Genomic DNA, 60,317 nt, shown 5'->3' on the forward strand with positions numbered 1-60,317 from the left:
TTAAAACGTTCCGCGATAATTACTAAACACTAGGAGAATCATAACTTAATAAATTTCGACCTACCACTTATCCGATACGTAATCTCGGAGCGTATCAATCTCATTAACAACCAATGTGGCGATACAAGTTTTTTCGTCATTCTAAATAATCGACCAAAGAGAAAATATTCATTAATTTAACCCTAATATAATCATTTTTTTCAAAAACTACGGACACAAAAAATATAAGTCGAATCTCCTTACCCAAAAAAAAAATATAAGTCGAACCTTCCTCTACTACAACATTAACAATTCAACTGAAATTTCCACCAGTGACATTTATGGTCTTTAAATTCCTACATATTATTAATTGATGTAGAAATTTTTGGATGTCACATTGAGGGCCGGTGATCCAAACAAAAAAAAAAGAGTTAAGAAAAAATAGAAAAAAGAAAAAACCAACAAAAATATTTTAAGAAATATCCACCTCAGCACCGGCAGTACCACATAGGATAGCCAATATCCATGCCAACAATTTTAGCTAACGTTAGCCAGATGAACTCAATTGGAAAAATGTCAAAAAGGTCGACTAAATTACCATAATGGAAAGGTTTATAATTGAATTGTCACGAGCGCAATAGATTTTGAACTTTTTTGGTAATTTTCCTCAAAAACAAATGATGGAAGGCAAGTGCTGTCAAGACGTGTGAATGGCAAAAGTATCTGCAATGCTCCCGTAGAAAGTGTGTCGATATAACTTCTTTTGATTGGGTGCACTTAAGATCCGTGAAAGTGTTCTATATAATTTCAAAGACGCGTTGAAAGTTGATTCAGTTTTTCTACTTCTTTTACTTTGAATGAAACACAATTGTGCTTCTTTTAACTGATATTGCCTTTGTCTGACAAAAAAAAACTGATATTGTCTTTTGCAACGTGCTTTTCAATTGTTTATATGTACAATCTAGACATTTAATTCGCCCAATTTTATATCGTGGTTCTTTTTTCATATGCATGTTGTTCCGTCATATAGGTGAAACTGTAGCGACACTGCTTATGTGGCAATGACAATTGTCCTATGATACCGATAACATTACATTACCTGAATGAGAGGGTAAGCACAATGCCATTGCCGTTACCGCCACATTCTTTCGAGTTGCGGTTAGGTTTTCCCATTACCCTAATTTCCCTATCATGCACACGTGACGATACTAACTATGATCGCATGTGTACTACGATAGGTCTATAAATAGTCGGCAGTTATTAGAGTTGAAAAGAGAATGAGTAGGATCTAGTTTAAGCCGGTGAGATTTGAAATTTTAGAGATTTTTTTTTACGAGTGATCAACTGGACAGAAATGTCCATTGCTATCGAAATTTTAGAGACTTCCTTTATAAGTGATCAACTAGACAGAAACGTCCATTGTTGTCAGTAAGACCAAGCTTACAGATACGACAGACAGAGGCGATGCGTACATAAAGGCTCAAAGGCACGTTAAAAGGGTTGGTCTAGACGGTTCTCGCCATCCACGGAATCATCGACGAGGCCCAAACCTTCGCGTCGACCGAATAATTGGTGAAGCAAGAAGTGACTATAGTAAAGGTACATTGGTCTGTCGTCTCGTATAAGGCTTGACCCCCACAAGATTCACAACGGAGGAAAGCGAATGGTGGGACAAGCAGAACCCAAGTACTTACGTACCAATCTGTCAGGGAGCTTAGATAGACAGAGAGGTTCGTAGGTCAAAAAGGTCGTGCGTCAGTCTATCATATGCTCCCAAACATAGAAAAAACAAAGATTACGAAAAATTTATACAAGATGCCATGTCAATGCCGTGACGAGACACGTGGAGGACAATTTGTCGGTTCGATACGGCAGTGCAGTGACCGCTCAAATACATACCACGCACTGTTCACATAAATGCACGCTCTCTAATATTGGACGGGCACGAACATGCACACACGCCTGACGAACACCCATCTAATGGCCGGATGATGATCCTGGGGAAAGCTAATGGACAGTCAAAAGTTCGTGTCGCTTGTCGTCCTATGTAAAGGACTTCTGTTTTCATCCCCCTCAATATTTTCTAACGATTTGATGATCGTACAGCAAACTTCCGCTGCAAAATCACGGCGCTTTGAAGGTGAAACCTTCATCGGTTCTCGCTTCCATGTATTCCTCCTCCAAAATTCGTGAGGAGACAATGACATTGATGATGTGAGCTTGCAAAGGTGAAGATTTACGAGTGTTTTGATTCAATCAAGGCGAACAGGTCGATTAGCTTCATCCCGAAAATAATGAAAATCAACGGCATTTACAAAGAGACGAAAATGTTCGTTGATGACCAAAACTCTATTAGGCCCACATCTTCCTTCTCTCCTCCTCCAAACAGGATAAGGATGTAGGCGAACTTGAATTGAACACAGGCTTCAAACATCCAAGTCGGGCATCGCAGAGAGAACGCAAGAGAGAGAGGGGATAAAGACTTAGTTTCGATGACCAACCCCAAAATGAAACCTGCCAGCCTTCCTATCATTAAATGCGTACTCAAGACGCAGTGGCCCCAGAGGTGAATCCACACGGATGCCAAACCCGTATCCATAACCACTTCCGGGCTTCAACCTTGCACCGGCCGGATCACCTAAATAACAAGGCGACTTAGGATTAGTTCTGCCAAAGCTGACCGACATATAAACAACTTAAGGAATTTTGAGCAAAACATTATGTATTTTTATTTTATGGGGAGCTAGGAATAGGAACTTTGTGATGATTTTCACTGGAATTTCATGGAGATCCCGTGATTTAACAAGCATAAATTATTTGTAAATTTTTCAATCAAAGCTCTAGTAGGTAGGGATGTCACATCTTTTTTCGCCACTCGTGTTATATGTGCACGCGCATGTAGGAATGCAACGAGAGAGAGAGGAGAGAGAGTACCAGGGACAGTTGGGCCTGATCCTAGATCACTCCCATAGTCTGCAAAGAGAGCTCCATCAACGGGCCCCAACTGAAGAACAAGAAGACAGAAAACTGATGGTTAGCATACTGATGGCTTCACATCCAGGGCATTAAATAAGTGGGGACAAAATGCGCATGTCCATAGTGCATGCACCAGAGAGAGAGAGGCATTATGCTCTTCTAAACAATATTGCAATCATCAAAGACAGAATATAGCTATTAAACAAAAATTCAGATTCCAGTTATTGTACTTCAAAAGAGAACTTCAGTCCCAAAATAAACCATCGGTCATGGTGAATTATATGCAGGGACATCCCAACAGAACCAAAGTAGTATGCTCTAGTTTATGATTGTATGATAACATCTAGGCGCCTAAACTCATGATTCGAGGTGAAAAGAAACCACCTCAACAGGAACCACAAACGGCTGAACGGAAAGTTAAAGAAAATAGTTGAGTGGGCATGGCAACCCAGATTGAGGCTCAACGAAAGAGGAAACCATTAGCCAAAGAGCAAAATTGCACAATGACAAAAGTCACCCACCATATGGAATGAAACTTCTCCAGAGCCAACAACATAAGATCGGCCAGAGCCAACAGCACCTTCTTCATAGCCTCTGACACTATTTGTTCCACCAATGGCAAACGCTTCATGAGGAGAAAAATTACCAACCACATGCCCACCAGACAAACTACAAATGGAACAAACAATCGATGAGGAAACAATTTTCATCAAATCATAGAAAAAGTACAAAAGATGCTGACAAACAGCAATTTCACACAGTTAAATACCCTCCCAAGTTCAAGGCTTCTTTTACTGTCAAGCCATTTGAAAGTTCCTCAATCGTCTGCATTTTAGTACACAGGGCTATCTAGAGTCTCTTAAAAGATAACCATAAATTGGCATATGATACCTTACAACAAAATGGGCAGGACCAATTTCGATGCCTTTACGAGCACGGGCATTCACTCTGTTAAAGAACAGCCACTCTGGCAAAACAGGAATTCCTTGTTCCATGTTGAATGCAAACTGTTAACATGAAAGGGTTAGAACCCACAAAACAGCCAAAACAGTACATTGAAGAGATGAAATTTGTCTACCATTGAAGACCCACGATCACCAGAACCAGTGTAGACCATCTCAAGTTTGGCCAGTAGACTATCATCATGAGTATTCCCACTGGACAAAGGAAAGGAAGGGAATGTAGAGCGAAAAAAAAAAATTCACCCAAAACGAACAAAATATCCAATCCATAATGTAGAGATACCTTGCAGTAAGAGGGCTACTGAAGAAATCCTTAATAACAGGGTTTCCTTTGTCATCACGAGCACCCGCATGCTGAAAATTTACCCAAAAAGGTAACACACAAGATAAATTTAAAGCAGAAGATAGGGAAGACTGAGGCACAAGACTTCCATAATTTGGCTACAGTACGCATCAGCATAGAAATAGAAGAAAGTTTGGCAGCGTACCAGGAAAATTAGTCCTGCTGTACCGCTCCACTTCGGCCTAATTGGACGACTGAATTCAACACCAGCTGTGACCCGTCCAATTGTTAGGCTACCGCTGTTAGGTTGGTCGTGGACATGTGAACCTGGAGTCCTTGAATTCTGTTGAAATATGTTGCGTTAGGAATCAAGCTCTGACACCACATTAAGATTTCATGATTGCAACAGGGGAAGAGAGATCACAAACCAATACATCTTCACTCAGTTGACTTAATGCAAGGATGAATAATAAGCTCCTTTTATAAAATAAAGCATACGGAGAAAAGCTAACTTACAAGTACCTGAACTCATCTAGTTAACATTAATATCTTAATATACTAAATATTCTTCAAAAACCTCTAGACCAAAAAGCATCTATATAAGTGATAAATCAACCATAGCATAGGCAAGATTTAAAGAGAATTGTATACCATACCTGAACCATGATTGTTCTAGATGTCCGTTTGTCATCTCCTTCAATCCATGGATCCGTGTAGTTTATACGGAATATTGAATCAATTTGTCCCCTCTCTAAGGATATGTTGAGTTTCTGGTTTCTCCCAAAAACATTCCTATGAGAATATGCAAAACTGCAACAGAAGTATGAGCAGGCATGAATTAAAATCATGACCATGCAAAATCTGAAATCATGCAACAGTAAAAGCTTGTTCCTTCATGTACATGTCAGATGATCCTCTATCTTTTCTTCAGAAAAGACCAGGAGATGCATTACGAGTTTGATGAGCATGGTGTTGGTTTGACTTGGGCTAAGGAATACAGATCTCTATGGACTGAAGCAGTTCGCCTTTCAATTGTCAACCTCTGGCTACACCCCAGCTTCATCCAACTTTAAGTACATTTTAATTTACCGAATTGCTTATACGGCATATCCCGAAAGACGTAAAAGCATAAACCACCTACTTTTAGAAGTTTTCATTGCCAAGAGGCATAAGGCAGTACCAAGCCCATGTGATTAAAATCATTCCATCAAGAGCATGCAACCATCAAGTAAATTAAGTAATGATGCATAGGGCAGTCCTCATTTTTACCTTCCAATTAACCCTGACAAGGGTCCACTTGTAATCCTACAATGTAAAATACCATGACGTCAAAAGTTGTATTATAAATGTGTCAAAAATCAATCAAACTAATAAATAAGTAAAAAATATCAATGCATAGGAAATTCCTAGCATAATCTTCATGCAGGCATATGTGTCCTACCCACTTGATATGCCACCACCCGCTGAAAAGCCTCCACTTTTACGCTCAACAACATTCATCACAAGATCAACCTTACCGGTATCTATAAGATAAGAAAATTGTAAGCTTCATCATGTCAATAATTAAAAAAATACACAAAAGCCCAAATACACAGATTAAGAAGAATTTAATTTCTTAATATTTATCAAATATTATAAGAAAATAATGTCAAATAAAAGTATAAGTCAACCAAAAGTAGTACAACAGTATATAACAGGAACTCCTCATTATCCACATGCTTCTAGAGTTAGAACTCCTTAATTCCCGATTCATCCAACAGCTCTATTTCACAAAACGGGATTCTTCACTCAACAACGCATCAGTAGAATAAGATCATCAATCAAAATTATCAGCAACAACCACCAATTTTGCTTTTAAAGTTCAAGCCTGATTCGTGGAAATTACATATTGCATATGTGAACAGTTCATATAAAAGAACTAAGAATTGTATCAGATAGCCGTAAAGGAAGGATGCAGTCTATTAATAACAAAATTTTGGAGCTCATATGGGTGTAGTCATCATTTACCACAATTTACTACTTACCCCAAAAAAATGCCACAATTTGCTGACCAAAAAGAAAATTTACCACCATTTATGCAGCCAGACTTCCCAGTCATACTGAGCGACAGTTTCTAACCATGGTATTCCAAAGAAAAAAACAGAAAAGATGAAATCTACTGCCTATTATAGTTGATCAATTACAGACTATCCAGCTAACATTAGTAACGGCTCACCATGCTAGTATAGTTGGGGAAGGGGGTTTCAATTGCCCGTCTTAAGAAATATGACAAAGATGCAGGGGAAAGAAGTTCATAAAAAAATTAATAAATGCAAAATATTCATTTTACCTCCCACAGGCTGTGGAATAATGCTAACATCTTCCATGATTCCCATAGTTAAAACAGTCTCTACATCTCTCTTCCCTTGGAGCATGCTGTAAACCTGCAAGCATGTTAGTCCCATTTAAAGCTTCTGTGCAAGATCTGCACCTGATATACCAGCCACTATGCCCCCAACCCCACAAAAACAAAAAATTAAGCTTTGACAAAGCTGAAAGAACCCCAGTCTTCTTCAATTTCATTCTCCTCCATCCTCCTTTCTCTCTCTATATTTTTTTTGGGTATAGGACAGAGAAAGTTAAGATCCATCATACCTGTCCCTTCTTGGTTGTGAGTTGTCTAAGTATTGTTTCTGGCTTTGTCTTCCCTGTAGTTGGCTCGCCGCTGAAAATTAAACAAAATGAATGTCTTATCGATTGCTGATAGCCAATTCTACAAAGTACATGCATGCATTTCAACAAAGCCAATAGCAGAGTCTTACGTCTTCCTGTCGAGGAAACGTACTGAGATATTGTTAACCTCAGCTTCTGAAATATGCATCTTTAAATTTCCTCCAGAAAGAATCTCCACATCAGATACCTAAATTAACAATAGGTAGAAACAGACTATTACTCATAGGAAGAAATTAACTGAGAAATTATTTAGAATCCCTGCACAATATAGGGTAAAATACACAATTAACAATGTAACGTGCAAGCGTGACAGCATACCAAGCCAAAGAGACCACGCTCCATGTACCAACCATTGATGGAATTTATCACTTCATCCAATCTCCTGATGTTAACCACTTTTCCTGCACCACTTGACACAAAAATCAAAACAATGTAGACATCATTCGAGTGCAGCTCCATCCAGCAAAATGAAAATAAAGAAAGGGAGACACTATTGTACTCCATCAAACACAGTGTCCTAAGTATAATTGTAGGGAAGATATAATAGAAAACCTACCATATCCATCCCGGAAAGCATCCTCTAAAAATTTTGATGGGAGAACGTTAGCCCCCTCACATACCAACCCGTGGAACTCCTGGTTTTGTTCTACCTTGTGACACAAGACAGAGGTAACAAGGATCACAGCATCAGAAAAGCAAGATACAAGTTCTAGAACGAGCTTTTGTGGTTATTGACACTTTAAATACTGATGAAAGGAACCCAAACTATCCCAACTCTATCTTGTTAGCCACCGAGTGTAACATTTAGCAGGAAGATAGGATTTTGAAACCTAGCCATACTGCTTCATCGTTTCCCAGTCAAGTCACCAGCATCTCATTGCAATATTCCAATTCTATACAGCAACATTCAAGCATAATTCAAAAAGAAAGAACACATTTTTGTCCAAAACATCCGGCATGGACATCAAATTAATTACGACCACCAGCAGATACCCGAACAACAAACTACAAAGAGACAAAGTATCACCTGAAACACCAATCTGATACCGTCCCGAGTGTCAACGGCCACCGGCATGCAAGAGCAAAAGTATCCGCTATCTATGATCCTGTGGACATCCTCCTGAACTTCGCGCACGGTGAGGGCCGAGTTGGGCCTGCAAGCTTTGAGCGCCTGCAACGCCTCCATTTCCAGGTCCTTCCTCTCGAGCTCCTCGCCATCCTTGTTCCTCACCAAAACCTCGCTTATCAACATCCTCTCCTCGTCGTGCCGACTCACCGACTGCCCCTTCCGAGCTTCGAACTCCGACTGAGCCGACTCGACCGGCGGAACCGCCGAGCCGTCCTTGTATCCCGGATCGGGCTGGGCCGCACCGTCCGGCTGGCTCAGCGACAGGGAAGCGGAACACAGCGGAGGCGATCTCCTCGGCCGAGCCAGCGACAGCGACAGCGAGCTCAGGAGCGGCGGCATCGGGCCGAGCCGATGCTCCCGCTCGCGGTGTTCGAAGGACCCGATGAATCGAGAGAGCAGGTGAGCTGCTCTAGCGAGTGGTGACGTCGGGTCATGGGAGGTACAAGGGAGATCCGACAGCGACGGAGGCGGCGACAGGCGGCGGATTTTGATGGACGACGAGGTGACGCGGACGCCGTCGTTGCGAGGCATGTCTCCGCGCCGGCGACAGATGACGGTGGACCCGAAAATGGCGGTGAGACGGAAACCTCCGTCGATTCTAGGGTTTTAGGAACGGCGGAGAAGATGAAGAAGGCGAAGCTAATGCCGTCGCTGAAGCCGAACTGGGACTGGCGAGTGGAGTGACGGACTCGGACTCGGGCTCGGGCTCGGGCTCGGGCTCGGGGCTGCCAATTCGATACCGGGGATGAAACGGGTCGGATATTCATTCGGGTGGTGTTCGGAGAGCCCGGCCTATTGGACCGATTTCTGAGGCAGAGCCCAGGAGTTGTGATCTAACGGTGACAGTGTAGCTTTGTTGATGGGCCTAGACAGAGATTTGCCAGGGCCCATGGCAATGTTAGTTGGCCTGCTCAAGGCACACCGAATCAAAAAACAAATGGTTTGATAGTTGCACTTGTGCTTCGAGCGCGCATGATAAACATTTTGTTTTTCTATTTTTCTATTCTCAAAAACAGGTTTGGAATAAAAATTCGTTTGGTAACGCAATTTCATTTTTCTATTTTCGGGATAAATTTTTATACTAGAAATAGGTTTGAAGCATAAATAAAAATAAAAACTCTACTCCCACTCACATTCCAACCCCCTCCCCCTCCTCCACCTCCCTTGACCTCCTTGAGCGCCACCTCGCCGTGAAGATCTTCTGGCAGGTCGACGAGGAGACCCGCTCCCTTCTCATCGCCTTGGCCGACGACGTTGCCATCAAGTGCAACTACATCTATTTCTCCGAGGTCCAATTCATCATTGTAGTCAACCTCAAGACGATCGACAACCTATGGGATCGCCACAACAGTGACTAATTTGGATACAACATCCATGAAAAGGCTGTGGGACAAGGCCAAGAGGGACTTCACAAGGTTCTTTATCAAGGTCAGGTGGATGATGAAGTTGGACATAGTGGTTGAGCAGTACAATTACAGGTCATTCCCAACTGAGTTTATGTGGGAGCTAAATAAGGACACTCCTAAGGTCGCTTGGCACTCACCAATGCCCTAAGAGGGAGTCAGTTGCTCAACAGCATCCTCATTCACCCTACTTTCGCTGACATGAACGATGAAGAAGAAAGAAGAAGAGGCACAAGACCATGATGATTCATCAATCGAGAATAGCGGGTTGTTGAAGGTGTTGAAGGATAAGAATGCCTCCTCAAAGCCACTACCCAAAAGGGTTTTCAAATTAAACTACAATAGAATCGTTCAACTATAGGCATTCTTCATTAAAGAATCTCATTGAGAGATCATTTGCAGCATTAAAGAATCGCTTCTTCATTTTGAGACAACAATTCGAAAGCAAGCACATATTGTAATCACATGTTGTACTATTCACAATTACATTTGTGATTAAGACAGGAGTGATAAAAACTTTTCTCTGTACAATACATCAACCGAGAGAATATAAATTTTATGTTGTTATCAAACAAATTTCTATTACATTTCTATTTCGAGAATAGAAATTTTGTGTCATTATCAAACGCATACACTCATCCAAGGAATAAAAATATAATAATTTATTAAAAATTGTTCCCTGAAACATAATAATTATCATTCGCGCTGTTAATGACTAATCTAGTGCTGGGAATGAGAACCCTATCTGATACTAAGACTCAAGCACTAAGAAAGGCACACTCTTTTAGTTTTTGTTCTGTGATGTGATGATAGATATCACATTACCTATTATATAAGGGTGGGCAACGAAACAAATAGTTTTTTTCCACTACGAGACTATTTCTTATAACCAAACCTACTGCTTGAACTAGTACATTTTCTAGTACCAGCACAGGGAAACCTGTACTTCAAACTAGTTCCTACTTCCTGGCTAAAGCCCTAATATCCCGTTACTGTACAGAAGCGGAAACGAGAAAAGAAATGCAGGATTTAGATACTATACTAAAGAGACTCTAGTTCGAGACTCGAAACTATCAACCATGAAATCCTTATTAAAGCTCAGGACGTAACTAGAACGTAGCACAAAACGACGGATATGTATAGTGACCGAATCGGATCAATAGGAGCTTGATTGTAGGGGATGCCGGGTGGGTCAAAAGCTACGAATTCTCTCTATCCAGTTGCAGCTATTGTTTGCGAAGCACCCTCCCGAAGTTCTGGGAAAGCCATCCTTCTAGGGACCTCTTTTCTCTACCAACTTATGATGCTAGGTTAAAAAGCCACTAAACATATCTTCATCATATCTATCAACAAATCCATTTCTTTTCCTTTTCCTATTCTTTTTTTTTTGTGTGTGAATTTGCTTTTCAAATCTTGTTTAGGTTCAAGATCGCGTTACTCGAACACAATATTAAATACAATTTTTTTATATGCCCGAATAGTTTTACCTTTAGAATACACATTAATTTTTATAGAAAAAACCAAAAAAAAAAACCCAAATTATGTCCACTATGTCATATTTATTCTAAAAGTTTTTCGACAGAAAAAATTTCAAACTATACTTACAGCGACACATAAAACCTCAAACGTGTTTTTATGTGACATATTTGCCCTCCATCAAGATTTTTTCAAATAAATTTTCGATATTGTAAATCCATGTTTCTAACCGCACCGAATAATTCCTCATTTTTAAGAAGTCTTCAACCCCTTGTTAGCTAGACCAATCAAACAGGTGGATCGGGTCGAAAAATTGTCTGACTCAAATTGACCTATTCCATGCAATACAAATATAGTAACTTATACTCAACCCGACCAATATTTTTAAAACATTAAAATATATTTAACCCGATCTAGAAAAATTCATACCCAAATTGAGGTGCGAGCACAAAGCAAGCGAGTGCGAGATTGAATGAAAATCGAGAGAGAGTGAAGAAAGAGTCTTAATAGTGAGTTGGGTCTAAGTAATTTGTAAACCTATTTAATACCTATATTATTTTGAGCTTCACCGTTCTAAACTCATTTATGACCCATTTACTAAATATAACTAACTCGCATAACAACTTAGTCCATTAAACATGGGTGAAGAAATGGATTTATAATCTATTTTGATAGGTCTACCAGTGGCCTATATAATTCATGACCGCAGGGTTCTAATTAGGGACTTCTCGCTTATCGCCAAAGATAAGAAGTCCGAGCACTCAACTATCATGCCAACCTTTCGGGAAAAAAAAAAAACCTACTGTGCTGACCCATGAGATTGATAGAGTGGTGTGAGTTCAACTAGAATCAATGTGATTAGACGTCCTTCCAAGAGACTCGTTGACTGTATATAGCACTGGAACCAATGACATTTTGAGTGGGCTAATGGGGACCCTTTTGTGAAGTGGGAATCACTGACAATCCACACACCTAACAAATCATTGCATATAATCTTCTAAAATGACAACTATGTGATCATACGTATGGATTGCATTTGGGCATCTCGAGTGCTCATCCCAAGTGGAAACTTTAAGTAGTCGGGATTTTTTTATGGTTGGACATGATTGTAAACGGGAAAAAAGCGCTACCGAGCATATATCGTCTTGTTGAAAAACGACATGTCTTTTGTCGTACGCAAAAGAGGAATGCGGTGATGAATATATCTCATTGTATATTCGGTAATTCTCAAACGGAAAAAAGAATTCGTCGTTCAATCTTATCCTATTCACGATGTTTCATCTGAATAATTACTTGAATTGCCGTGACTTAAGCGGCCCCGTGGAATAGCAAAACGGGTCCTCGGAATGGGTTATGGCATGCCCTTGTTCTCTTGCGGTCTCCTCCTCCGTGTTTTTTGGACATGTTGAACCTTTTGGACCACAACATGATGGTGGTCACAGCCATCTCTCTCTCTCTCTCTAGAGTTTTCGTGAATGTACTTCCGAGCGAGTAAGGCCAACTCGGGGAGAAATTCCAAAAGCTGCATGGCTAAGGGAACGCTGCTTCAACCAGCCCGTGACATATATACACCTATGTCATTGACATATCTCACAAACGTGGATGCCCCCAAGGTGGAACAGATAGGGGGCCCATCATCTTCGCAGTCCATGTTCCATTATTTATGGACTTATTGGCGCCCCTTTGCACTAAATGATAAAAGGACAAGGTCAATAAATAAAGTTTGTTTGTATGGGTAAAGGCCACATGTTCAGAGTGAAAAGCTGCAAGCACTATAAAAATAGTGAACTTTTAACGTGGGATAGGACCAGCCAGGCGTGGCTGGAGGAGCAGGAGATTCTCTGGAACAATGATGAATTCTAGCAAGACAAGCTCCCTCGATCGTGGGAATTTATGGAAAGCAAAATGGGTCTAATGACATGTCTGCCAAAAAAAAAAAAGGGTCTAATGATACTGCTAATTTGGGTAATTCCATAAAGGTACATCATTTTGACAAAAAAAAAGAAGAAGAAAGGTATATCATCAGGTAGTGCTAGCCCTCCCGGCTCTGAATGGCTTTTTAATTATTGTTATTTTTGTTGGTTTTTCTTTTTGTTGTTTTGCAATTAATATCGATATGATTCGAATATTTATTTTCGAGATATTTTAAAACGGACTGGTATTGATCAAATCGTAGTGGTTTTGAGAATCAATCAGCAAAAAATCATAAATCGGTATATATATGACAAATTTGCTTCAAACCAATTTTTTATCACGAAAAATCCCAAACTGGTATATTTGTAATAAATTTATCTTAAACTAATTTTTTGACTAACGAAAACCCCAAACTGGTACATTTATGATAAATTTACCCCCCGTTAAGTTGGATCAATATCGCGAAAAATCACAAACTGGTATACCTATTACAAACAAAGGGTAAAACCTCAAACTGGTACACCCGTCAAATTGTCACATGTCATCCAACTTAGAAATTTGACAGTAAAATTTAATAAAAACTACTGGAAGGTAAAATTATCACAGGTGTATTAATTTTGGGTTTTTTGTGGTCAAGAGATTAGTTTGGGATAAATTTGTTACGGGTATACCAATTTAAGGTTGTTCGTGGTATTAACCCAATAAATTATTATGTTGAAATATTGTAGATTGAAAAAATCGTAATTTATGATAATCAAGATAATGGTCATATAATCTTGAAGGTATTGTCTTCGAAATTCGAATACAAAGATAGTTGTTAAATTCTCCCTCGTATCCTTAGCTATTTCAACAATTTAAAATCACATATCTATAAACTAACAAATCTTTACATAATATTTTAGTTTTTACTAGATTAAATTTTATCACTTTCTCGACACTTGGGTAGCAAATGATAACCATTCTGTTCCAGAATGAGTTCCTGAAATAGAAATAAAATTTCTATTTCTGGTTTCAGGATGAGTTTCTGAGAAAAGAAACCCGTTTGATAACGACAAAAAATTTCTATATCTGAAACAGAAACCCGTTTGATAACATCACAAAATTTCTATTTCCGGAAACAAAAACCGTTTGATAAACAACACAAAATTCTATTTCCAGGAACAAAAATCCATTTTTTTAGAAATGGAATAAAAATAATTAGAAAATCCAAAAAATTCCTAAAAATCTCAAAAAAATTCAAAAAATCCAAAAAAATTGAAAAATTCTAGAAAAATTCATCACAATTTCCAAAAAATAAAAAAATTCAGATTTCGGGAAAATAGGAAATTTGTTTAATTTTTTCAAAAAAAATCAAAAAATAAAAAATTTCAAAACTTCATAGAATGGGTTAAAATACTTGTGGCCACCCACTTTTAGTGAAATTTAAATTTTTTTAGGTGCCAAAAAAAATCAAAAAATTCAAAACTTCACAGAATAGTTTAGAATACATGTGGCACAGTTTGAGTGAAATTTAAATTTTTAAGGTGCCCAAAAAAATTCAAAAACTCAAAAATTTCAAAACTTCATGAGAATAGCTTAGAATACCAGCACCACTTTGAGTGAAATTTTAATTTTTTGAGGTGAAAAAAAAAGCAAAAAATTAAAAATTTCAAAACTTCACATAATGACTTAGAATATCTGTGGCCACCCACTTTGCGTGAAATTTAAATTTTTTTAGGTGCCGAAAAAAAAATAAAAACATAAAAAAATCAAAAATTTTAAAACTTCACAGAATGACTTCGAATGCCTCTAGCCACCCATTTTGAGTGAAATTTAATTTTTTTTAGGTGCCCAAATGGTATTTTTGATTTTTTTGATTTTTTAATTTTTTTTCGGCACCTAAAGAAAATTAAATTTCACTCAAAGTGGATGGCCACATGTATTCTAAGCCATTCTGTGAAGTTTTGAAATTTTTGATTTTTTTTTTCTTTTTTTCGGCACCTAAAAAAAATAAAATTTCATTCAAAGTTGGTGGCCACAGGTATTCTAAGCCATTTTGTGAAGTTTTGAAATTTTTGCTTTTTTGCTTATTTTTATTTTTTTCGGCACCTAAAAAAAATTAAATTTCGCTCAAAGTGGGTGTCCACAAGTATTCTAAGCAATTATATGAAGTTTTTTATTTTTTATGTTTTTATTTTTTTCGACACCTAAAAAAATTTAAATTTCGCTCAAAGTGGATGGCCACAGGTATTCTAAGCTATTCTGTCAAGTTTTAAAATTTTTGATTTTTTGGATTTTTTTTTATTTTTTTAGGCACCTAAAAAAAAAATTTCGCTCAAAGTGGGTGGCCATAGGTGTTTTAAGCCATTCTGTGAAGTTTTGAAATTTTTGCTTTTTTTCTTATTTTAATTTTTTTTGGCATCTAAAAAAAATTAAATTTCTCTCAAAGTGGGTGGCCACAAGTATTCTAAGCCATTCTGTGAAGTTTTGAAATTTTTTATTTTTTATATTTTTTTCGGCAACTAAAAAAATTTAAATTTCGCTCAAAGTGGATGGCCACAAGTATTCTAAGCCATTCTGTGAAGTTTTGAAATTTTTTATTTTTTGCTTTTTTTAATTTTTTTCGGCACCTAAAAAAAATTAAATTTCGCTCAAATTGGGTGGCCACAGGTATTCTAAGACATTCTGTGAAGTTTTTAAATTTTTTATTTTATTTATTTTTTTTGGCATCTAAAAAAATTAAATTTCGCTCAAAGTGGGTGACCATAGGTATTCTAAGCCATTTTGTGAATTATTTTTATTTTTTTATTTTTTTTGGCACCTAACAAAATTTAAATTTCACTCAAAGTGGGTAGCCACAGATTCTAAACCATTCTATGAAGTTTTGAAATTTTTGATTTTTTGCTTTTTTTTCTCACCTCAAAGATCGTGACTTCCAGATGAACATGTGTTTTGAAAAAAGAGTTTTCTCAGAAATGATTCTCATTTTTTGTCTAGAAATAGAAAACCTACTTTTTTTTTGTTCTGATTTCTGGTTCAGAATCGGTTCTGGAACAAAAAGTTGTTCCAGAAATAGAAAAATGGAATTGCGTTACCAAACGGGTTTCTGGTCCAAAGCTATTTCTGGGAACAGAAACCAGTTCTGGACAGAACCAGAATGGTTATCATGCGCTACCTTGACGTGCGAGAATATGTTTCGAATTTAAGGCCTGTAAAACTAACCGATCCAAGTAGGTTGCCTCATTTGTGTTCCAGTTTGAGTAGGTTTTTAAATATTAGGAAAAATTTAAGGCCTGTAAATATTAGGAAAAATTTCATTTTGGTACCCAAAGTGAAAGCATTTTCTCAATTTAATACCTAAAGTGGACATAGTCTCAATTTGGTACCCAAAGTGCCCATTCAGTCTCAATTTGGTACCTGAGTTCGCCGGGCGGTCAAATGCTCACCGTAGCCGGCAAGAAATTTACTGTTCTAGCTACCGGAACAGTATTTTTTTTAAAACTTTTTTATTTTTTTTTATTTTTCCTTTTTCTGTTTTTTTTCTTTTCCTTTTCCTTTTCTTTTTTTTTCCTTCTTCCCTCCGCCGCCCATAGCCGTGGCCGGCAGATGTCGCCGGCGTTGGCCCTCGCCGGATTTAGCGAGGGTCACCGTCGCCGGCGTCGGGCGAGGGTCGCCCGACGCCGGCGAGGGCCGATGCCGGCGACCTCCGCCAAGCTGCCGTCAATCGTCACCCTCCTCAAGTCCTGCAAGAACTCCGCCCACATCCACCAGCTGCACGCCCAGATCATCGTCATGGGGCTCGAGCAGGACTAGTTCATGGCTTCCCACTTCGTCTGCCTCTCCTACTCCCTCTCTTCTCTCGCCTACCGCTCTCGCTTCTTCGGTTGCATCCTCGACCCTCGCCAGGGTCGGCCCTCGCCCGACGCAGGCGAGGGCGACCCTCGCTAGATCCGGCAAGGGTCGGCCCTCGCCTGACGCCGGCGACCTCCGCCGGCCACGGCTATAGCCGGCGGAGGGAAGAAGGAAAAAAAAGAAAAGGAAAAGGAAAAGAAAAAAAACGAAAAAGGAAAAAGAAAAAGAAATAAAAATTTTAAAAAATCTTGTTCCGTAGCGAACAAGTAAATTTCTTTGCCGGCGATGAGCATTTGACCGGCCGGCGAACTCAGGTACCAAATTGAGACTGAATGGGCACTTTGGGTACCAAATTGAGACTGAATTGGCACTTTAGGTACCAATTTGAGACTATATCCACTTTGGGTACCAAATTGAGAAAAGGTCCCCACTTTAAGTACCAAAATGAAATTTTCCCTAAATATTATGTACAGAAGAGATGGAATTCTATTCAATTACTACGTACTACAAACACAGAAGAGATGTGATTTTGCTTCGAGCGTAATTTATGGTTGATTAACGTTCACTGTAAACTATGTAGTCTCTGGATTCTTAGTGAATTTCTTGGCGGCTGATTTTTGCCCGTGGAGCAGATATAGATAATCGAACCGAATCATCCGATGCCCTTGTCGTTGTTCATTATTTTCTCCGGTGATTTCTTCTTCTAGTGTTTGATTTGAATTGTAAAATCCGTCAGTTTCCGCGTTATTCACAGCACGACGTGTGAATATAAGTTCGTTTCGTCCCTTTATAAATAAATTTAAAAATCAATCACGGTGATTTGACCACCACCCTTTTATTTAATAGCTGTAGATTAATCAAAGCTGTGGAATAGATCCCCCAGTATCTGTTACGAAGTATTCAAACTCAAGTCATCCACCGTATCATTTGTTTATCTTTATAGTATACTTAAAAATTGTTTCCGGCGGACTTGCCCAATTTCTATTTCGACCGCCTTGTTGAGCACACAAAGTTAAATTAGGCCAGCCCGTCGTTTCTCGCGATCGCACGTGGTCGTCGTGACATCCGAGCCAATTCAGATTGATACCTGACTCGGTACTTCGAGGCTAGCCCAATAACTTTAATCAAGAAATTTTTTTTTTTTCGCGTTCGCCATTAAAGGAGATGTTCCTATACATCGCTCGTGAGATCTGACGATGCACTCGGGCGAGGTGCACGAGAGACCGATTCCCATGCTAAGGCTGGACCCTCGAAACCCAAGCAAGACCCGTACCCAAGACCCGGACGTCTTGGGCCCGGGACCTGGGAAGAAACGGGCCTAGGACTTCAAGGGTGGTGGAGGACGGTGCCCGAGCCCCAAGAACCTAGTGCGGAGTGCTCCGACCCGAGGCTCCCTATCCGTGGTCGGTACCGTCGGTCGACCGGAAAAACCAATCGAAATTAAAAGGTTGGACCGCGTCAATTGCGTGTGGGAAAGAGGAGAAAAAGGAAGGAGGGAAACCGAGCGGGACGTGGTGGGGAACGAGGGAAAATGGTTGGCGGGCGGGGCACGGGATTTCGCGGCGATGGCGGTTGTGGCTGTAGTGTAGTTATAGAGACGGTGGGATCCTGAGAAGCCCCACGAAAACGCGAGAGCACAAGAGGAGGAAGACGTTAAGGATTCAAAAATTTAAAAAAAAAGGAGAGGAAGGGGAGTCGGCGAAAATACGAATTTTTTTGGAGCGGGTCACGGAGCGGTCCGCGAAGCGAGACTCTCTCCGTCATCCACGTCTCCGTCTCTGCCGCTCTTTCTCTGTCCGTTTCGTCCCTCTCCCCCTCTCTCTCTCTCTCTCTGTCTCTGCGCGAAAACCCTAGAAATTCGCGACGGAGCTCGAACCGATCGATCGCCATCGCCCTTTCCATTCGCAGGACGCATCGCCTTTTCCAGCTTTGGCCTTTTGCTTTAACCCCCCCCCCGGCTCGAGCGATCGCGAGCAGGTACGTGTGCTTTACGCGCGCGCCGCCCCCACCACCACCGCCTTTTCGGTGTTGCTATATAGCTGCTCCTGTTTGATTGCTGCCTGCCCCGTGCTCTGTTCTGCTCGCGGGTTTTCGCCGTCCCCGTGAGGCTCCGTTGGGACCGTCGGTTTCCTAAACCTGATCGCTCGGGAGGCTGCGGCGGCGGCGGCGGCTGCGGGGGTCGAGTCTAACGCGGGTACTCGTTCGCTTGCCGGTCTGTTTGAGTTCTGCTGATGCAAACTCGTCCGACCGCTTTGAATTCCGCCCCTCTCTTTTTGTTCCCTCCTCTTTCTTTTCTTCCGAAGACGCGTACCTCTTTGCGTGATCATATAGAGCGTTTCTGCGTATTCACGGCTTCGCGGCAGCTTTGCGGCAGAGCTGCATGTGATGATGTCTGCGGGTTCACCAGCTGAGCTCTGCGACGATCTTTTCCTGGTTCCCTTTGTTTTTTTTAGTGACGTTGCTGTTTCCTACGTGTGATGAGATCGCGAGAGCTCCTCTGTTAGTCCGCACTCCGATCGATTTTGCGAAGTGAAAGTTTCGTGCTTTGATTAATTATTTTTGAGTTTCGCTTTGCGGAATCGACCTTGCGCGGCGGTTTTCTGCTCCGCTTGACTTCATCGTCTTCTGTGCTCAGGCTGTTTGAATTGCCGATGTACAAAGCCCTCCTACTGCTTGAACTTCTGTTTTGCGCATTCTGCTTCATAGAGACAATGCGCTGCGATTTGTTTCGTGACTTGGTACTGAAGTTGAGATTATGCATGCTCCAGTGCTGTGTAGTTGTCGAATGCATGTCAACAGCGATAAACCGAATGTCTGTCGCTGTTTTATTCTTTAAGATGACCCAAATTGGAGTTCTGTGCAGCAGCATTTTTAGCTATAATTAGCAATGGTGACGGATAAATCTATTAGCGATATCCTTTCACACCTTGTAATCACTGCATGGACGTACCGCAGTTTTCATTTAGCTATAGAAAGACCAGATTGTGTAACTCTGCTATTTTGTTGATTTGTTTTTGCAGGCTTAGGCTAACTTAAATCTCAAGAAAAATTAATATGGAATTAAATGGGAATGACGACTTTAAAATGCCTCTGTTGCAACCTACCGATGGTGTGACCGCCTCTTCAAGCACGACAGATCGTAGAAAAGATGACAGAGTACGGAGTATTTCATTCAGAGTAAGTGATATCGAGTGTGCATCCTGCGCAGTTTCTATAGAATCAGCTGTTCGAAAGCTTAATGGGGTTGAGAGTGTGTTGGTGTCGCCACTTCAAGGCCATGCTGCAGTGACATATGTTCCAGAGCTAATAAATGTAAGTCAGCTGTAACAATTAATCCATGCTGTTCCCCATACAGCGAGACATTAGGGCATCGTCTTTTTTACATTCCTTTGTTCAATCAGATTATGTGTGAGTTATTTGCAATCTCTTCTCTCATTGTTGGTTTTTGAAATAATCGACTTGAACATGATCCAAGTTTTACTAGAAATGGCAGCATTATTTCTCCTCTTATGTTACTTGGGATAGTAAGTCTAGATCATCCCCGTTTTTTAGTGCCAAAATCGCTTTGAAAGAGCAATAAATTGCAGATATTGAGTTCATCTATTGAGAGCATTGTGGATCAAGTCGATGGCAGTGCACACATAAAGAATGTGCATGTGTGTGCGCGTGTGTAATGACATTTCTTTGAGAATGTTTCTAGTTTATCATGTGTGTTTTAATTTTATGATAGCAAGTTCTGGAGATGGATTTGTGGTGAGAAGACATGAACTTTTTGATCTTTTTGCGAATTTTCCCAAAAACCTTACAGGTGCGGGAGAAAAGTGCATTAATGAAAAGAAAGTACCTATCTACCTATCTATCTATTTATCTATTTGTCCGTCTGTCTTTCTATCCGTCTCTCTTCTCTCTAATTGTACTTTTTATAAGATGTGCTCTCAATTTTGCTTGTGATCCATTCATTCTGTCTTGTTAATGAGAAACGACAAATTTATGGCTCTATAATTAGGTAAGAAAGATTAAGGAGAGCATCGAGGAAGCAGGTTTTTCAGTTTCGGACTTTCCAGAACAAGATATCGTGGTATGTCGTCTTAGAATCAAAGGAATGGCATGCACTAGCTGCTCCGAGTCTGTTGAACGTACCCTTTCAATGGTTGATGGAGTAAAAAAAGCTGTGGTTGGTCTAGCTCTAGAAGAAGCAAAGGTTCACTATGATAAAAACATTATCGACACCAATCGCATCATTGAAGCTGTAGAAGATGCTGGTTTTGGGGCTGATCTTATCACAACGGGTAATGATCTGAACAAAGTGCATTTGAAACTTCAAGGAGTGAATAACCCAGAAGATGCAGCTGTTATTCAGACCACCCTTGAGTCAGCTGAAGGTGTGAATGAAGTTGAGATGGATTTGGCAGAAGAAAAGGTCGTTATTGCCTATGACCCAGACCTTACCGGTCCAAGGTCCCTAATAGATTGCATAAAGGAAGCCAGCAACGGGTCTAAATCATACAACGCGAGCCTTTATATTGCTCCAAGACGTAGAGAATCTGAGCAACAAGAGGAAGTACGGATGTATAGAAACCAATTCTTGTTGAGCTGCCTCTTTTCAGTTCCAGTTTTCGTATTCTCTATGGTACTGCCGATGCTTCATCCTTATGGGAACTGGCTAGAGTATAAGATATACAACATGCTCAGCATTGGGATGCTCCTGAGATGGATGCTCTGCACTCCGGTGCAGTTTGTCATTGGCCGAAGGTAGGAAAATGTATTCCCAAAGTCATAATTATTGATTATGTTGTGTTGAGTTTTCACACTTCAGAGCGTATGATGTCAAGATCACTTCTGAGAATCAGCTAACTTTTCTGATTTTGGATATTTTGTAGGTTTTATGTGGGGGCGTACCATGCGTTGAGACGAAAGTCAGCTAATATGGATGTTCTGGTTGCACTGGGCACCAATGCTGCCTACTTTTATTCTGTATATATCATGATAAAGGCATTGACTTCTGATAAATTTGAAGGGCAGGACTTTTTTGAAACCAGTTCCATGTTGATATCCTTTATTCTCTTGGGAAAATATTTGGAGGTGGTAGCTAAAGGGAAAACCTCAGATGCTTTAGCCAAGTTGACTGATCTGGCACCTGATACAGCTTGTTTGGTTAAATTGGATAATGATGGGAATGTTATTTCAGAGGAGGAAATAAGCACTCAACTCATACAAAGGAATGACGTATTCAAGATTATTCCTGGCTCAAAGGTTCCTGTTGATGGGATTGTCGTCACTGGCCAAAGCCATGTCAACGAAAGTATGATCACTGGGGAGGCTACGCCAGTTGCTAAAAGACCAGGCGACAAGGTATCGCTTTGTCTTCTTGCTTGGCATCTCATACGCTGGAGTTATATTTGCACTGCAATTTTAACTGGCACCTCACCTGTCCTCTATTTGGATGCATAGGTTATTGGTGGAACCATGAATGAGAATGGATGCTTACTAGTTAAGGCCACTCATGTTGGGTCGGAGACAGCACTTTCTCAAATAGTTCAACTGGTTGAAGCTGCTCAGCTGGCAAGAGCACCTGTTCAGAAACTAGCAGACCAAATTTCAAGATTTTTCGTGCCAACAGTAAGTCTCTTTTTTTTTTTTTTTTTGGTAAGGTAAGAGGAGTAAGTCTCTTTTCTTTGGTCCTGCTTTATGTAGTTACCTTGTTGATCGATGATATTGCTTTGTGATTACAAACCGGGCTGTTCATTTTCAAGGCATAGTTCTTTTTCTTCTCTCATTTTTGTGTTGTGGAGACCAGTTCAAATTCACACTTTGGAGATATGATGCACGAGAAATGCATTTTCGCAATCTGGAAGCCTGTAAAGCTTGCAGACCGAGTTCTTCACTAGAGTTACTGTTTTCACTTCATTGTTCTTTGGAGATATGTCCATGCCTTCTTTCATTTTGTCATCCTTCATTCATTCCATCTTAGAGTTGTTGATATTTCACTGGACTTGTATACCTAGCATTCCTTTGCCGAAACAATTCACTTAAGTTTGGACCTTAGTTTTGAAGGGAATAGCGCTAGGTAGAAGTGAGAAAAGTTGAGGTACGTTGAAGTCGATGTAGACTGACAGATTGTATATTATGATAGCTCGCGGAATACTTGGCCACGGTTGATCTCGATGTATGGAAGTCAACATGTCTAGTGAAATTAATTTGTTCAAGGCTGAGCAACGTACATAGACTTAAGTTTTCTGAAGCAGCCACTGCTCTTTTCTAATTACTGGGCATATCAGAAGCACACAATTTACTACCTTGAATAATAAAATGCTTAATGGTGGCAATCTTTTTAGCATTTACTCTTGCTTTTCTTTTAAGGATAATGAATCGATTAATTATGATTTCTTCTCTTCTACATACAGGTTGTTGTGGCGGCATTTTTTACATGGCTTGGATGGTTTATCCCTGGAGAAGTTGGTCTCTATCCTAAAGGGTGGATACCAAAAGCAATGGATGGATTTGAACTTGCTCTGCAGTTTGGTATTTCCGTGCTTGTGGTTGCCTGTCCTTGTGCCCTTGGACTAGCAACTCCCACGGCTGTCATGGTTGCCACTGGCAAGGGTGCTTCGCAAGGTGTGCTTATCAAAGGTGGAGATGCACTTGAAAAGGCACACAGGGTAGGATTTGAAACCATTGTCTTGCAACTAAGCAATATCATTACTTGGAAATGCGGACATTCATTTACTCCTGAAGAATGTGTGCTGCTTTGTTCACTGTATTACTATTCCAGACAAGCCTTTCTTGCTTTTTTCTGTCGTCTTACATTTTAATATATGTTTTAGTATTTGGTTCTCGATATCTATCTGGGTTGTTTCAAGGGTGGAATGACCAGATCTATAAACAACACCACATTGTCACTTTGAATGTTTTTAAGTATGCTAAAGAAGGTACTTTTCGCTTTTTTCCTTCCATTGGTGGTTACATTAGTTAGTAATAATTGCCTCATAGGTCAGATGTCGTATTCTGAGCCATATATTCTGTTAAGACATGAATGCCACCAACCATTTTTTCTTTTGTCCTGTCATACAGATAGAGGACAGTGTTCTATTGATTGCAAATCCTTGTATTATTTGCAAATTGCAATCTCTTTGAGAATGATTGTAAGTGCATGTTGTTGAACTTAGACATGTTACTGATAAATCTATATCATAGATGGCTTGAATCTGTTGTGAGCTCCTTTCCAATTTCTTTTACTAATATTTTAACTTCTGTTATATGCAATATATTTACATTTTGCTGTTTACAGGTGAAAACAGTAGTGTTTGACAAGACAGGGACATTGACTATTGGAAAGCCTGCGGTGGTTAGTGCTGTTCTCTTCTCGTCTTACTCAATGGAGGAGTTCTGTGACCTGGCTACCGCTGCAGAGGTGCGTCTCTCTATTGTAGTATAATATCGTCCTAATATGAGAGTTGGATCATTAAGCAGATATATGTTGAAGTGGTTATGGAAAAATGAAGTGGATGTAATTTATGAGATATTCTGACACGCCACTATTCAATCTCAACATTTTACTCTTTTAGTGGAAATTGTTTGTATTTCAAAGAAGTGACCTCGAGTTAATTTTGTTCAGGTAGACGTGCATTCATTTGATAGTAGATTGGATAAAGGCAGTGCTCTTTATGTGATTTTTCAACTGTCTGTAATATTCAGGTGAATAGTGAACACCCAATGGCAAAAGCTGTCATGGAACACGCTAAGAGGCTGCGCAAGAAATTCGGATCCAGCACTGACCATAATGCAGAGGTCAAGGACTTTGAGGTGCACCCAGGAGCTGGGGTGAGCGGAAAAGTGGGAGAAAAAGTGGTTCTAGTCGGCAACAGGAAGCTCATGCGGGCCTTTAATGTGGCTATTGGTCGTGAGGTTCAGGACTACATTTCAGAAAATGAGCAAATGGCTCGTAGTTGTGTGCTTGTTGCCATTGATGGAAAGATTGCCGGAGCTTTTGCTGTAACTGATCCAGTAAAGCCAGAGGCTAGGCGTGTCATATCCTTTCTTCACTCTATGGGCATCTCAAGTATTATGGTGACCGGCGATAACTGGGCCACAGCGATGGCTATATCAAAGCAAGTCGGTATCCAGAAGGTTTTTGCTGAGACAGACCCAGTAGGAAAGGCTGACAAGATCAAAGATTTGCAGGTACGCCTTAGTTCTAAAGTGGACTGCGCCAATCTTATATGGTTATTGTTATATAGTCCAAGGTAAATTAGTTGACTTGAGGGAGCATTTTGTGTTGCTAAGGATTCTTTAGGTCGGAAGTAGCGTCCTAGTTATGAGTGGACGCATTTCATACAACAAATTTGAACACGATCTCATAGGTGGTTCTATCCCTTCTAGAGTTTTACAAAATTTACATCATGAGGCATCAGTTTCGATGGCAGATATGTGCATCATATTGGGATTTGACAGAGTCGGACCGTGTAGTGTAGAACTGCTGTGCGATGACTACCAACTCATCTGATCGACTTTCCTTACTCTTAGGTTGGTTTTGGCTTAAGCACGATGCGTGGCATTTGATCATAATCAAGGAGGCAAATGAGGAATTCAGAGACTTCTGAACAAAAATATATCAGAATCCACTTTTCCACAAGCTTTAGCCTTTAGAACTGTATAATGTTATTTGAGCATCAAGGCTCCCTTTTCTGTTTATTTTGTCTTATGCTACAAATGTACTGCTCATGTGCCTCAACTCTGTTTGATGAAGTTGTCCTGCTGCGTACGTTGTAAAGGACGAACTGGTTTGACTGAAAATTTAAATCCGATGCAGACAAAAGGGATGACAGTGGCAATGGTGGGAGATGGAATCAACGATTCACCAGCCTTGGTTGCAGCAGATGTCGGCATGGCGATCGGTGCAGGCACCGACGTCGCCATAGAAGCGGCGGACATAGTTCTCATTAAAAGCAACCTGGAGGACGTGATAACTGCAATCCATCTGTCCCGGAAGACGATGTCGCGCATCCGACTCAACTACGTGTGGGCCCTCGGCTACAACATTCTAGGCATGCCGATTGCCGCCGGCATCCTGTACCCCTTCACCGGCATCCGTCTACCACCTTGGCTTGCCGGCGCCTGCATGGCCGCCTCCTCCCTCAGCGTGGTCTGTTCCTCTCTACTGCTGCAGTCTTACAAGAAGCCTTTGGACGTCCACGACGCTCAAGGGCAGAACTATTGCCCCGAATCTGCATTTGTACCTGTACAAGGTTAAGCGGGTAAATGCAAATGCCTCGCTCCTTTAAGACTGCTTTTGGTTAGATATGCATCCTAATTTCTGCTGCAGATCGCAAATGTCATTTTGTGTTTCCCTCGACTGATCGTCACTTCGGAGTTGTGATTTCAGAAATCTAACCCACCGATGTGTCGCGACCGCAATCAAATCCTATAAGCTTAGTCGAGACTCATCGCTTCTCTCCACCTTGTGGTGAATGGCGGTGGATGTAATAGTAATCAAAGCAATGCATAAGTAGACGCGATCATTGAATAAGCTCAGCTCGGGTGGAGCCTCACGTACTTTTTGATGAAACTGCGTAGGATCGCCTTAAAATGCACGGATTGTGATTTCTCGGACGCTAATTGCAGTTGTGAATTTTCCCTATTCTACTATTGAAAAGCGATAGCCAATTTATACATGCAAACTTCACGCAGCTAAATTCGGCATGATCATGTCAGGGTCGATCGACATGATCATGTCAGGGTCGATCGACATGCATCGCGAGAAGAAGTATTCACGTAAAAAGCGAGAACGTGACCAATGTTATGTGCCCGACAGATGTGATTTATCGGGGGCTCAAGTAACCATTTTCCGGAAAATAATAGGCACTCATTGATCGAGAATAAATTTTACTCGTTGATCATGAAATATCAATATGGTTAAATGTTATAGTAATTTATGTAGGAATTACAATAAAAATTGGAAAAACAACACATATGATCCAAGAACTTTAGTTCAATGTGAAGTGTCATTCTTTAAACTCTTAAATTGTTAAATGTGGTCCCTGAACTTTAGATTAATGTACAATGTCATCCCTGAACTTTTAATATATTAATATGATCTTTGAACTTTTGGCATATGTTCAATTTAGTTCTCGGACTATATGAAAATTAGGGGTAAGCACAAAGAATCACCCGAACCGATAACCGCTTGGACTGGACAGGACCGAATTGATCGGTTCTGGGCTCTTCCCAAGGGCGTCGGTCCAATTCCCGGTTCCATGACACTGGAACCGGTGATTTGCGATTCCCGGTTCTAAAGTGAGAATTGGACCGATTTATTTATTTATTAAAAAACATCACTAGCAGGGACAGTAAAAAAGACGACAAAAAGAAAGGAAAAAACATGGGAAACAAGGGAGACACTATAGAAAAGAGCATTTTTTTTTTTTTGGAAAAGAGGAGGCAAAAGTACACTACAAGTGCCATAACTTGTGTACGGCGATCACTTTGGTGCCATAACTTTTTTTCCGATTACTTTGGTGCCAAGTCGGAGAAAAAGAGATCACTTTAGTGCCAATTTGGCCGGAAATCCGACGTGGCATTTTTATTAATTTTTACGCCGACGTGGCTCATTTGGAGGCTAAGTCGGCGTGTCTGATCAGCATTTTTAATTTTAAATAATTTTTTTTAGCGTGTACAGTCAGCATTTTTAATTTTAAATATTTTTTTTCATTTTTTTTTCTTCTTTCCTTTTTCTTTTCTTTTCTTTTTTTTCTTTTCTCCCCTCACCGGCGAAGCCCGGGAAGGGCTGGGCGAGGGCGGCCTTGCCCATGGCCGGCGAGGGGCGGCCGACCCTCGCCGGCGACAGGCGAGGCCGGCCCTCGCCGGCCCAGGCGAGGCCGCCCCTCGCCGGCCCAGGCGAGGGCTGCCCTCGCCGGCGTCGGGCGAGGGACGCCCTCGCCTGGGCGGGGCGAGGGTCGCCCTCGCCAGATCTGGCGAGGGCGACCCTCACCGGTGTCGGGCGAGGGCAGCCCTCGCCTGGGCTGGCCTCACCTGTCGCCGACGAGGTCGGCCGCCCCTTGCCGGCCATGGGCAAGGCCGCCCTCGCCCAGCCCTTCCCGGGCTTCGACCGGCCGGCGAGGGGAGAAAAGAAAAAAAAGAAAAGAAAAGAAAAGAAAAAGGAAAGAAGAAAAAAAGGAAAAAAAATATTTAAAATTAAAAATGCATTGTACATGAAAAAAATTATTTTTAAAAAATGCTGATTGTACATGCCGACTCAGCCTCCGGCGAGCCACGACGGCGTAAAAATTAATAAAAAATGCCACGTCGGATTCCGGCCAAATTGGCACTAAAGTGATCTCTTTTCCTCCGACTTGGCACCAAAGTGATTCGAAAAAAAGTTATGGCACCAAAGTGATCGCCGTACACAAGTTATGGCACTTGTGGTGTACTTTTGCCGAAAAGAGGTGGTCTTCTTCTTCGTGGTCTCGGCTTCACGACTCTTCCCACCGGAGCGCTGTGTACTCCCACCGGCCACAACGCTTTCCTCGCTCAACCGTCGATGCCGACCGGTTCACGCTGCTTGCAATCAATTCTCGACAAACGGTTGCAACTCCCAGACGTCCCCAAGCCTTCGCCGCCGCTTCTAGCTCTAGCCATTGCTTTTCTAGGACAGACGCAGCAAACCGGCGAGCTTCCCTGCTTCGCTCCGATGCTCCAGACGTCGTCCAATAGGCCCTGCTGCCCAACGCCGATGATTTCGTGACCAGCACCTCTAGATCCAATGCCGAGCTACTAGCTGCGACTTGCAACGTCGGCGGTCTTCTGGTCTCAAGCAGCAAAGTGAGTTCCAACACTGCTTCGGTTGGGACCGGCGCCTCACCTCGCGCCTAATATGCACCAGCAGCATTACAGTAAACTTCAAATGCCTCGCTGCGGTGATCAGTGACTTCCCTGCAACTTTTCGAGCGAGTTTCAGATATCCCACTCGGTTTCATTCAAATCCGGCGAGCATAGGCGATTTATTGTGAATCTATCGGGTTCCATTTCATCGCCCAGGAACCAGATTGGACCCTTCCGATCCTAGGACTAAGTGGTCCGGTTCCGAAAAACTCAGAACCAGTTCTTCTAGTTTGGTTCTCGGTTTCTGAGTGGGATCAGATCGGGAATCAATAACCCTTAATGTTATTTTTGAATTCAAATTAATGGAACGATAACATTTGAGATTTTCATATAATCTAAGGATTGGATTAAACAATTATCAAAAGTTTATGGACTACATTAAACAAATTAAAGGTTCAGAGAACACGTTACACATTAAGTTAAAATTTAAGGATCAAATTGCATGTCGAGCCAAAGTTCAATACCATTTTTGTGATTATTCCATGAGAACACGTGATCACGTCGCGTGCGCTGGAGATCGGTTCCCCGGGCGTACGACAAAATTCCCCGATTTCATTGGACGCTTCTTTTTCCGACAATAAAACCCTGCGCAGGTGTGCTTGCTTGCTCGCTCGAGCGAACGAAACTCAGGCGCGCGCGCACGCACACTCGGTCGCATCCCTGATCGGATGGACTGAGAAATTCTTCTCCCGAAGATGATCGGGGGCGACCCTTCTTTCGTTTCGCGCGCTTGTTCTTTCGTTTTCCTCGTCGTCCTTCCCCCCCACGTCGTTCCGCTGCGGCGACTTTGCATTCCGTTAGCAAGAGAGCCCTTCGAGATTTCCGCGGTCATTTGAGGTAAACGACGCACGATCTCGCCTCCGTGTCCGAATCGTTTCGAGGGTGTTTGTGGGTTTGTAGTTTCCGCCGTGGTTGAAGGAGGAAGGAGATTTTCTTGTGGATCTTGCTGATTTCTGATTGCTTTTTCTTTTTCTTTTTCTTTTTTTACATTCGTTGGCTCACTATTTGGGAAACGGAGGAGATTTGGTGGAGGGTCGTGAATTAGCTTGTGATTTCGGGCCATTTCGCTTCTGAGAGGGAGGAAGAGAGTCGAATTGGGCAGATTGGTTGATTCGAGGATGCTACGAAGCCAATTGGCCTAGGGCTTGCTTCTGTGAATGCTGCTGCTCCCTTGTTTCGGCTTATTAGGAGATGGACAGCTCGAGTTTGGGAGGTGGGTTTTTGTCGGTGTCGAGCGGGGGATTGTTGGACCTGGAGTCCTCAATGCACAGGCACCAACAGACCCACCTGGCTCATTCGTCCTTGAGCCACCGGCAACCGATGAATCTCATGACTGGTCTTGAAAGCAGCAGCCAACACATCGGACTGATGGAAGTCGGGGGCTTGGCGGCGCGAGGTGTGCCGACAACTTTCAGCAAAGGGAAGGCTGCGGTTAGTGCGTTGAATGCCGACAATATTAGCGAAGAGGATGAACCTAGTTTAGATGATGGAAATGGCGAGAGTTTGGTAAAGGGTAAGAAGGGTTCTCCGTGGCACCGAATGAAGTGGACGGATGAGGTGGTTAGGCTTCTCATTGCAGTGGTTGCTTACGTGGGCGATGATGGGGCTGCCGAGGAGGGATTTAGAGGGAAGTCCGGGATCCTCCAGAAAAAGGGCAAGTGGAAAACTGTTTCGAAGATTATGATCAGTAGAGATTGTCATGTTTCGCCGCAGCAGTGCGAGGATAAGTTCAATGACTTGAACAAGAGGTACAAGAGACTGAATGATATCCTTGGGAGAGGAACTAGTTGTAGGGTGGTGGAGAACCCTGCCCTTATGGATTCCATGCCTCAGCTATCTGCAAAGGCAAAGGAAGATGTGAGGAAGATATTGAGCTCGAAGCATTTATTTTACAAAGAGATGTGTGCCTACCATAATGGCCAGAAGATTCCTTACTGCCAAGATCTTGATTTACAAGCGTATTCATTGCGTCTCGAGAGGGGATCAAAGGACGAGGATGCATCAGATGAGGAAGCTGAAGACAATGAGGATTGTGATGACGAAGACGACAACGACGGATTGGATGATGAGGATGACAATGGTGTTGACGGATGCCGGGGAAAAGTGTGTGGATCTAATAAGAGGAAAATGGTTGAGGAGGACGGCCCTTCATGGCCGCAGGGTAGTAGGCAAGAGGGTTTGCAATTTGAGATGGCAGATATATTTCAGGACCCATCAAAGACATCGTGGGAGCGAAAGGATTGGATTAAGAGACAGATGTTGCAACTTCAAGAACAGAGAGTGAGCATTCAGGTTCAATCCTTTGAGCTCGAGAAACAGCGTTTTAAGTGGCTAAGATACTGCAGCAATAAAAACAGGGAGCTGGAGCGGATGAGGCTGGAAAACGAGAGTATGAAACTAGAAAATGAGCGGGGATTTCTGGAGTTGAAGCATAAGGAGTTGGAAATCAATTCCAGGAGATCGGAAGCATCTTTTGACCCCCCTTCTCATGGCATCGACAGATTTCAAGGGAGAGATCACTTAGATTTGAGTAGGCATCAATAGCAACCTACTGGCCTCTCTTTGCTGTCTCTCCACTCAGAAGGACGAGCTACGTACTGGTTATGTATTAACTGCTTTATCATCAAAGTTTGGTGGGACTGCTATTCTTTTTTTTTTCCCTGTGAGTAGATTTGTGCTATTGAAAGTGGATTGTTGTATTTTGATAATTTATCTGCCTGTGAACTGCCTAATGTAAACCTGCATTAAGATTTTCCAATTAGCAGCGCGGTATCTTTTGCTCTTAGGATGATCTTTGCTTCATGTAAATGTCTTTGGGAAGCCTAACCAAGCAGATTCATTCATACTATGCGATGCATCGGCTGAGTTCATTTCTTGTTAACAGATGGATAGTGCTTGGACATCAAGCAGTTTCTGTTGCACCTGAGTTGCAAGACAGCAGGTTAATTCAATTGTAAACTTTGGTTTATCTTTATCTCCATTGTTTGTCAGATGATTTGGACAATTAGGGGAGAAATTCGCCTGAAGATGTCCAATTTGTAAAGCTGGTACTTGAAGGATCCACTTGGGTATCTGCACATTCTGTGCTAACCAGAGAAAAAAGCATATGAATGACCTGTAAACGAACAGGGGTATCAATGGTTGGATCAGTGCTTTTAGAAAAAGAAGTACCGCTTGACCAAAAGTTTGAAAAATGGGAAGAGAATTGTTGAATGGAGGACCATTTTGAGCAAGACTGTTGAAAGAGATGACTATGAATGATACTTGACCACACCCATATTGAGAAGTAGTCGCTCTATATGGATGATGCTATCTGTATGATACTTGTTCGTTCTTCTTTTTACTAAGCATCACATTTTTTTGCGGTCGAGGGATCCCTTATCCTTGACCGGTGGTCCGTGCTTGGAACCCACCAATCCCCAATCGCGAGGCATACAAGTCTTGTTTTACAGCCTATGCATCTTTATTCAAGCGAAATTTGTGTTAGAAGTACTGTCATTGTCCTTAAAATCTGGGTTTAACTTCCCTCATTTGCATGATCTCCATGCCTTGCCTCATATTCATATCACATGCAGGACATACGGCGAATTATTATCTAGACTCATTTTACTAAACCAAATCAATAGTAGATTAGATTACGAACTAGTAGGGCCTATACATGATAAGAATGTACTTAGTTTCATGTACTTTTTATGCTACAATGGACTTTGTTTGTCATGTCGTCCATATTAAATCAATTTTGAATTCCGTATTTCCATTCGAGAAAGCTGAGCTGAAACTCGAGAATCTGAGGTTATGTTAAATTTTAATTTGTAATAACGGAATTTATTCGAGGCTATGTTTGATAACCAAGTTTCAGCCCTTAATGTAATTAAGTAACGTTTAATAGCCTCTAACTACACATAGTTTATTCAACTATACATTAAATAGAAAATTACTTAATACGATTAGTAAGGAATTGAAATATATATATTTTCGCAAATTCATTAGTTGTCCTTTATAAGGTTATAGTTATGAAAAAGAAAGGGATAATGATACAAATAATCCCTGAATTTTGGCCCAATATGCAATGTGGTCCCTGAACTTTTAATTTATTTAATGTAGTCCCTGAACTTTAGCCTAATGTTCAATTTGGTTCCCGAACTTTTAATTTGTTCAATGTAGTCTCTGGACTTTTGGTACATGTTTAATTTAGTCCATAAATTATACGGAAATATTCAATACTATATTAAATAAATTAAAAGTTCAGGGATCACATTACACGTTGGGCCGAAATTCAGGACCATTCGTGTCATCTTCCTAAAAGAAACCTTGAAAGTTGGAAACCTGCGTCGCGCTTGGAAGTGTTCCATTCGTCGCATTCCTTTTTTGCATGGAGCTGCACGACCAGAAGAAGCTCCGATGACACGAGAACCAGCCCCGCATTTCTGATGATCCCTCCCCATGCCGTCGCTCGCCGATCCCTCCTCCTCCGTTCGCTCCCGGCGCTCCACGCCCGGTCTCTCCCTCCTCACCGGGACAAGCCCACGAGCTGGAACACCGCCCACGCCTTCGTCCTCTCGAACCCGCTCCTCTCCCTGCTGGAGCGGTGCCGCTCCATGCCCCAGCTGTTGCAGGTCCAGGCCCAGATGGTCGCCACCGGCCTGGCCTCCGACGGGCTGGCCCTGAGCCGCCTCGTCGCCTTCTGCGCCCTCTCGGAGTGGCGGGACCTCGGGTACTGCGCCAGGATCCTGTGCGGCGCCGAGGACCCGAACGCGTTCTCGTGGAACGTGGGCATCAGGGGGTTCGCGGAGAGCGAGAGGCCGGGGGAGGCGCTCGTTCTGTACCGGTGGATGTTGAGGAATGGCGGGTCGAGGCCGGACAATTATACTTATCCCCTGCTGCTGAAGATATGTGCCAATTCGTCGATGAATCGCATGGGCCGCGGAGTTCTTGGCCATGTGGTGAAGTTGGGATTTGAGGGTGATTTGTTCGTGCGCAATGCGGTGATCCATATGGTCGTTTCTTGGGGCGAGGTGGGGAAAGCACGCGAGGTGTTCGACGGAAGTCCCGTGAGAGACTTGGTTTCGTGGAACTCTTTGATCAATGGGTATGTGAGGAGTGGGCTCGCGGGTTATGCTTTGAAGATGTATCGTGAGATGGAGGCAGAGGGCGTTATGCCGGACGAGGTCACGACGATTGGCATGGTCTCTGCATGTGCCCAGTTGGAGGATTTGAAACTAGGGAGAGAATTTCACCGATTGATTGAAGGGAATGGGCTGACTTTGACTGTGCCCCTCGCCAATGCTCTTATGGACATGTACATCAAGTGTGGGGATCTCGAACAAGCGCAGGAAATTTTCGATAACATGAAGACGAGAACTTTTGTTTCTTACACCACGATGGTCGTTGGATACGCAAGATTTGGGTTTCTAGACACGGCTCGTGAGCTTTTTGATGGCATGCCTCATAAGGATGTTGTTCCATGGAATGCATTGATAGGTGGCTACGTTCAAGCTAACCGTAGCAAGGAGGCTCTAGCCTTGTTCCATGAAATGCAATCCAGCAACACAAGACCAGACGAAGTTACGATGGTTACTTGCTTATCGGCTTGCTCACAACTAGGGGCTCTTGAAGGTGGGATATGGATTCACCACTATGTAGAGAAACACAAGCTTTCCCTCAATGTTGCCTTGGGAACTGCTCTTATTGACATGTATGCCAAGTGTGGAGATATTCCTAGAGCTCTCCGTGTTTTCTCGGAAATGGCGGTGAAAAATTCCTTAACCTGGACGGCATTAATATGCGGTTTAGCTCATCATGGGTGTGCACTGGATGCTATATCTTTCTTCAGGGAAATGATTGGTAATGGACTGAAGCCAGACGAGGTCACATTTCTGGGGGTACTATCTGCTTGTTGTCATGGGGGTTTGGTTGAAGCTGGGCGCAATTTCTTCTCTCAAATGACTTCTGAATTTAATCTGTTCCCTAGGCTCAAGCATTATTCTTGCATGGTAGACCTTCTTGGACGGGCTGGTTTACTGGAAGAGGCAGTAAAGCTTATCGAGAGCATGCCAATAAAGGCAGATGCTGCAGTTTGGGGCCCATTGTTTTTTGCTTGTCGAGTTCATAGGAATGTCCTGCTGGGACAAAAAGTGGCTTTAGAACTTCTAAAGTTGGATCCTCATGACAGCGGTACTTATGTTCTATTGGCGAATATGTATGGAGAAGCAAACATGTGGGAAGAGGCTAGGAAGGTGAGGAAGCTGATGACAAAGAGAGGAGTAGAGAAGACTCCGGGATGTAGCTCAATTGAGGTTAATGGTGTTGTTCATGAGTTTATTGTTAGAGATAAATCACACCCTCAATCGGAACGGATTTATCAATACCTTGTCATATTGACAAGACAGCTGCATCTTGTCGAGAATATGGTTGGTATTTTTAATTTGGGTGCCCATTCTCTTTGAACCTGATTGATACCGGCCGGTGGCTTGAGGCTACTGCAGCATGTTGACTTGAGCTCAAGTCTGATGGGCACATTATGATGCTCCAGAAATTTGAAGCGGTGGTCATTTTATGGGCACCTGCAGCATGCAGGCAGCTGGACTAGTTCACGCAGGATAAAAATTATTCACCATGTACTCCTTTTGGAGTAAATCACACATGTTATGTATTGGGCTACTGACAAGTGACAAGTATAAACACGTTCTTCGGCCACATAGAAGCAGATCGTGCAGATAAGATTTTTAATCTCCGTTATAGCCACCAGAAGGTATCTGTATGTTTTTACAAGTCAATGTTTTCAAGGATCCTAGGTTGAAAGTTATATTCAGAGCAAGACTAGGACTACAATTAGAAAAAAAGTAAAAAGATATTGCGATTTATCGAATCTTTCTCAAATATTTGTTAATTTGCTTTAATGTATGGAGTAGTACATGGGACACGGTCAGTCAGGTTTATGCACTCATTGCAGCTCCTTCATTATTAGCAAGTTGTGATGGGTGATCAGTATGCGTCCCGATGTTCAAGGTACCGGCTGCCATGCTTATTTTAGAGCTTCCTGCAGCTAGTCCGCATAGGAGGTATTTTTACCATGTATTACTTTATTGGGATTGAATTAGTCGATCTGGCAATACTCGGCTGATGCTTTATTTTTATTGGGTTTATCTTAGTTATGCCAGCTTCTCCAGAAGAAAGCTTCCCTGCTGAAGTTCTCAGTCTGCTAACTTTAAAGCAGTTCCTGCTCTGGTCGATCTTTTGCAATTTATGATACCGTTCCAGTGGTCCTGGCACTTAGATGACTAAATGCTGGTTACCTCTGGTCCGTCAAAGGGATTCAATGGTGCTGTGTTACTTGAATCCTGCACTGACAGTCTGGTCAAGTAATTCTCTGCCACCGATTTATAATTTATTCTATTGCTTTTTTCCTCTACTAATTGGACGCTTTATCTATATATTTCTTGTGCCTAATCTCAACAGGTTTTCTAAGGACACGGAATAAAACCGGATATGTAGTGGTAGGCTAAGGAAGGCAAAGAAGTAGTATATGATCCAGTTAGCACAGGGAGCGAGTGAGGTTGGCTACAACCTCTGTGTTCTGAAACAAGAGTTTCCATCATTGTGCTCTGCAGGCATCTTGAAATCTGGTTCTTTGACCACTAAACCCAATCATCCTCGATGCTTGCGAGTGATATGAAGTTATGAAGTGAAACTATTGAAGTTTTGACTGCATATTTGCTTTGATTTCTGGGGCTCTGGAATTACGAGGATTCTGCAATCTTGTAATCGCTAATTTAGCATATTTCTTCCCTCTGAAGTCGATCTTGGAACGGATAGTTCTCTTAAAGTAGTGATGATAAGTGGTTGTTAAATGAGTACGTGAATCAGATTTTGCTACTGTTAATGTGTGATTTCACAATAGAGTTGATCCTCGCAAATAAGAAAGCGTTAGATTATGTGAAGTCGTTTGGCTGCGATACGGAATGAACTCAGCCAAGCATAACATTCTAGCCGTTTCACTCTAATTTACAGACAAGTCCCTGCGCACCACTAGGGTTCGAAAATAATGGATTTTCAAGCAGGATTTTGGTTTCTACGGCTTTCAAAAGTGCAAAATTTACGACTGATTTTCTGTTTTGCTTCGTACTTCTATCTAAATGACCCATCACCTGAACATTGTTAACCTCTATCTGCACATTCATTACAATACAGTATTCAAATCAGTTAATATAGTCGCTAGTATCCTGATCAATAGCCTTGCTGTTGTTTGGGGGAACAGAAAGAAGACTTGTAAGAAGTATTAACCTGAAAAAGATTCTCGTTCAGTGTGTAAATCGGCTCTAATTTTATTTCTGATCATGTTTGCTCTTGATGCAGGATTCTTAGTATTTGGTGACTTGCTATTCAACAGGAGCATATGGTTTCAAATTTTCAATCCGGTCCCTCCTTTTTCTTGGCTTAGTCCAGTCCTTTTGCCTCTTGTTGGGGAAGTATGTGAATGGAGATTGCAGATTGATTCTTTGATCTGCTGGTCTCTGGGAGGAACCGAGTAAATCATCTTGTAGCAAAAGACAAGTTGCTGCTGCTGCTTACTTTCACTTTTTCTATTGTCTGGTGAGTCCAAATATGTGTGCCGCTCCAAAATACCCTTCTCTGATCTGATGGAGCTTTGTGATCTCATGCCTCTGATTTTCTTGAAAAAAGAAATCGGGAAAACCAAAGTGGGGTTGAAAAGATAAAGATGGTGACACCTCAGTTTTTGCCTTTTGTCTTTCTACCTAGAGATGCCTTCGTGCTAAAACCAGCTCATTATTGTTATAATCATTTCTGTACACATCTACTTGTGTTCCAGATAACCTGAAGAAAAACAACATGCGTCTTTTCTCCACTCTCAAGCAAGCTGACAAAAAAGAAGGTTCTCATCTCATACCATTTCATTGGATGAAGCAAATATCTTCTTTTTTTTCTTTTCAAATAAAAAAAAAAACATGATGGGTCCACTCCCACCCTTTTTTTTTCCCCTTTATCATATCTTATAATAAAGCCTGTACAATTCCCAGGACCAAGACAAAACTATAGTAGTCGGACCAATCAAAATTAAATACTAAGGCTTATGCTTTATAAGATCTAGGTGCATAAACGACCTTCAATACATGATGAATTTTGCAAACATCGTCATGGTTCTAGAAAAGCTCTCGCAGTACTAACTTCATTTTTTCCGGTTCGAACTCGATACCCGGAACCGACCATGTATAGATTAATATGAGAACTTTAAGGAGTGTCGAAACAGAGCGCAATGCTTATGTTATTTCTTAATCATTCTCTCTAGGACGTATGTACTCATAATCTGGTCTTTTTGTCTCCCACTGTTGCAGGCTCCTGTTCTTTTACCCCACTTTCTTTTTGCCAAGACGTGAAGGAGAACATCGATTCTTCCTTCCTTGCACGTCAGGTCTTGTGCTTGATCTCCCCCACTCAATTCACGGCCACCTCTCTCTCCGTCTCTCCCTCTTCTTCTTCCCCCACATGACTGACAGCTTTTGCTTCCCCTCCTCTCATTTTGTCCCTTTGGCAGTGATTGCACTTCCACTTGCTCCTTCCCTTCCCTTCCCTTAAAAGTTTCCGGACCTTCCAAAATTCCACAAGATTCAAGCCATTTTCCACCTAACTCTTGTTTCCAACTTGGCGTTGTCAAAGGGATGGTTTTGGCTACCGAATCTTCTCTTTTTTTGGTTGTTTTTGTTTGTCTTGATTTGATTTTGTCAACCTATATAGTTCCACGAGAATTCTCATGTGATGTAATGCAATTTGGCAAACTCGCAGTTGCCCCTTTTCTCTCTTCAGTTCAACTGACTCGAACCAACTCGGTTGAGACAATTTAAGCTTAGCTTATCCTGCTTTTTGGGACGACAATGACATGGTGCTCGGTAGGTCAGTATGGTTGATCCACCGTGGTCCAATCAAGAAAAACCTAAACACTACATGAAAAGGTTAATAGGGTCTGCTTCAAAGGGTTTCATAAGCATATGGATTTCGCGTCTGAGATATATATTTTCGCGTGCCCACATCACGTTCTCATCATTTACACATCGTATCATTCTTCTGCGCTAAAGTTTTAAGATGGAAAGGGGAAAAAAAACGGTCCGAAGAAAAAAGAGGAATCAAACAGGCTCGATTGAAAGAAAAGAAAAGAAAAAAAAAAAAGATACAGGGACGGCTTTCCACGGTCCATCGGGGAATCGGCACGCCGATCGAAAATCCCGTCGCGATCGTTTCCGTTTATCGTAATTCCCGTGCAAAGTGTCGCCAAAATGTCGGAATTCCGAAAAAAAAAATGAAAAACTAACCAAAACGATTGGTGGGTGAGATTTGTTTCCATCCGATTTAAGAAATGGTTAGCCCCGAGGGTAAAGGGAAGAGATTGTAGTTTGCAAGAGAGAGAGAGCAAGCGGACAGTAGGACAGTGAAATGCCCTCATGCGGCGGAGGTTGTTATTTCTAGGCTCCTACACGCGACACGCGACGACACGCACGACTTCCTCCGCCAACCTCTCCAGAAAAAAAACACCAAAATGGAAGAAAAACGAAAAGGAAAGAAGAAGAGAAGAGGGAGGAGGAGGGGTCGGTCATTATTCGGGTCACCCGCCTGTCATAATTTAATGCGCGAAGGTGCGTGCTGGTTTTAGCTCACCCACGCCTTCCCCTCCCCTGCCCCCCCACCCGCCCCGCCAATCCATCATTGCTCTCCGGTCACTTTCTCTCTTCCATCTTTTCTCTGGTTTTCCAACCCCCCCCCTCCCCCTCCCTCCTATCATGTCCGTTTGGTGAATGTTGTTGGGTTAGCCTCCAAATAGCCATCATAGATCCAATGTCCCCCCCTCCTTCCCTTCCTTCCCCCCCTAAAGTTCTCCAAAAACCTGGGTGAATTCCTCTTCTTAATCCCCCACGATTCACGCGTCAACGAAAAAAAAAAAAGGGGCTTAATCCCCCTTCCCGCTTATTAAGCAATTAGATGGATGTAAACTAACTCCATAGCTCGAGAAAAAAGGTAAGTGCAAGAGCCGAAATCGACTGCTTATTGTGTGCGTGGGATTTATGTTTCGGTTCCTTAATTAATCTCTCACGTTTCTCCCCTTCCTGAATCGCGGGGGGCTCCCCCATCGACGAGGCCCAATTGGCGGATGCGAGAAAACCGCAAACTATAAGAGCCCGAAAGCCTGTCCCTCAAACTGACACGACTCGACACGCTCGATCAAGCCTCTATATATATATATATGTATATCCAAATCCGACGGTGGAGATCTCGCGAGAGCGAAAAACGGGGGGTGTGCAAGCGCGAAGGACCGGATCATAGCCCAGCTAACGGAGTTCGCGTGTTTCTGAAACCACTGCATAAAGGCAGCAGCAGCAGCACCACCCACCCCCCCTTCTCACACTCAGTCTCACACTCACTCCTCCTCCCGGTCGCAGTAGAGAGAGAAAGCTCCCCGCTTTTCCCCGCTCTCTCTCTCTCTCTCCTCCGTTCAACATCAGCGAGAGAGAGAGAGACGAAGCAAGCGCACAGAAGAGACAGGGACAGAGACTGTGAGAGAGAGAGAGGGAGAGGAGACACAGAAAGCGAGCTCCCTCCCCCCCTTCCAAAAGCGACGAATGTCGGTTCTCCCACTCTCCTTCTCCCTCCTTCTCTCCTTCTCTCTCTCTCTCTCTCTCTATGCAAAGGAATCTAATGCTGTTGCTGTTGCTGTTGCTGCTGGGTCGTCTTTGAAAGTCGCATTCGACATTTGCTTTTTGCGTGATTATTATATGCCCGCATCCTGCCCCGCATCCATCCCGCATTCTCTTTAATTTGGCTCCAGCATCTTCTCCTCCTACTTCTCCTCCTCCTCCTTTATATATCTCCTTCTCTCTGATCTTCTTCCCCCCTCTCGTTCGCAAATTTCTCTCCCCACCCCCCACGAGAAACCCAGCAAGGGGAACCGAGGCTTTCTCGTCTCCCCGTCCCCCCCCAGCTTCGCCGCCGGGCAGCAGCAGCAGCAGACGGGAGGAGGAGGAGGACGACGGCGGCGACGCCGGCGGGGGGTAAAATGCGAAACTTTTGCTCTTGTTGTGCGCGACCACCCGGCATCGACTCTGCTCTTTTGCTCCCTCGCCTTTTGCGTTCGGCGGCAGCCGGAGGCCGTTCTCACTCTGATTCCGAGTTCTTTCTTTTCCTTTTTTGGGGTGGGTTCGGGGAATAGCGGCTCGCGGCTGGCGCGACGCGGTTTCTATTTTCTGCTGTTCTGATTCGGGCGATGGTCTGATCAGAGAGGGAGAGAAGATGGGTGAAATTTGGGACGGCATTAGCGTCTCGGTCGCCTTTCCCCCCCTCTCTTCCTGGCGTCTTGAATTCTTTCTTTGTTTCCGGGGGTGGCGGCGGCGGCGGTGTCCGCAGTCGAGGCTTGAAGCTTCGGGTTTTCTCTTTTATCGTCGGAGCGATCTCAAAGGCACCATCTTTGGGTACTTTGTGCGCTGATGAAACAGAGGATTGCACCCTCCATGAATTACTACTGTTCCTTCAGCATGCATGCACCGGCCGCGAAAAGAACAACAAAAGAGAAAAAAACATTTCGGCCGTCGTTTGTGATGACTCGAATTTCCTTGATGGCTGTTCGTTAATAAGCACGGCTAGCCATTATAAGCAGGGCTAACATTTAGAGGGTCACCGTATTTTTTTTTTTGGCAGAAAGTGATGATCTCTGCATTATAAGCATGGCTAGCATTGGTGCGAGTGTTGTTACAGCGAGAATACTTCTTTCCTGGCCTGAGGTCGATTTTAATTGTCATCTCAATTGTAGGATCTCTGACAAGATCGGACACTCGGATCGCGTAACGGGCGGTATGTACTGTATTTGAATGGAGTTGCGGGCCTCGGTTGCGAGAGATTAGGCTTGGTATGCATTTCTGGATCCTTCATGTTCGTACGCTTCGATGCTTTAATATGGGGTGGATGTTTATCTGCTTCTCATTAACGTTCCAGGTGGGAATTGACGGTGGTGCGAGATGAGTTGGAACATGGATGTTCAATATGTTAACACTGCCTATCCTTACAATACGTCTGGAAGTTTCATGGAGTATTTTGAGGGTCTTACTTATGAACACGTGAATTTCATATTTTCTGGTGCTTCTCATGCTCAGGTACCTATTAGTTGATTATGTTGTTTTCCATTTCTGGAGAGGTGGCTGGTTTGTACCAGTGTAGTATTTTACTTCTCAGTATTTTTTTTTTTTTTGTGTTTGGGAGGAGGATAATTTACAGCAGGACTCAGAATTTTCTCTACTTTTCCGTTGTGATTTATACTTGCCAATCTAACTGTTGGAGCATTTGTCAGCATCTTTCTGGTTTTCTGTTTTTTATTAGATCTTAGTCTAGCACTAATCCTGCATTTATTTCCTTCTTATATTATGCAGGAGAGCGTATATCCATCAGTGAATACAAACTACTATAAAGTGGGTTCATCAGAATATGGTAGTAATTACTCATATTACGACTATGGTCATTCATATGAGGTGGATGGTCATGGACAAGCCTATCATGAGACTCGAAGACCTATGGTTAGCCCCTCAATGACTAATGAGCAGACTACTGCAGTAAGCAGTGGATGGGAGGGGAATGCAAATAGTGGATCTCGCGACCGCTCTGCAGCATGTAAGTTCTAAGTTTACAGCAGTGAATCAACCTTATTGTCGATAGACTGAAATTATTGTTTTGCCGGTACTGTTTAAGATTTTTTTTATTTTATCCACATTAGAAGGTGATTAAGCATCGCCTACGTTTCATCAGAAGTCGCTGGCATGGTTTTTCGTGGCTGTCCAAGGATATAGGATGTTGTAGACTTTTGGTAGTGATGACCTTTTTTGCCCAGGTACCAAGAGCAGTTTGGAATGTCACAACGCCGGCTTATAACATCAGACACAGCCTTTCCTTAAGATATTTTCCAATTGTGAGGCTGAGCAATTGTTGCATAGTTTACCCTGAAAATGGACAAATTCATTTCTTTTCATAGAAACACCTGTAGTTATGGGCATTGGTCAATTAGTGCATTTGAAGATAAGACAACCATCTTGACATATACAGAGGAGAACTATTTCCTCTTCTTGGTAGGATCTATGCATCAACAACTGTCACATCTTCAAAATTAAGAGTCTTTCCCATCCTTAAGAAACACTACTCTGAGAAAGCATATGGTCATCCTTGAAACTTCCCTGTACCTTTGTAACAAACGTTGATTGGCACAATTTTGTCCTGGCTGTTGTGTAGTAATATTGACGCATCAGGTATTCATACTCAAAAGAAAATGCCGACAGAGTAACATCATTATTCCATAAGCCTTCCTCCTAGTAACTTATCCAGGTTGCTCTCGGGTGCATCTGTTCATATGCAGCGAGACACTTCATATGCTCTATCACTCTATATACAAGCAATTTCAACCGCATTTGGGGAGCCTAGGTTTTCTATTTTGTTATGGAGTTTACTTACTATCTCCTAAGCAAACATAGTAGCAGCTCTATTATAAACCTCCAGGGGATATGATGCTGATTTAACTCACGTTTCATTTTATCGTATATGCATTTTGGGTTTCAAAATATCATTGTTACCATCACGAAGGCATTGCACCGATCTCTTCAGTCTACTCGATATTCTTTTTCTTGGGTGATATAGAATTTATCGTCACTTTAAATTTTTGAAATCTTATTTCAAATCATTCTGTGTTTTTCAGGTCCACGAAGGCATCACAATTCACAGGATTATCAGGTCTGTAGCTTTGTAGTCCATCGCATCTAGCGTGGTTCAAAGTAGAAATCATGTTGTCGACCTATAATTTTTTCTTTGCACTCACTATTTCATACCGTAAATTTCAATATGTTCTCAAGGAGTGGTACTTACAATTGGCTCACACTTCCCACTCGAAAAGTGGTTTATCTTATTGCAATGACGATGAGTATATGAGTGCTTGTGGTTATTTTTGAATGGGCTTATAAAATCCAAGATGAGGTTCTAGAAAGTTATACTAAGCTGGTTGGCTCTGGCTTATCCAAATCATGTTCTGTTCTTCAAGTAATTTGTGCTCCAAAATGTCAACCATCTCGATAACCGTGGTTAAACTTGCTGATAATGCAGGTCGTTTGGCAAGACAACATAGATCCTGACAACATGACTTATGAGGTTTGGGCATAATATTTCACTGTTTCACATCTAATGTTTGCCTAGTGGGGCTTGTGATGCCTTTCTTAGTTATTTTATGTCTAAATTTGGTAGTTTTGCACGTGATTTATGTACTCAAGTGAGAGTTGCTGATACAATATCTCATGCACAGGAGTTACTTGAGTTAGGCGAGACTGTCGGAACTCAGAGTCGAGGTCTTTCGCAAGAACAAATAAGTCTGCTTCCAATTTCCAAATACAAGCGTGGTTTCTTTTCCAGGAGAAGATCACGAGATGAGAGGTACAAGTTGATGTCATTTTCTTTAGTCTTTCTATTTTAAACCCACGACTTAAGTTAAAAGTAAAGCTCTGACCAAGAAAAAAAAGTTAAAAAGTAAAGCTGATTTGTCTGGATAGACTTTTATATTTGCGTTTTGCTTAATCTAAAATTTTCAATAACCCTGAACAGCTGAAACTTTCACGACATATAAATGTCGACATGTAGATTTGCGTATAACTTTTTCAAATTTTTTTGAAATCTGGATAAATATTTTAAATTTTGGTAGGAAAGCTAAGAAGTATTTTTTGTTTTTACTTAATCCTAAACAAACAAGCCCTAGTAAATGGCAACTTTTTGTGCACCGCCTTTCATCATGAGTTTAGGACGAGATAATGAATGAAGGGTGCTATAGCAAGCAATGGATGGCCAAGTACATTAAAATCATCTTCTCTGCAGTTGCAGTTTACTTATTCATTTGGATGCCAGCAATTAAATGAGATTAGCAATAGGGATTTACCATCTTGCAGTGCGGCAATTATAAGAAACTAACGGTAGATTCATGTGCATCACTTTCGTTGCTGATGGTTAAGCTTTTCCCCCGGTTTGTCATTTGTTCTAAACCAATCTGTGTTTGATGTAAACAGATGTGTGATTTGCCAGATGGAATATAAACGAGGAGACCGGCGTATGACCCTTCCTTGCAAGCATGTCTATCATGCTGGCTGCGGTGCCAAATGGCTCAGTATCAACAAGGTAATTGTCGAATTTCATTGTTTTATAAGTTTATCATTTTCTTGGAGAAATTATTCACGTTTTCTTCACCAGATGCTAGAAGTTACTGATTGTAACTTCTTGATTCTCTCAGGCTTGCCCTATTTGTTACACTGAGGTGTTCGTGGATGCATCCAAAAGAGTAAAAAGTAATCATTGATGAACACAAAGGCAAATTCTCATTTCTTTTGTTCGTTTCTCGAGCTTGGGTGCTTTCTTGCACCATAGAGGTTTGTTCGTTGCACCTTGCTTAGTAAAACACTGGGTTTTACTTAATATGAAAGCTGAGCTATGAAGTAGGTACAGAAATGGCTGTCAGATAGCTGGGGTTTGTATTTTCTTATGAATTTTCAGGTTGTTTTTACCGAGATAGCTGCATTCTCCCTCCTGAATTTAATGATTCATTTATACATGCTTCATGTGATTCTGCATTACGTTGCAGAGAATGTGTTGAGGAAGAATGCTGAGGAATGAGGAATACTTTGACCATGATAAACTAAATTTGAGCGGTTGGAAACATGTGGCTAGCTCTATAAATCAGAAATATAATTGACTGCTGACCACAGCCTCTAGAGTCAATCGCCCAACCCACTCGGTGTCTACATTTTGGATTGCCTACCTCGGCCGTAGTATTATTTTCTGGTGAAGCTTGGAATCAATTAATGGGCCTTAGCTTTACTTTGACTCTAACCTAGTTGACTTTGACGCCACTCTGTTCAATGCGTGATAGCAAAACGGGGATGAGTATCATCAGATCCAAGATAAGTCATAATGAGATAATTCTTTCTGGTTTTTTCCATATCCATGAACATAAAGGGAGTTAAGAATTGCCATGTTCGTTGCATTTGGATCTTTGTTTTGGCTGTAATAGATGTATTGAGTGATACTGAATAGGGGAGGTGAGAATTGCCGGTCTGACCTGATGGGACCGACTGCATCTCGCTTCTCTCGACACAATTACCGAAACTCAGATTACTGTTGTTGATTTCAATCTACATGATCTGGAGCCCTCGCTTCTCTCGACACAATAACCGAAACTCAGATTACTGTTGTTGATTTCAATCTACATGATCTGAAGCCCGATCAAATTGCCTTTACTGTGGTCCTTAGGAGCTCATGCTTTCCGACCAGTTCGTGAGAAGCAAACAAACAGCATGACCAGAGTTACCTTGGCATTTTTAGGAAAGGATGTTGATTCTCTACATGCATGAGATCCATCAACATTGCCCTGTTTGTCCGTCACTGCCTTCTTTATAAGCCTCAGATTACCAAATGGCAACGAATATCCCAGGTTCAAGAAGCTGAAAATTTTGACGTCCAAATCGGACATAAGCGGTTTCTCCACCGAGTTTTTCTTGATACAGGAGTCGTTATTCATACATGAATGGAAACGTGAGGATACATTGATCATTTAATACTAACGATTGACCGGTGCAATCTAGATTTTTATATCTTTCGACAGCTTATTAACATGTGCTAGGATTGTGTTGTCTTGATGCATTCCTTGAAGTGCCAATTCGTTCACTTAAATTGAGGACTTTGTCCGACAACGTACCGGCAAAGTGTCCTGCCCACTTCAATTAAGTTATCTCATAGACAACGACTATGCAGTCTCAATGGATGAAATGGTCTACTATGCATGCTGCATGGCCTTAACGATGCTTGTCCAAGTGAACCAGAGCACCCGCAAGTCGCGGGACACAACGAGTCTTCCCTAAGGAAGAACCAACCTCAGATTACTGCACTCTGGCTCATCATGACGAGTGAGATTTCCAGTCCGGCGAGTGTTACGGTCATCACAAGATTGCATGTTGCTGGGCGGCCGCGAGTTTATTGGTTTCACACTCGCAATTGCTCAGTCTCGTCCTTCTTCTGTACGGCACCTTTCAGCTCCTATCGTTCTTCATGGGTTTGCTCGTTGGCCTAGCATGCCGAGAACCCAGATCCCGCCTAGAAATTCCTCCATTCGATTTGCATAAAGAAAGACTTTAGCAACTTGGCGGGGGGGTTTTTGGGTGATGGGTCTTACTTTAATCCGGAATACAGCCTGTTTAAAGTTCATTGAAGAGATTAATTAAGCTTAGTAATTGCATGGAGAGACCTCTATATAATGGATTTAGAGCCCACTCATTCTTCCCCACATTAGTTCTAATTTGGGAGTTATCGAAAAGCTCGAGTGACCATGGCAACCCGGAGGCGGTCTTGGCATTCGCCTAGGCTGGTATATGCCATTTCCTTGTGCCTCGTTATGGTTGTCTCGTCCGCAAATGACCTCTACGATAGTTCCCCGCCACCTCCCCCGCCAATTTATGTTACGCCGCCGTATGCCTACGAGTCTCCTCCTCCTCCACCGACTGCTTACTCACCTCCTCCACCACCAATGTCTTTGCCCCCTCCACTGTCACCGCCCGTGAGTTCTCCTCCGCCACCGACAAGTCCACCTCCACCAGTGCCAACAAGTTCACCACCGCCACCGACTTACTCTCCTCCTCTACCGCCAACATATTCGTCACCTCCACCGCCGCCGCCTATGAATTCCCCTCCACCTCCGGTCCCTACTTACTCTCCTCCTCTACCGCCAACATATTCGTCACCTCCACCGCCACCACCTACGAATTCACCTCCACCTCCACCCCCTACTTACTCCCCTCCGCCGCCAACATATACTCCTCCACCTCCACCTCCACCACCAATATATTCGCCTCCTCCACTGCCGCCGCCGCCGCCGCCTAGGAATTCCCCTCCTCCTCCACCCCCTAGTTACTCACCACCCCCGCCAACATATACTCCACCTCCGCCGCCAACATATTCGCCTCCTACACCGCCACCACCTAGGAATTACCCTCCTCCTCCACCCCCTACTTGCTCGCCTCCGCCGCCAACATATTCTCCTCCTCCACAACCGCCGCCTATGAATACCCCTCCACCTCCACCCCCTACTTATTTGCCTCCACCACTGCCATACTCACCTCTTCCACCGCCACCACATTTGAATTCCCCTCCGCCACCACATTTGAATTCCCCTCCACCTCCACCTCCACCTCCACCTCCACCCCCTACTTACTTGCCGCCGCCGCCAACATACACTCCTCCACCGCCACCGCCTCCACCGCCAACATATTCTCCTCCTCCACCACCACCGCCTATGAATTCCCCTCCACCTCCACCCCCTACTTATTCGCCTCCACCACAGACATATTCGCCTCCTCCACCGCCACCACGTTTGAATTCCCCTCCACCTCCGCCCCCTACATACTGGCCGCCACTACCGACATATACTCCTCCACCTCCACCACTAACATATTCATTACCACCACCGCTTATGGATTCTCCTCCACCTCCACCCCCTATACATTCACCAACGGCACCTACATATTCTCCTCCTCCACCGCCACCACCTAAGAATTCTCCTCCACCTCCACTCCCTACATACTCGCTGCCGCCACAAACATATAGTCCACCACCGACATATATGCCACCTCCGCCGCTAATGAATTCGCCTCCACCTCCACCCCTAACTAATTCTCCTCCACAACCAACATATTCACTTTCTCCACCTCCACCTTCTGTGAATTCTCCTCCACCTCCACTTCGTGCTTACTCGTCGCCACCACCAATATATTCACCACCACCACCACCTATGTATTTCCCTCCATCTCAACTCCCCACTTACTCTCCTTCTCCGGTTCCATTACCAACATATTCTCCTCCGCCTTCCCTGCCACCACCTACGCATCCTCCTCCACCTCCACCCTCTACTTATAATCCTCCACCATCACCACCATCACCATCTTATTATTACAAATCACCACCTCCTCCTCCCAAGTACATAAGTCATCCCCATCGGCATCATAAATCTCCACCACCACCAAAGCATGTGATTCACCCACCTCATCGTCGCATGTCTCCACCTCCTCATTTTAAGCAAGTAATTCATGCACCGTATAGATCCCCACTTTCCAAGCGTTCTCCTCCGCCGTATAGATCATCACCTCCACCACCAAAGCGTGTCATAAGGCCACCACGTCACCACAAGTTCTCCCCGCCTCCGTCACAATTACCGCCGCGGATTTATGTGTATAAATCACCACCACCACCACCACCATCACTGTCACTCTTGCCTCCCTATATCTACAAATCACCAGCACCTCCATCGCCATCACCTCCTCCATCATCCCTATCATCACCTCCACCATATGCTTACAAGTCTCCTCCACAACCTTCTCGATCACTGCCACCACCACCCTACTATTACATCTCTCCACTACCACCAAATTCTCCAACTCCTGGAATCCCCTACCATCTTAGTTCACCACCTCCACCACCCTCTCCCTCTCCACCGCCTCCCTACCGCTATAATTCCCCTCCTCCTCCTCCTCCTCCTCCACCATCAACATCCCCACCACCTCCTTACTTCTACAAGTCACCTCCACCTCCACCTCCACCACCCTCTCCCTCTCCACCACCTCCCTACCACTATAATTCCCCTCCTCCTCCTCCACCATCAACATCCCCACCCCCTCCTTACATCTACAAGTCACCGCCTCCACCTCTACCACCCTCTCCCTCTCCACCACCTCCTTACCACTATAATTCCCCTCCTCCTCCTCCACCATCAACATCCCCATCACCTCCTCCACCTCCACCTTCAACTCCCCCACCTCCTCCATCTCCATCCACCCCACCTCCTTATGTTTACCTATCACCACCACCTTCAGTCAACTCACAACCTGGTGGTTCATACTACTATAGTTATCCTCCTCCACCATCGCCACCACCGCCTCCCATAGGCTATTAAGCTAAGAACTCTTCATTCGATATAGAGATGGCAGAAGAAAAATAAAGCACTTCATTTACTTATTTTCAACATTCAAGTGCTATCACATCGTTAGAATGCTTTACCATAGTGCAGCTCATGTTAAATGTGTATCAACAAGCTGAATGTATCATTCAATACTGCTGAACAATTTTAGTGAGACATATCCTTGTTAAGCTTGATGTGCCGATGCTCTGCATTTGTTGCAAGAGATTCTCATCCATCTCTATTTTATTATCCATGATCAACAGTTTAGGTGTGACATCATTGACTCCATAATTTTTCCTACGTTGACTATGTGGAGAAATTAGTATAAAGAGATATAACTTACTTCCCTCGAGTATCACTCTTTAATCGGGATTCGAGTGCCACAATTGATTCTAATTCGTCGACCTAATCAGCAAATTGCCACCTTGAAGCGGATGAACAAACTAAATCGATGCTCATGGTCACGAGCTTTCCGACGCTTATTATGACAAATATGACAGGTGGCGTGTAAGATCAACATTATCTTAACCATATAACAGATTGCACCGTTTATCCGAATAGTAGCTATAGTCACGTCGCGTGAACAATGACTAATCGAGTCACGACATTGTCTCTAAGAATGTATAGACAGCAAGAAGTGACCCATGAATGTACAGGGCCATAGGGTAAAAAGAGAAAAGAATAAAGTCCAGTATGTGTTAATTCGATCGCCTTATTATAATAGCTATTAATTGAAAAGACTTTTCTTCTCCAAACACATGATTAGGGAATTCTGGATCTTTGTTTATCTAGAAGCAGAGGAAATAAAACAGAAGGAAGGAAGAAAGAAATGAAATGAAGATAACGCAAAAATAAGAGAAGGAAAAAACAAAGGAAAATATGTCAGAAGTGGGATTTGAACCCACGCCCTCTCACGAGGACCAGAACTTGAGTCTGGCGCCTTAGACCACTCGGCCATCCTGACTTCGTTGTTGCACTCTTTGAATAAATTTTCTATAGTAACTATTATTATGAAGATATTATGACAATTGCATAATGTCAAGTACACTACAAAAAAAAGTACACTACAAGGTGTACAAACCAGAACTCTGATCATAACCAATTTGAGATGCTTCTCCCTGAATTCTTTGTCATGGTCATTTTTTTTTTCATTTTGTATACTTTCCCCTTCTAAATCCGGCGATCACCTTTTTTTACTACAAAAAAACTTTAGTACAACGATATCAATATCAGTAGGTACTGAAAATCATTTTCCTAACGATTGTTCTAGGAGTGATACATAAGGCTCCCACTTGCAAGGGATTGATCATTTTCGTTACGGGGAGCATTTTTCTTATGATTTCCACTCATTTTTACTTTTATCTATGATATACTATTGCCTTGATCAGTCCCATGGGTTTTCTTCTATTATTACAATACATATGGAATTTCCCCACGCCATATAACAATGACAATTTATAATTTTTCTAATTGTTATCGAGTCCCTATATTTTATGGTAAAATGTAGTATAGGCTAAGAATTTCACCTTTATTTGATCAAAGATGAAGGGTACGAGATTCAATATAATTTAATGAACAATTCATAATAAAACACATACTTCTATTTGCACAAATGAAAAAAGTTCACGTCTATGTAACGCAGGTGTATACTACCTAGTCATGACGCAAATACTTTCACTCACAAGATGCTCAGAGAGAGAGAGAGAGAGAGGGGAATAAGATTAAATTTCTTCTTGTTCATAAGTATTTCCAATTCCACTCACCAGTATAATAATATGATAAAAATTGTATAAAAAATATTTGAGTACAAATTACAACCACGTGAATTTTGTTCTTGTTTGTTAGTACTTCCAATTTCGTCCACCTGATATAATGAAAAATTGTATAAGAAAAAAATCAGAGTACAAATTATAAATATTCAAGCAAAGGTACAAGGGGAAGGCCTCGATCAAAACTTTTGGTCCGTTATGTCTCTATGCAATGACGATGCTCCCTCAGTCACGTTCAAAGCCCTTGAAAGCAAGTGCCTCATGAAACTCCAATAGAGCATTTACGTGGATTCGATAAAATTGTTCAAAAAATCTTAAACCTATTACACTTTTACTAATTCATCCCTAAATCTTTCAATTTTGCCAATTGAGTCATGCACCTTTTTACGTTTTGTCAATTGAATCAATTCGACTAATTTTAACCGAAAATCGCTATCATGAATGCCGGTAGTTTCACGAAGGATGGCCGGTGCTGACGTGGATAATTTTTTTTTTATATAAAGCCTTTCGTGATGGCCAAACGTCTTAGATGTCTACCCATGATTAATTTTTATATACGATAGAACTGTAAAATTAATGAAGAAAGCTTAAACATATGATAGAAATGGTTGATTGTCGCATCTTATTGTTCTTATTCAGATCAGAGCCCACCCTTTATTTTTTTTGTACAGATCTACAATAGCCAACTTTGAGCTCGGTCAATAGATAGTTATAACTTATGATACAAGGGGACTTACAAATGTGCTTTTGTGTCCACATGCGCGGTGGGCCATACAAAGGCCAACCAGAAGAATGATCAGACGCTAAGCTTGGGACGGAAATCAGAGCCGACGAACGGTGCTGTGAATTCGTCCAAGCATGCCATTCGGATACGTTCAGGTGTCGCTGGGTTATCGAGAGGAAACCAGTCCGTGAACCCTGCATCGGCTCTCGCAGCAACAATGGCGTCTTTGATGGCGAAGAAGACGGATGAAGCTAGAAAAAATGGAGGCTCGCCGACGGCTTTGGATGAATGGATGGCCTTCACGTTGGGATGACCCTGTTTAGAACAGAGAACTCATATTAGCCTTCTAATTTTGAATTTAAGTTCCCAATTCAACCTATATGTGATCACATCAAGCCATGCGACAACATCAGAAAGCAGATGGAGATGTGCCGAGTTGGTATCCTAATGCAGATCGAAGTGTAACTTGTGTCGGTACTGAAGTTATTCCTCTGAAAGGGATCGGAAACATGTATGCATTTTGAGTATTCTCATAAGGCTATCCCTAGAAATGCATATCATGATTTTAATGGCTAAAAGTCCATTGTCTTCTGCCTCATTATATTTGAACTGCGGTATAATTTCCACTACCTCAGGCTTTCTTCCTTTTGGTTTGATGTGGTTGATGAAAGAGCTAATCAAAGACTTCCCATGGATACATATTTTTTTTATTGGGGCTTAAGAGAAAAGAGGAAAAAGCATACCTTCAGAAGCGAGACACTGAATTTCAGAGGTACATCATTTACAGAAGGAATCTTATAGCTTCCAGGCCCGCATGTGTATAAGCATCCGGGCGGGATCCACTTATGAGCGGCATCGCCCCACTTTAGTTCTTCTAGTGCTACCCAACCCAGACCTTGTACAAATGCTCCTTCAATCTGCCGAAAAGTTTACATGACAAAATCAAGGGCAACATGCTCAGGTTTTGGGGGACTTGAGCTGGAGTAAGTGCAGATGACAAACAAGAGAATCAAGATCGATGCAGCAGTAATCCACATGTCATGGCTTAAGGAGAATAGTTTCCTTCATCAATCCAAACACTCCTAAATACACTGGGAAAGCTTCTCCCCCAATTCCCACTCCCACTCCCACTCCCACTCCCTTCCTCTTTACTATATCAAAATCAAGCATCAGAGTAGCAAAAAATTTGCATGGAGATGGTCCTTGTTTTAGTCTGGAATTCATCTTTAACTGTGGGAAATGGTAATAAATACCGAATTCATGCTAAAAAGTTGGATTTAACTCCGCCATGGACTTACCTAAAGCATATTTATCATATGTCGTAGGGAGGTTTTGAACGTTTTATCAACCCCAAGCTTAAGCATTACAAAATAAATGTTAGGAGCGCACATCAGAAGCCCGACACCTTTCACCTGGGGAGATCACCAAGACGGAGCCTAAGTCCGAGCCTAAAATTTAAGTCAATGAGTTATGGGTCAACTAAAATATATTAACTTCTTTACACCACACCAATTCTTCGATGTGAGATTTTCTTTAACACAATTCATACGTGCATCCTAACAATCTCCACCTCGAGTGTGAGCTCCCCCTTAATTCAGGTATCCTTCTGAATCAAGATAGTTGGGAACGCACAGCAGAAGCCCGATACCTTTCGATTGGGGAGATCACCAATAGGGAGCCTAAGTTCGAGCCTATTAATATATCCATTTGGACCCACCTTTACTTAAAAGCTTAAACCAATGAGTTATAGACCAACTATGATATATTAACTACTTTACACTATATCAATTCTTCGATGTGGGATTTTCTTTAACACAACTCACACGTGCATCCTAACAATAATGATTGCAAGTAAAAGCTCCAAATGTAAGGTACCTGTCCAACATCAATAGCTGGGTTGATAGAATATCCGAGATCTAAGAAGACATCTGCAGCTCTCGTGTGAAAATCTCCAGTCAAAGTGTCAATTTCTACCTCAGCACATGCAGCACCATAAGTGAAGTAACGAAAAGGATTTCCCTTTCCAGTATTCCAGTCAAATCCTATCTCAGGTACGATGTGAAATCCATGAGCAGAAAGATCTATCCTCTCCACATAGCATGCCCCAACTAGCTGGGGAAAAAAAGAGAGAAGTTTTATAAGACATATAAGTTCCTCAAGATTGATAAGGAGCGTCATCTGAATTATTAGGCGTGAAAAGCTTATGGTAAAGCCTTAGTGGTACCTAAGCGTTATAAAATTTGAGAGAAAAGCCCACACTAAGTTGAACTCTGCTATATGTAGTCCTAAGTTCATAGGTAAATGTCTTTGTGATAGTAAAGTGCCCCAAGAGGCTATGCTGTAGTCATGGTCACGGTTCGGAACCGGCGGTTCCGGTTCGTGGCCATGTGTGAACCGGAACTGGCCGGTTCCGGTTCGTAATTTAAAAATTTTAAAAATAAATTATGAAATAAAAAAATAATGAATTATAAAAAAATGAAATAATGAATTATTCAATATAAATTATAATCAAAATGAAAATTATAGGGGTGATCGGTTTCCGGTCGGAACCGGGAACCGAACCGGTAAGACCGGTCCTTTAATTTTAAAACTAGGAACCGGACCGGCAAATCATAGAATTGGGAACCGGACCATTGGTCCGGTCCGGTTCTAGGCGGTCCAATGGAACCCTTTGCTCTTAACTAGCAAAGGATCGTAGCCACAAAAGACATACAACTTCACATGCTCATGGCTTGGCTTGGGTTTTATAAACAACCCCTTTGATGGCCTCTTCATTCCCATTCGATGTGGGACTCTTGGCATTTGCATGAAGACAAGCCAAGAGTCTCACATTGAAGGTGTTCAAGGCAAGCCGAGAGTCCCACATCGAATGGGAATGAAGAGACCATCAAAGGGGTTGTTTATAAAACCCAAGCCAAGCTTTGTAATTAGAGTTCAATACACTCAAGCCAAGTATTGTAATTAGAGATCAATGCACTTACAATGCATGGCAATTAGAGTTCAATTTTTTTTATAAAAAAAAATTAAATAATGAATTTTTTTTAAAAAAATATTCATTATTATTTTTTTAAAAAAAATAATTTGGAACCGGAACCGGGCCCGTAGGCCACGGGCCGGTTCCGGTTCCGAACCGCGGGCCCGGTCAACGGGCCGGGCCCGGGTTTGACCGGGCCGGTTCCGAGCCAAAACCGGCCCGTGGCCATGACTACGATGCTAGACTCGTATTCACTAGCAGTACCGGAGCTGGGATGAAAAGCCCAATGCATGAAATCTGAAGTGCTGCAGTATTTGGCTTCCTACATTGTAAATAATACAAGACTCGATTCCTTAAAGAATATTACTAAGGAGCCATGATCAGAGTATCTCGTCTGCTTTACAGCTTTTAGCAGCTTCAAGTCTATTTAGTGGCTTCAAGTCTATTTAAACTTGTGATTCGACCAAAATATCGAGTGGAGTAGCAGATTGAGTAAAATTATAATGGTTAAGAAACTTATAATGAGGAAACAGAAGAACTTCACATATTAAGTTCAGAACTTGAACATGTTAGTATGATTTTCCATGATAATCTCAACACAAAGGAAATACCTCAGCAAAAGAGCTGAAATTCTTCCGTGAAGCAATTGGCTCCATGCGTGCCTTTATCTGCTCACAAGCATCCAAAACTGCAGCTCCATACATATCAGAACTTGCAGACGCAGCTGTTGGTGACGCATTGGGAACCTATATCACAAGGATTTATACAAGATTACGAAAAGGCATTGCAGAATTTACAGATGGAAGAATAATTGTTGACAAAGTTATCTAAGAATAGTGGCATGGATGAATTCACTAACAGTGACCTATATTCACATCTACAAGATAAAGTATCTCATGTAATGAACTGCAAAATTTAAGTCCAAAGATTCTGCTAAAAAGCAAGCATCGATGAATTTACATATCCTTACTCTGAAAGGACTAATAGCCTATCTCCTCAAATTAATTTCTGAAAATTGGCTGTGAAAAGTTTTTTAGCTGGATTTGTCTTAGGTCTAATTTCTGTCACTTTAGCTGGATTATTTGTTGTTTCTGCATATTTACAATACAGACAAGGTGATCAGTAGGACCTTTGATTAATAATATATATATTTTTTAAGTTTTGAACAATTGTTGGAGCCTCAAAGGTTGAATGCGACCATGATCTTGCCGGGGAAAAAAAGGCTTCATCCAGTACCGACAAATGATTTAAGTGACACGTCCAACAAGATCAACTTCGCTACACACCTCACCCCCCTTCCTCTGAGAGAGAGAGAGAGAGAGAGAGAGAGAGAGAGAGAGAGAGAGAGAGAGAGAGAGAGAGAGAGAAGGATAGAATGGATAGAATGCTTTATGGTCGCTAAGACTAGGATTTACACAGGGTCCTGTTAAAATTTAAGATTTGGCTTCCTAAACACCATAATAATATTCTTTTGCCTATTTCCTAAGCTGCATATCTACCTTGTCAGTACTGGTATCTGATATGAACACGGAGGTGAGAGGGATGTTGAAGGAAGAAGCGGCAACTTGGGCAACTTTTGTATGCAAACCTTGACCCATCTCCACACCTCCATGTGTAACTAAAACTGTCCCATCTGTATAAACATTGACAAGAGCACCTGCCTAAAGAAACCAAAAAATTCCAGTAAATGCATTTCACCAAAGCAACAGTCAACATTCAAAAGTAAAATAAGTCATCAGGAAGAAAGAACAAGATCAAAAGCGGAAACTAACCCTTTCACTGCCCAAGGAAAAATAAATAGAGACAACATAGAGGTAAGGTATTAACAAAGTGACCTGGATAATATTCTAGAGGGAGCATATATATCATACCGCACAAAAGGAAAAAATTAAAAGGACAAAATCTTCATGAGACCACTAATAATTTCCAAAATCAGCTCAAAAGCATGGAGAAAACATTTATATATGCAATATTCAAATACCTGATTCAAAAATTTTGTTGTGAAGGATATACCAAATTTTGTTGGAACCATGGCAACTCCACGCTTCTTCCATCGATTTTGAAGATTGAATTGGTCAGCTTCTTTGCGAGCATTCAAAAAGTTGCAAGACCCTTTCAGTGCATTCCAGAGCTGGTCCAGCGTACAGTGCTGAAGTTGTTGTCCATAGTGCAATAACGACCCTTCACCTTGAAAATTCATCTCCTATACGGAAACTCAATTTGAGATTAATAAAAAAGAAGGCATAGAGAAAATAACCAGGAAAAGAATAAATCAAGGAACAACAGTAAAAATTACCCTTATCTCTTCTGGGCTCTTCTTAAGCTCTACAGCTATCCTCTGGATCCAGTTTTCGGCTATAAGCATACCCTGTGGACCCCCGAAACCTCGAAATGCTGTGTTACTAGGAAAATTAGTGAAGCAAACCCTTCCATTAATCCTTATATTTGGTATCTCATACACATTATCCGAATGAAACATGGCACGCTCTAGGATAGCGGGAGACAAATCGAGAGAATTCCCAGCATTATTATAGATTTCGAGATCCAGTGCCAGCACCTTTCCCTCCTTTGTAAATCCTACCTGTATCAAGTAATTTAATTTGTCAACATGCTGTGCGCAGGAATATATTTTCCCTAAGCAAACTTAACATGCTGTCGCACATTATAATGCAACAAGCCCAAACAGCAACATTTAGATTCAAAATGTCAAAACAACTTTTCATCTTGACCAGTTTCTATACTATTTAATCCTGGCCTTTGTAGCATAAAAGGGGAAGAAGAAAGAGTTCCACTGTTAAGAATAGAATTCAGCAGTTTCAACTACATAGTGTGGAACAAACTAACTACATTTTGCACAAGAGGAAACAAAGAACAAACTAAGTAATAAACGTCACCTTATACTTTCCGAGAAAGCTATGGCGCTGCCCAGTTGTCATCATGTCTATGTCTCTATCTAATGTAATTTTCACTGGTCTATTCAAGAGATATGATGGGACAGAAGCTGCAGCAGCAAGGAACGCTGACCTTGTTTCTTTTCCTCCAAATCCACCACCAAGTCTCTTGGTTCTACAGACGACTTTGGACATTGGCAGACCGAGCACTTCAGAAACATACTTCTGGTGCTTCTGAGGGGCCTGCAGAGGAATAATACTCTTATAGTACTATTTACAAAGTCTTGAAATCAATTTCTTTTTATGCAAGAACAAAAGAATATATATGCGCGCACGCGTGTGTATAAATCTCTCAAAATAAGGACGCAAAATAGGGACATAATGTGATCAAACTAAGCAAGTGAGTACAAAGCAACGGTCCTGTCCAAAACCCTAATCGTATCACAAGATAGCCTGATATCTATACAAGTTCAGCGAACAAACAGAACCCAGCGCCCAAATATTTCTTTCTAGTTTCATTCTAAACTACCACACTAATGATTTGGCTGAATCCAGTCCCACGGCAACCCACCATAATTGACTTCAGTTATCAATCAATTTTCTTATTCGCACTTGGCAACTTGATCTGACTGCAAAAAAATTCAACATAAAGAGAGGAAACCAATGTTGGTGAAAGGCCTCACTCACTTGAGTGGAGGAAACCATATGGACTTCATTTCCACCATCCACTGTCCATATCACGGTGCTCTGTGGCTCCAAGTAAAAATGTTCCTGACCTCCCACTTGAACCTCCCCCTGTATGACTTTGTAACATTCGCCTGATTGAAAGCAGAGATCCACGTCACCTTTTCCCAAAAACTTCTCTGTGTTGGGATGAAAACTTTGAGCTTTTATGGCATCTTCTATTGATAATATAGCTGGAAGTTCTTCATACTCAACATGAACCTTTCTCACCGCTAGTTTCGCATTCTCTTGTGTATCGGCAACGACAACCCCAATAACCTGTGACAAATTATTGGAAATAAGATGACTTAACATGCAAATGAGTAAGAAAGAGTCAAACACTGCCAAAAGAATTTCCTGTCCAATGGTTAAATCTTAAATTTTTTCAAAATGATGGCCACAGTTTAAGTCATAAGTTCAATTTGTTCAGAGGAGTCCAAAGCACACAGAGAACATATAAAGATTAACTGCTATGATGTACCTGACCAACACAAGAGACAAATTTTGAAGCAAATAGCTCCTCATCATAAATAACGGGCCCGATCTTATTTTTTGCTGGGACATCGTTGGCAAGAAATATGCCAGCAAATCCAGGAGAAGATTTCGCTCCTGAAGCATCTACTGAAATTATACGGGCATGAGGTTTTCTGCTTAACACTAACGCAGCATTCAGACCGTTAGGTGGCAAGGGTGTGTCATCAGCATATTCTGCCTCACCTGTCACCTGAAGAAATAATAACAGATAAGAATGTGAAACAGTTATTCTCAGCCTATGGAAAAAGCAACTGGTAGGAAAAAAAAAATGACAGATCACATTATGAAGACAGCTTCAGGGCACACCGGTATAAAAGGTAAGAGACATAACTCCGCTCACTCATTAAACAATGACACAAAAACTTGTAGGCATATCAGTCAGGACTATTTGCAATATTAGCGTACTGAATCCATCAAATAATTTGCAACAGGATAAATTCACAAAATCAAGAAACAAAGATGTCACAGCTTGAAAACAAAATATAACTTCAAAGAAGGAAAGAGGAAAAGGAGATTAGGAAGAGTTATATATATTCATAGAAGAAAGCAAAACAGATATCCCCTGAAATCAAATTTTGGCCATTATTTATAAGTTGACTTAAATATTATCTGGTGATAAACTCATGTAAAATAATATAAAAACTATTGCATTGGCATCTCAAGTTAGTTGGAACTCTGAGTTGCATAAGCATCGGGAATTGTAGCCAAATGATCTGTTACTGCTTAAAGTTTGGTCACATCAATATGGGAAGCAAAGAAGACTAATTGAAACCTTCTGGCTTTATATATATTTCTTGTAGCAAGCAAATAAGCAGATAAATGTCTAAAGTTTGTGACCTAAATAATGTGAAATGAATGCAGCCATTTCATGCTTTTTAGTGTGTGTATATCTTTATCAGCATGTTTGTAGACCACAAACTTCATAGTACATGAGGAAAGGAAGTGCATCCGAATGCCTGATTTGGTGGTAATCACAAAAACTACAATAATCTGGAGGAAAGTAGCATTAAGTTCGGTGATGCAAATGAGAATATGCAATGGCGTCCATACAATAGATGCAACAATCTCACTGTGTTAGATTCCTAGACGTAGTACAGATACCTGAAGCCTTGCGGAAAGGTGGACCTCAGCAGATCCTACGGCAGTC

At 42.0% G+C, this 60,317-nt stretch overlaps 7 protein-coding genes, 1 non-coding gene and 1 pseudogene across 11 annotated transcripts in view; 6 read left to right on the forward strand and 3 right to left on the reverse strand.

Annotated features, from left to right (window-relative positions):
* Positions 1-2,224: 2,224 nt before the first annotated feature.
* Positions 2,225-8,718, reverse strand: LOC115676212 (outer envelope protein 80, chloroplastic). Its single transcript, XM_030599097.2, has 16 exons — positions 7,940-8,718; positions 7,469-7,562; positions 7,231-7,313; positions 7,002-7,099; positions 6,835-6,904; positions 6,530-6,623; positions 5,642-5,723; positions 5,470-5,505; positions 4,857-5,010; positions 4,406-4,543; positions 4,201-4,271; positions 4,034-4,112; positions 3,847-3,962; positions 3,477-3,624; positions 2,914-2,983; positions 2,225-2,617 (listed from the first exon to the last, which is right to left on the reverse strand). Exons 1-16 carry the CDS (start codon positions 8,570-8,572, stop codon positions 2,463-2,465), a joined length of 2,121 nt encoding a protein of 706 aa, XP_030454957.1. The 5' UTR covers positions 8,573-8,718; the 3' UTR covers positions 2,225-2,462.
* Positions 8,719-8,930: 212 nt separating this feature from the next.
* On the forward strand, positions 8,931-9,805 carry LOC130138634 (tetrapyrrole-binding protein, chloroplastic-like; annotated as a pseudogene).
* Positions 9,806-18,681: 8,876 nt separating this feature from the next.
* LOC115676103 (copper-transporting ATPase HMA4-like) lies at positions 18,682-26,191 on the forward strand. Of its 2 annotated transcripts, none has more exons than XM_030598986.2 (9): positions 18,682-18,877; positions 19,686-19,977; positions 20,672-21,417; positions 21,546-22,017; positions 22,117-22,284; positions 23,070-23,324; positions 23,954-24,076; positions 24,361-24,846; positions 25,475-26,191. In XM_030598986.2, the coding sequence occupies exons 2-9, from the start codon at positions 19,720-19,722 to the stop codon at positions 25,913-25,915; spliced, it is 2,949 nt and encodes a 982-aa protein (XP_030454846.1). In that variant the 5' UTR covers positions 18,682-18,877; positions 19,686-19,719; the 3' UTR covers positions 25,916-26,191. The 2 variants fall into 2 exon arrangements, with proteins under 2 accessions (XP_030454846.1, XP_056169281.1); XM_056313306.1 differs by having other exon boundaries at positions 18,682-18,859.
* A 2,899-nt stretch (positions 26,192-29,090) lies between these two features.
* On the forward strand, positions 29,091-31,327 carry LOC115676164 (uncharacterized). The gene is made up of 2 exons (XM_056313253.1): positions 29,091-29,379; positions 29,561-31,327. The coding sequence occupies exon 2, from the start codon at positions 29,734-29,736 to the stop codon at positions 31,084-31,086; it is 1,353 nt and encodes a 450-aa protein (XP_056169228.1). The 5' UTR covers positions 29,091-29,379; positions 29,561-29,733; the 3' UTR covers positions 31,087-31,327.
* A 1,535-nt stretch (positions 31,328-32,862) lies between these two features.
* LOC115675949 (pentatricopeptide repeat-containing protein At2g22410, mitochondrial) lies at positions 32,863-36,418 on the forward strand. 2 transcript variants are annotated; one of them, XM_030598774.2, is made up of 3 exons: positions 32,863-35,603; positions 35,694-35,903; positions 36,001-36,418. In XM_030598774.2, exon 1 carries the CDS (start codon positions 32,973-32,975, stop codon positions 34,986-34,988), a length of 2,016 nt encoding a protein of 671 aa, XP_030454634.1. In that variant the 5' UTR covers positions 32,863-32,972; the 3' UTR covers positions 34,989-35,603; positions 35,694-35,903; positions 36,001-36,418. The 2 variants fall into 2 exon arrangements, with proteins under 2 accessions (XP_030454634.1, XP_056169165.1); XM_056313190.1 differs by having other exon boundaries at positions 35,694-35,898.
* A 3,697-nt stretch (positions 36,419-40,115) lies between these two features.
* Positions 40,116-45,163, forward strand: LOC115675969 (E3 ubiquitin-protein ligase BIG BROTHER-like). 2 transcript variants are annotated; one of them, XM_030598796.2, is made up of 9 exons: positions 40,116-40,171; positions 41,354-41,449; positions 41,536-41,693; positions 41,967-42,204; positions 43,277-43,311; positions 43,678-43,722; positions 43,874-44,001; positions 44,625-44,733; positions 44,846-45,163. In XM_030598796.2, exons 3-9 carry the CDS (start codon positions 41,559-41,561, stop codon positions 44,909-44,911), a joined length of 756 nt encoding a protein of 251 aa, XP_030454656.1. In that variant the 5' UTR covers positions 40,116-40,171; positions 41,354-41,449; positions 41,536-41,558; the 3' UTR covers positions 44,912-45,163. The 2 variants fall into 2 exon arrangements, with proteins under 2 accessions (XP_030454656.1, XP_056169166.1); XM_056313191.1 differs by lacking the exon at positions 40,116-40,171 and having other exon boundaries at positions 40,764-41,449.
* Positions 45,164-47,662: 2,499 nt separating this feature from the next.
* LOC130138635 (extensin-2-like) lies at positions 47,663-49,549 on the forward strand. The gene has a single exon (XM_056313352.1). The coding sequence runs from the start codon at positions 47,663-47,665 to the stop codon at positions 49,547-49,549; it is 1,887 nt and encodes a 628-aa protein (XP_056169327.1).
* An 886-nt stretch (positions 49,550-50,435) lies between these two features.
* Positions 50,436-50,519, reverse strand: TRNAL-CAA (transfer RNA leucine (anticodon CAA)). The gene has a single exon. It is a non-coding gene; the product is annotated as a tRNA-Leu (tRNA).
* Positions 50,520-51,918: 1,399 nt separating this feature from the next.
* Positions 51,919-60,317, reverse strand: part of LOC115673847 (xanthine dehydrogenase 1-like) — an 11,994-nt gene continuing 3,595 nt past the window's right edge. Inside the window, exons 4-14 of the mRNA XM_030596099.2 lie at positions 60,272-60,317; positions 59,118-59,360; positions 58,601-58,915; positions 57,917-58,156; positions 57,319-57,603; positions 57,004-57,225; positions 56,522-56,683; positions 55,634-55,768; positions 53,924-54,160; positions 52,792-52,965; positions 51,919-52,363 (exon numbers count right to left, since the gene is read on the reverse strand). The exon at positions 60,272-60,317 is cut by the window's right edge and continues 1,466 nt beyond it. Of these exons, the coding sequence (XP_030451959.1) occupies positions 52,121-52,363; positions 52,792-52,965; positions 53,924-54,160; positions 55,634-55,768; positions 56,522-56,683; positions 57,004-57,225; positions 57,319-57,603; positions 57,917-58,156; positions 58,601-58,915; positions 59,118-59,360; positions 60,272-60,317 (2,302 nt within the window). The 3' untranslated portion in view covers positions 51,919-52,120. The remainder of the gene's footprint in view (positions 52,364-52,791; positions 52,966-53,923; positions 54,161-55,633; positions 55,769-56,521; positions 56,684-57,003; positions 57,226-57,318; positions 57,604-57,916; positions 58,157-58,600; positions 58,916-59,117; positions 59,361-60,271) is intronic.

This window comes from Syzygium oleosum, unplaced genomic scaffold (genome assembly GCF_021117445.2).
Source record: "Syzygium oleosum isolate NSW1041296 unplaced genomic scaffold, Sole_v2.1 Sole_v2.07, whole genome shotgun sequence".
Lineage (NCBI taxonomy): Eukaryota > Viridiplantae > Streptophyta > Magnoliopsida > Myrtales > Myrtaceae > Syzygium > Syzygium oleosum.

Coding starts and splice junctions, on each gene's coding strand:
- LOC115675969 (XM_030598796.2), top strand. CDS start 41,559: ATGAGTTGGAACATGGATGTTCAATATGTTAACACTGCCTATCCTTAC. Junction 44,002..44,624: donor AGAAGATCACGAGATGAGAG/GTACAAGTTGAT, acceptor TGATGTAAACAG/ATGTGTGATTTGCCAGATGG. Junction 44,734..44,845: donor AATGGCTCAGTATCAACAAG/GTAATTGTCGAA, acceptor TGATTCTCTCAG/GCTTGCCCTATTTGTTACAC.
- LOC130138635 (XM_056313352.1), top strand. CDS start 47,663: ATGAATACCCCTCCACCTCCACCCCCTACTTATTTGCCTCCACCACTG.
- LOC115675949 (XM_030598774.2), top strand. CDS start 32,973: ATGATCCCTCCCCATGCCGTCGCTCGCCGATCCCTCCTCCTCCGTTCG.
- LOC115676103 (XM_030598986.2), top strand. CDS start 19,720: ATGGAATTAAATGGGAATGACGACTTTAAAATGCCTCTGTTGCAACCT. Junction 22,285..23,069: donor CAAGATTTTTCGTGCCAACA/GTAAGTCTCTTT, acceptor TTCTACATACAG/GTTGTTGTGGCGGCATTTTT. Junction 23,325..23,953: donor CACTTGAAAAGGCACACAGG/GTAGGATTTGAA, acceptor TGCTGTTTACAG/GTGAAAACAGTAGTGTTTGA.
- LOC115676212 (XM_030599097.2), bottom strand. CDS start 8,572: ATGCCTCGCAACGACGGCGTCCGCGTCACCTCGTCGTCCATCAAAATC. Junction 7,563..7,939: donor GTATCAGATTGGTGTTTCAG/GTGATACTTTGT, acceptor TTGTGTCACAAG/GTAGAACAAAACCAGGAGTT. Junction 5,011..5,469: donor TTGTCAGGGTTAATTGGAAG/GTAAAAATGAGG, acceptor CTTCTGTTGCAG/TTTTGCATATTCTCATAGGA.
- LOC115676164 (XM_056313253.1), top strand. CDS start 29,734: ATGGACAGCTCGAGTTTGGGAGGTGGGTTTTTGTCGGTGTCGAGCGGG.